General features: G+C 39.9%; 5 protein-coding genes across 6 annotated transcripts in view; 2 read left to right on the top strand and 3 right to left on the bottom strand.

The window, feature by feature from the left end:
* LOC117484910 (ankyrin repeat and BTB/POZ domain-containing protein BTBD11-A) overlaps positions 1-12165 on the bottom strand; it is a 143252-nt gene extending 131087 nt beyond the window's left edge. For both annotated transcript variants that reach the window (XM_034133385.1, XM_034133386.1), the window contains exon 1: positions 11110-12165. In XM_034133385.1, coding sequence (XP_033989276.1) covers positions 11110-11974 — 865 coding nt within the window. In that variant the 5' untranslated portion in view covers positions 11975-12165. The remainder of the gene's footprint in view (positions 1-11109) is intronic.
* A 3962-nt stretch (positions 12166-16127) lies between these two features.
* LOC117484909 (cryptochrome-1-like) lies at positions 16128-27756 on the top strand. Its single transcript, XM_034133384.1, has 12 exons — positions 16128-17000; positions 22225-22333; positions 22420-22562; positions 23135-23319; positions 23436-23524; positions 23720-23860; positions 24537-24848; positions 25273-25424; positions 25569-25771; positions 26552-26659; positions 26879-26981; positions 27369-27756. Exons 1-11 carry the CDS (start codon positions 16843-16845, stop codon positions 26977-26979), a joined length of 1701 nt encoding a protein of 566 aa, XP_033989275.1. The 5' UTR covers positions 16128-16842; the 3' UTR covers positions 26980-26981; positions 27369-27756.
* A 620-nt stretch (positions 27757-28376) lies between these two features.
* LOC117484833 (transcription termination factor 2, mitochondrial-like) lies at positions 28377-31109 on the bottom strand. Its single transcript, XM_034133267.1, has 2 exons — positions 31032-31109; positions 28377-30189 (listed from the first exon to the last, which is right to left on the bottom strand). The coding sequence occupies exon 2, from the start codon at positions 30180-30182 to the stop codon at positions 29043-29045; it is 1140 nt and encodes a 379-aa protein (XP_033989158.1). The 5' UTR covers positions 30183-30189; positions 31032-31109; the 3' UTR covers positions 28377-29042.
* A 3500-nt stretch (positions 31110-34609) lies between these two features.
* Positions 34610-35853, top strand: tnnt2c (troponin T2c, cardiac). The gene has a single exon (XM_034133573.1). It carries the CDS (start codon positions 34687-34689, stop codon positions 35509-35511), a length of 825 nt encoding a protein of 274 aa, XP_033989464.1. The 5' UTR covers positions 34610-34686; the 3' UTR covers positions 35512-35853.
* Positions 35854-52607: 16754 nt separating this feature from the next.
* Positions 52608-62590, bottom strand: syt10 (synaptotagmin X). Its single transcript, XM_034133593.1, has 7 exons — positions 62389-62590; positions 61327-61723; positions 57925-58486; positions 56317-56437; positions 55887-56058; positions 54662-54791; positions 52608-52874 (listed from the first exon to the last, which is right to left on the bottom strand). Exons 1-7 carry the CDS (start codon positions 62588-62590, stop codon positions 52803-52805), a joined length of 1656 nt encoding a protein of 551 aa, XP_033989484.1. The 3' UTR covers positions 52608-52802.
* Between the last annotated feature and the right edge of the window lie 9499 nt (positions 62591-72089).

Raw genomic sequence — 72089 nt, 5'->3', positions numbered from 1 at the left:
CTAGTAAGGAGATATGTTTTCTCTTACCCTATATATTTAGAAGAACATTTGCTGAAATATCTGGATAGTTAACAGAAAAAGGGACCCAATAAACAGTGAATTGTTGCAAAAACTAAAATGTTGGGTACACCATACATTACTTAGTCAATGGGCTTTTCACAGTTTGCTGCTTTGTCATCATAAGCATTATGTCGGCCTTCCTTCTGGGTATAATACTAGAAAAGCAGGAAACTGACGGGTGAATTCCATCCTTTACAACTGCTATGTGCAAAGGTCCGACTAACAGAGGATATTGTGATAATGATATTGCAGCAAAAACACATCAATAGAGTTTTGCAGATAAGTGAAAATTGCCTTTTTTACATCTGATTGCAATTATCAAGTAATTGGTAAGTATATAATGTATGTCACTAAGCTGGCAGAACACAAAAGAGATGCAGGAATGAGTTTTAAAACCGGGAAATTAGTCAACGTTTTTTAAGTGTGTTTTTGGTAAGATGCCAGAAAAATCGTCTATGATTAACAAAAGATGAAATTATTTTAACGTTTTGTTCTACAAGATCAGTGTCAGTTAATACCCAACTGGTGAATGTCTGAAGCTTCTATGTTTCTTAAAAAGGGCGGTTCTTAACAAATGTCAAAATGAAACTCATAAAACGTAATTATGACGTTCATTAGCCTCCTTAAGTTTAGTGGTAGTGACATGAAGTCATGTGACCGTTATGGAGTCTGTTTAAAGCCTAACGTGAGCTTTTTACTTATTGGGATTGCATTTATGCTCCAAGTAGCCACATTTCCAACCTAGATTTCATTTCCTCACAAGAGAAATGTAGACACAGGAACTGTCAAATTTCCGTTCACCTTCAAGGGAAATGTGAGAAGGAAGGGATAAGTAGGAGAAAAACAGTCGGAGGAAAGAAGTCAGTGGAGAGATAAGCATCTGTCCCTTTCACTCATTTTGAGTTTCAGTCAGCAAAGACTATCAACAACGCATAGTGACAGCAGAGAACTCAGTTAACGCATGGGAATAAAGGGAAGAGTAAGAAACATATAGATTATTTGAGATTTTAATGTATTTTTCCACACAAACCTTTTAAACTCCAGGTATTTTTGATAATAAGTGTGTTGATAATAAGCACTAGGGAGTTCAGATTGATGCCTGCTGACTTTAAAAACAACTCACATGATCTGGAACAATGTAAGTCATCTGCCCCACTGCATAATTCAAAATCACAAGGGCTGAATGTTCATGAGTTACAAAAACGAACATGAATGTATTGTTGAATTGATCTGAAAGCCGCTTAAATTGCATTAGTTGTTCTCTAACAATTGATTTAATGAACCATTACACTCAAGTGGGCAATCAGTCAGAAGTCAGATTAGATTTTTCTTCTAACCAAATCTTTTGATTAATGCCCACTTTAAGCTTTTGTTCGGCTGATTTATTCTTGACCCACAATAGAAATTCCCTCTTGGACAGCATGACAACAAAGTAACCACATGAGCAGCACAAAGAGTTAGAAGTGCCACCGCCTGACTGAACACTTCAGAAAGCAATCTAGAAAAGTCCCACAAAGCCAAAAAACAATCACTTACACAATAAATGAGTGTCACAGGATGTGATATTTTTTTAGACCAACATCCACATTCCCTGTCCAAGAATGACATCCCTAAATAAAAACATTTCACAACCGTTCAATAGCTTGACTCGTATAATAACGTCTGAGTTTCAAAACCGGTCAATAGATTTCGTCACAGTTGTGTTTCTAATATATTAGTTGCTGATTGTAAAGGATTCCAGTGAATGCTCAAGTCCAGCAGTTATGTATTTGTACAAGAAATATCATAACCAGGATTGTTTTCAAAAGAGTCATGAAAGCCTAAACATTGTTTGTGCTAAAGGTGTGATCAGAATGCAGCGTGATAGGTTTCAGAGAACAACCACAGGCCTGAGTGTACGGTGTGATAACGGAAATCTGAGACACCTAGCAAGGAGGGAAACAACAGTAAAGCTGACAGTAACAGTACTGTGCTTTTCATTGCAAATGCAAACTGCCTGATGTAAACCTCACAGGTCTGCAAACTGCGTGAGACAGCAGCTATATAAAGTCTCACTTTTGATTTTGAATCACATCACTAGTGCAGTATGGTGTTAAGCCTTTGCGGTAAATGCATTTGGCATAACTCAAGTAGGTGCAAAATTGTTCAATATGCATGTAGTCTCGACTGCAATAAATATGATTATTTCTTGAAATGACATCCATTTATACGAGTCCTGATTCCAAGCAGATAGTATGCATTTGTCATTTGTTTAACTGAACCATTAAAGAAAAATAAAGAAAAATCTTTCTAAAGTTTGTTATTACTTCAATTCATTTAGTTGTAAATCACTTGCAAAAATAAAAGGCCTCTGTGATCTGAAATCAAAACTGAAACCTAACTTTCTGCATGGACAAAAAATATACTGTTTTTGTAGGTGAACTTAACCTTTGAGGCCTCTTGTAAGTCTCTCAACATCCTGCAACACTAACCTGCAAAAGTCCTTTCTTAGAAGAAGTAGCATCACAACTGATGTTGCTTCATGAAAGAATAAAAGTTGAATTACATTTGTGTGCTGCAGACAGATAACATAAAATACCACAGTATGTTCTGACAGCCGCTGTCACAAGTTTTGTCGACATCAAAGAAGCCAAGCGATCCTCCAGACTTTCAGGATGTGTTATCTAATCTCACCGTGGCATCACTTGGATGTATGTGTTAACTTGGGACTGTACAATTAGTTCATCTTGACATTGCAGACTTGTTTCCATTGATTTTCTCCATCCAACACAGCCAATTCCAATACCGATCTGCCACCTGTTGTAGCAACATCACACCCAAACCACAGGATCAAAGGTCAACAGATGGAGCTGATTGCACGCATCAGTGCCAGCATGCCTCTCAACATGGACAAAATGTATTGTCTTTCATTGTGATTGTAGTAATGTGTTTTTATTACATGTACAGCACTTTGGCTCGACCAAAAATCGCTTTTAAATGTGCTTTATAAATAAAACTTGATTTGATTTGATTTGATTTGATGACCATGATTAGGGAGTTGAATAATAAAAAGAGAGAAAAGGATGAAAGAAAACAGACACTGACTGCACAGCAGAGGACACAAACACTCAGACAAAACAGCAGCATGTGTGCACCTAATGCACTGCTGTCTCTTCCCCCATTAAATGAGTTCATACCACTGCGGTCAGTTAATAGGAGGACTATGACCAACAGAGGGTGGGATACAAAATGATGGGATACAACACAGTCTTGCAGCCTTATTTATTAGAGCAAAAACCATTTAGCTCAGTAACAAGTTATTTGGTAGAACAGCAGCTTTATGGACTTTATATTCGAGATGAAAACATGGCTAAATTCTACCCAATCCCGTACCCAGCACGCATAAACACAAACATTTAATGACAGACGTCTTAATGTTGTCACATCTTGTGGTTGTTAATGTTTTTGTTTTGTCTTTTTTACTACTGTCTTAATTTTCTTTGCAGGGATGTTGCTATTTGAAATGACATCCTTCAAAAATGTCCTTGTGTAGTAGAATATTACAGCTAGCAATATGTTTCAATCATTTTATAGTCTCAGTGGAGCAAATACAACATGAAGTCAGTTTGAGGGAATTACCTAGCTCTGTCGACTCTTTTGTGATGTTAAACCAACACATGAGAAGCAAAAAACGGTACCTAATGTATGCAAATTAATAAGCACATTGCAGCAAAACCGACACACAATGCCAGCAGTTAGGAAAAGCTTTTTTTTGTTGCTGTTTACTCACCATTAACTGCCAGCTGAAGGCAGCAGGTGTCCTTGATGAACCGTGGATGCTAACGTTAGCCGCTAATGTGTTAGCTCGCCAGGTACAGACGGTTGTCTCTGAACTACAGTACGCTGGTTTTCCTCATTTGTTTCACTTTTTCGGCGCTACATATTAATTTAGTTGCCTCAACACCTTGTCTTCGAACTGACTCTGCGTTTCTTCACATAACAACTGTTTCCTTATGTCCATTTTCATGCTAGCGTGCAAGCCAGTTGACTGAATTTAGGTAAGTAACATCATTGTATTTACTTTCTCCAACTTTATTAATAATGACTCGTGGACAAACGAACTATTTTTAGATAGTTGAAAATACTTTTTTGTGTTTTTGTTAATAACATCTGTGCATGTTTATAATAGTCTAAAATGTCCATTAGTATTTCACGAATAATTTGAATGAATTATACTTTTTTCATGAATTCATTTGCACATGTTTATGAGGTTTATTTGTCACATTTCCCTTCTAATATGTTCATAATTTCACAGACAGTAATTGATAACAATTGGAATTTCAGTCACATAGTTTGTCAAAGGCAGATGAACAGCACATTTAAATTAGTTTGAATAAAATAATGTGGAGCCACTAGACTCGAGCCCCTTCAATAAATTAACAGGCTGAAAGATCTGATGATAGCAGTTTATCATGGATATACCAGCTTCACACTATTTTGTGTCTTAATATTATATGCTTTGTGGTTTTAAATAGTGTAATGTTCTTGTTATTGTTTCATTTCAATGGGTTTTAAGTTGTCACATTTGTTTAAAAAAATGACATGTTCTTGTGCTGCTTGTATTTATTTGGAAGACAGTTTAAGGCTTTAGACATTTGTATGTGTAAAATGCTCTAGTTGTACAAATTTAGTTTAAGTGATACTAAAACTCCTGTAGGCTATAGGTCGTGATATAATTCATAATGACACTTGACCTTTTTGGATTAGATACACAGCCAGATGTGCTGTATCAGCCAACATTGCAAAAGCTGACTTGCATTCACAAGCATGCTGTCTTGTGTTGCATGCTGTTTTTCTGATTAAAGGTGGGGTAGGTAATTTTGGAGAAACCAGCTCGAGTGCGCTAGAATTTGAAAATACACAGCTGGAAAAAATCTGCCACTTCCTTACAGAGCCCCTCCTCCAACACACACGAACGTGCACATGACCAATGAGGGCACGAGATAAGTTTGTGCACAGATGGAAGGCTGACAGGCAGGTAGGCCATCCAGTTATTTTAGCCGGGCCGGCTAAAATGATTGGTCGTGCTTTTTACAGTACTAGGGCTTCCACAGATGAAGATTTGTATGGATTTTTTGTCAAAGCACACCACAGATATTCATTGCTATCGGGATGTTAAGAGCATTCCATGGAATATAACAAAAAGTGTATCTCGAGCCGGTTTCTCAAACTTACCTACCCCACCTTTAACCATGCAGGCATCTATTGTTGAGGGTGTCAAAATGAGTGACGTATCAAGATTCTTTGTGGCACTATTCAATGATGATATTCACGGTCTGTTTTCCTGAAAGACATTTCATCTGGACCTCACATCTGATCAAACATACGAACGTGGACCTGCACAAGAAGGGGTATTAAAAATGACTGAAAGGAATTACCATCTTTGTTCTCTGCAGCTCCCTGGTGTTTCCCGCTGCTAATTCCTAATCTTAATGACTAGCAGATAAGCACAGGCGTTGATTAAAGAGAGCTGGATAATTATATCTCTGAGGGACCTGCGCCAACCACCTCCACCAGCTGACACTCCAGCCTGGTTTCTCCTCACGCTCTCTACTCCCTCACAACATTGAGCGTTCACTGCTCTCACACTATTCTCATTATCTCATCCTGACCCAGTGCTTTCACCTACTTTCTGAAAATGGAAGTGGATCCACGCTCCAATGACATGGAAGTAATAAAACCACAACATCCCAGCCCCACTGGCCCGGAGCAGAGTTATAGGTGTTGGTGGAGTCCCGACCAGTGGAATCACAGCGAAGCATATCAAATGGAACTCAATATTTTCAAGCAAATGTAGTATTGGTGGCAGCCCATGAAATAAATCTAAGCCCCGAAAACAACCTCGCATAACTTCGTAAACACTGATCATGGCTGGAAGTGCAGCGGGGTGGGTGCTGCAGTCTTTGGTCTTATGAAATTACCATGACATAACAATCCATCACAACTAGCTCGCCTGCCCGGGCACTCGCATCTCCAACAGAATGACGGCAATCTGTCAGCTCATCTGCCAGTCCACCCCAAAGGAGGGGAAGGACAGGAGGAAAATAATAACAGAATGGACAACAAATGGCTTTGCCAGGATCGTGCGGATATGAGTTGAGCTTATTAAAAACCACAGTGGAAAATAAATATGCAAACATGCAGGCCGCCCTCTAGCAGGCCACACAATAAAAGATGGTGTGAAAGACTGTGGGTGTTTCTCAATCGCGAGTACGCTTGCTTGGTAGCACATGTCTGCCGAGCATCTTGCTTCAGAAGCGAGTCAAGAATACTTCCTGGCATTCGGAAAACGAAGTGTGGAACACGCTAGCAAGTGTGCAGGTGTGCGTCATATGAGAGGCCCCCGCCTTACATCTTCCGCCACAGATTTGGGGAAATTGGTCCGTGCGCAAAGCATTGTGGGGATTTTAAGACCGCGGAGTCTACTCATGTGCAGCCTCGATATTTCTCCAAACGGAGTACGCCGGGCTCGGTAGATTTCAAAGTATGCTGGACATTGGAACAGTACTTCGGCGGCACTCGATGACGTAGTATGCTTAAAATAGTGGCTCTGAAGCAGCTTTACTCGCGATTGAGCAGTGGCGAGCCGTGAGCTTTATACCTAGGCCCTCTGACCCCCACCCCTTCCCTCGAAAAAAAGAAAAAAAAATAGTTATTACGTCACAGCGTATACTTCAGCGGAATATCAAAACAACGGCCCAGGGTGCAAAACGCATCAATGACAGCGACCCTCTACCACACAAAACAACACCTGTGAACCCAATTTGTGTTCTTTGACATTGAAAATGATATTGCATTGTGTTTCTTACTTTCGTTGCAGTTGTATGTCTTAAGTGTAATTTGGCATGCTTTTATTTTGAAGGCGAGTTCACGCTGTTGACAGGAAGTTGTTGTTGCTATGGAAACAAGAACAGTTTCACAGCGGGCGGAACTCGTCATAAAGTCCGCGATAATAAAACCCACCCATTTAGAGGGAAGATATGATTGGTCAATTGTACTGTCATTTGACATTACTCTCTCGTTCAGTTACTATAGCGGGCCTCTCTGCGATTCACAGAGGGCCCGCATTCAAACAGAGACTGAACAGGCAGATTCGAAGGATTTTTTTCTTTGGAAATGTTATTTTATTAAATCAAGTTTTTTTTTCGGTAAAACTAATGAAAAATATAACAAAATAATATTAAAAAATATATATTTTAAAAAAATATTTTTATTTTTAATGTTTTTAAATATTATTTTTTGGAATATCTTAGGCCCTCACAGAGGGCCTAGAGGGCCCTGACGGCTCGCCACTGCGATTGAGAAACACCCAGAGAGTGGAGGGAGAGCAGAAACCCCACTGCTAATTTAATAGACTGACTAGCAGGCTACGCAATTCCATTATGTTGTGTCATCTGTCCTGCGGAGCTTGGGTAAGCTCTATGGGGAAGGTCACAGCAAATGATAATCAGAAACAATCAAGTCATTCGGGATCCCAAATGTAAACGCTGCCCCCGTAGGTTTGGAAGATGATGACCAGGCTGTTGTCTCTGACGTCACTTATCATCGGTGGGTTAACATGACTGGGAAGAAAGAGTCAGAATCCCTGCAGAGAAATATAAGTCAGGAGGCAACAATTTGACACAAAATATTTTGACCGATATCTCACAACTAGACAAACTGCTTTGTACCATGCATGCGTATTGTTGCTTTTGTCAGTGTAGCATTACATCATATCAGCTTTTAAATACAGAATGAAGTCAGGATGTGGCAGTCCAGTAAACAAACATTATCAAACTGCTGCTTTTCTTGAGAGTTGACCTACGTCATTGCTAGGAAATAGGACAGTGGCATGTCCAGAGGAGTTAATTTGTGATGAATCGAGATGTCACTAGTTTGCGGTTAAACACAAACTAGTTGCAACACTGGCATTTTGTGCCTTAAATCTCAAAAGCATTTGGATACATAAATCAGACCAAAAGATATGTTATATATAAATATAGTATGAGGGCGCTGATCTTGTGTATACAATATATAAATTCTTGCGAGAACAAGATAGCGCCGTAGACGTAAACAACAACGTGACGTCGGAGCTCAGTAAAAACAAAGCCGTCTCTGCGGTCTGACGGTCTTTTTGACTCGATTTTCATAGTTTTTGAGTAATTATACACTTTTTGACAGACAGAAATATTGTTTTCTGGTGTCACTTTAAGATTTTACAGGGAAAATCGGCATTTTGGTATGAGGGCGCACGCTGAAATTAAGAGGGCACAGCGCCCCTGTTACCCGGTTTAGACAAAAAAAAAGATTTGTATTAACTCATCAAAGACTCGGCCATCACACAAATCAAAGCACAACTTGAATCTGCACACAAATGTTATAAAAGTAACAGAATGCGGTTAAGACAGCAGCAGCAAAGGAAACGAAGGAAGTGAAGAAAATCCTACATAGCTCTTCTAATCAGTCAGCAAAGAGGCTGTAACGAACCTACGGTATGTGGGAGAGCAGAGAGACGTGTGGAAGTTCATTATGTGCTGCACTGCTATTGTTAACCAAGGGAAATTAAGGCAAGTAGTGTGACTATGCTCTATGTTACTAAACATACAGTAATCTCATGGTCTCAGTCAGCTTTGTTTGAAAAGGCTGGAAACAGAGAATATCAGAACCAACAGACATTTGAGTGAATACTTGGACCCAATTTTTCATTTTCAAAGGTGACATTTCAATTAGTTATTCTTCTCTAAGTTTGGTCATGAACCCAATAGTGACAAATCCAGCTTATTAAAATGTTGGATATAAAATGGAAAGTCACCATAAAAAAACAGTGCTTTCCCTTCCTAGCTGTCACAGAATGACATCATGCAGTTTTGTTTGAGTGCAAATTGTAGCCTCCTCTGCACCATCACACCGGGTGGGAGTGGGGGGGGGGTGCACGCTGGGCTCTGCATCCTGTCTGCAGAGGAGTCCCCATTTCTCTGCTGCAATTTCAAGACAAAGCAACAGTCGTGAGCAGCATCTGCACCGAGGCCAAATATCAGAGTCACAGGATTTCTTAAAGAGGATGGATGAGGGGATTTTGAGAAGAAATGTCTGACATCCAATTTAGAAGTAAAACTGTGATCAGCATTCTGTCTATCACCAAGATTCATTTTTTGAGATCAATGGATTTATTAAGAAAATAACTAGCAGGTTAATTGATAATGAAAGGTATATTTATTTAGTGCTGAAACTAATGATTTCATTATTGATTAATCTAGGGCTGTGCAAAAATTCAATATTATAATCTATCCTTTTTCCATGGAATTGTAGCATGATGAAATCAAACATTGAGGTATCCTAATGCATAAAAATGTTTTTAAAAAATGAAAATAAAAGACGTAGTAGCTCAGAAAATCTGATCAAACTCAAGTGTAATCTACAAATTCACAAGAAACCTTGCTTTACATGTGGCTTTATTACGTTGACTTCATTAGTTTGACCTTTTTTTTGTAACAGACACAATATCAAAGGTTTTCAGTTGGTTAAGATGTCATACAGCAAATATTAAAATAAGAGAAGCTTGAACCGTCCTAATTTTTGCCATTTCTGCTTGAGGCATCGACTCACTGCTTAAGCTCTGATCCTATTGACATGTTGGTGCATTAGGCTGGGGATTATTGGTCTATGAGTTCTGCATGACAGAAATGGAAGACTCTGGATTATATAAAATAACTTGTTGTGTGAGCAAAAGCTGCATCCATTGACATTGAATCTCAAATCACGTCATATCCCTGGGGAACCTAGTGCTGTTTCAGATACATTTTTCTTCTTTGTTTACCACCTCTATTAAGTTGCTGAAATTTAAAAAAATGGTGCTTCAACAATTAGCAAAAGAGCTGCAATATGATTCTTTGGTCAATATTGCTCTCACTGGAAGAATACAATTTCAAGTCCCTTCTGCTTTATAGTTCCAGCCAACACGTTGAGGGCTTTGGATAAGAGGGCCAGCCCACACTGACAGCTTACACCTTCTGGAGTGAGACAGTAATAGCATAACCAACGAGGCCAGCAAACAATATAAACACAAAGCCTGTTTCTGCTAAATCACGACGCACATATCAGCTATTACACACGCAAAGCAAAACAATCATTAACATTGCCGTCTTAAATGAAAGTCTGAGAGCACAACAGCTTCAAAGTAAATAGAAGTTTGAGCCTGTTTGATCTTTTTTAACCATAAATACCTATTCTTGCCCCAGGGCTTTGATAACCAAGATAGGCAGCTCCTGTTTCAGAGGTGGGCCTTGAGGTCTAAGCTGGTGGTAATAAATATTCAAGAGACTGTCAAGTTCTTTTGTTTGGATGCGAATTACACGTGCTAAGCAGTAGTTATTCCCTAGCATAATTACACTTTGCAGTCATATTTACTTTCCAACTGAGCAGATTATCATGTTCATGCACTGTGAAGAATATTCTCACAATCACATACTCTTAGAAATCAATCAAAAATGCTATTTGAAACCATACTCTCCTCAAAAGATATGAATACCACTTAGCATAGAGGTTTATGAGTGTGTTGTTGTGATAGAAAATGCAGTTTTCTCCTGTCAAGACTCATCACTTCCAGCTGAGTCACCATTTGTTGGTTTAAAGATGCAGCAACTTGTTTCTAGATGTTTCTTGTCAACACACATAGACATTCATCAGAATAAAGTGGAACTGGGAAAAGTGAATAAGGTTTGGCTTACATGATGGACAAGTGTAGTGATAGGCTTGGAGCACAAAAGTGACAAAAGATTGTCCAATCACATTCCAGCAGATCATCACTCAATTATTTGTCACCATTTGAGCAGTCACTTTTTTAGATATTTCTAGTAGTAATGGAATTCCCTCTGAATAAGGTGTGAGTTGTTTCAGGGGTAAAGTTAAGTTAATTTAGATTATGGTGGATATTGCCAAATTGGCTGGTACTGGGCAGAGGTGACAAAAGAGGACCAAATCACATTCAATCACATGTTTAAACAAATAACCCCTGGTTGGCACTGAGCTTACCACTTGAGTTCTTCCCACAGATGAGGTGCTGATATGGCTGCAGCAGCCCCCAGATCTCAGAGTCGTTGTTGATGGCTTGCTCCAGAGACTCCAGCGTAAACTTGGGCACGCCGTTGTCCCTCTCCACGAGCGCGCTGCGCAGGACGCGGCTGAACACCTCTCTGAACAGACTCTCCATGCAGGCGGTGAGGTATATGGCAGCGTGTTCGTGGATTCTGAGCGCCACCCGGCTATCCACCATCCACCTGAAGAACTTGCCCACCGAGAACACCATCCCGCAGCGCGCCGACTTCCCGCGGCTGAACTTGTCCCCGGTGCTCATGTTGTAGAGGGACAGGGCGCTGAGGGCCGCCGTGATGCAGTTCACTGAGATGGTCCATGAGAGCACCACCTTGATGGCGCTCTGGATCTCGTGCTTGGTGCACTTGGCGTAGCGCAGGCTGAGCCGCTGCGCCTCCCGGGCCACCCTCACCAGAGCGCTGCTGATGAGAGCGGAGAGCCGCGCCAGCACCTCGGGTGGAGGGTCGCCCACCATCAGCTCCTCGTCTTTCCTCAGTGCGCCCTCCACCTCGCCAAGGCTCCATGGCACGTCCTCCAGCTCGGGCAGCTTGGCGCACTGACCCGAGCACTCCAGTATGTCCGTGTCCTCCGCCAGGACGGTGTTGACTGTCTCCAAACTGTTCTGTCTGCTGTGCATGGACTCTGTCAGATGCCAGCCGTTACCCCCATGCACGATGGACTGATGCGTGTCGGAGCAGCACAGCGACACGCTGGACGACCTGACGGAGTCCGCGGCTCCACCATAACCAGAATCAAGCGTTAAATCCTCCAGCGTCCTCACGACTGTCTTACCATTGCCTGCCATAACTGCACCGCATACTGTTGGGTATGCTTGGTCTCCCAGTTAAATGCCACAAAGTCGTTTTCTTGCTGTTTCCCAGCCGCTGCGTGGTTGTATTCCCCAGATTTAAAGAGTGAAACGTTAGAATAGAGCCTCTACTTTCCTCCTACTCTAAGTGGCTGCGTGTCTTCGAAATCCTCCAGTCCACAACTTCACACGCGTAACCTGAGAGCGCACACTGTCTGCAACAAGCTCAGGACTCTGGGAGGGAGGAGGAGCCTGCAGCCCAGCGGGCAGAAACAAGCCAATCCGCACCTCCATCAGCTTTGACTGGCATCTACCTGCTGCTACCTTTAAGCAGAGGCTACCAGGTGCTGCTGAGGCTGAACTGCAGAATCAGAAATGCAGTTGCTTTGCCAACCAATCTGATATTTGTATCAGATTGGTTGGCAGATTGGTTGTATCTGCAGTGAAGTGATGGAGGCAGTGTCAGGATGAGAGGAGGTTTAATTCCCACTGAGAAGACGCATGGGGGAAATGTGGATGCTCTCTTGATATTCCGAGGAAAATGTGCAGCGATGACAAGTAACAGCAGGAGAGAGGAAAACACATGTCCAACCTTTTTAATTGAATATTACCACAGGAAAAAATTTCACATTGTGAAAGAGTATAAATGGCTTGGAAGGGACACAAACATAAATGGTGCATGTTTTGAAAAAATAATTTCTTTTTTAGAGGTCAAAGGTAATTGACATTACTCTCCTTCAGCTAGATCCTGATTCTTATCATAGCAGCAATGTTGGGTATTAGCGTGTATTGGGTGTGTATTAGTTTGCAAAACCTGCTTAATATGCAGTTTATTTCCTCAATTAAAGTAAAAATAGATTTAATGAAAAACAAATATATTTCATAATATTGCCATGTGCCTATAATTTTAAATGATACGTTGAAGTCTTTATCTTTTTCCATTATGCTCAGCTAAAAATACAAATAATGTCCTTTTGAAATCAAATGTTTTTACATTCTGGATTTCGTTCAAAGGAGTTATTCGTCCAACTATCTGAGATGCAGGTTGCTCTTGTGTCTTGAGAAAATAACATTGGTAGCAGAATATGATCAATACATTGTGAGGCTGAGCAAGAGCAGTGTGCAGGATGCTCATTCTCAAAACTCTTGACATTCCACCCTGCTGTGGGAAGTGTAGTTGTTCCTGAATCGCACAAAGATAAAACACACACCTCTGTCCTGCAGTGAAAAGCTTTGTTGGCATGCCGTCCACAACTAGTGATGAAGTAAGAAGTGAAAGGGACTGCAGCATATTCTTGAGGAACACCATAACCTTTAATGCTAGATCATAAATATTTTACTGTCCAGAGCACATGTCCAACATCTACTGATACAGTCCTGCGTCAAGGTTTAGCATCACTTTATCATGATGTTGGATTTATTCTCCAACATTACATATTTTATTTGCCGGGCCACAACAACAAAGAGTGGGTGATTTGGATTCTGAAGACATGCTGAGGGGAACAGTTGGTGGAACGATGATTCATGCGTTCTGCCGGGGCTTCTCCTTGTACGTCTGAGCTGGACCAACCATCTGTCCACACTGCCTGCCATGCCATTGGCCCTTTCAGATTTTCTTTGCATGACATGGCAGCACCCATGCCAGCACTGAACAAAAAAAAACTAATTACATTGGAGTTTTCTGAAATGATGCAACGCCCACTCTGGTGATTGACAGAGAGAAGTGTAAAAACAAATCGTGCTAGTGTGGGTTGGCTTACAAATTATAATAACGCATTTCCACACTGCATAATGTATGTTTTAGAGCAGATACTCTATTAATACTGGACATGGAAATACTTTGGGCCTCTGAATTTTAGTGGATAAAACTTTTTCCAGATAAGAACAGAAGATTTGTATTGTGTGAATATGACTGTATTTACCTGTCAAGATAAGGGAGATTGGGATAGGTAATGAGAATAGAAAACCATGAAAAACCAATACTTTTTAAATTAACTCCAGATAAATTAATTAATTATTTATTAAATGATAAAATGCATGTTGCATAATACTCCATCTATACATATACAGAGTTTATAACTGAATGTCGTCATTAACACGTCTTGTTTTCCAGTGTGTGACAGAAACTGAGTTCATCTCCAGTGTGCCAAAGCTCTTGATGCAATGCAGCATATCTTGCTGACTAACCCAGGTGAGAGTGGTGAAGGTGGGCAGCTGCTCCTCTACATGCACCGTGGTCCTCCAAAGCTTGTCCTCAAGACGTATTAAGCCTTGGTTGCCTGGTAACAGCAAAAAAAGATCATGATTTTCCCAGCAAGATGATAGATTGCTAGTATTTTGCCAGCAGAATGAGTGTATCCTCTTCACTCAATTCTTTAGTCATGCTGCTCGGTTACATTTCAATTTTATAATTTCATACTGTTTTGGTAGATGTTCCTGCGAGTGAAGTACTGTGTAGTCTCTCTATATTTTATTAAGCCTTTTGCTTGTTTTATGTTCATTCTTTTGTATATTTTTGTGAAGTGACTGTGAGAAACTTTGACTCATATTGTATTATTGTACATCATTATACAACATGTTTAACACCATATTATTCTGTGGAAATGTTGGCTCATGAAATGTAAAAGACAAAAGGAAAATAACTCTTATCATGTATGGATGTAGTACAGTTATCATCTAACTTAGAGGGAGGGGTTAGTGGCATGATACTATACTGCCACTCAGTGACATAAACAAGGTACTACAGTCCAAAGACTGCATTTCATGTCTTTCAAAATTACAATATATTGAGTAAGAGATTATGTTTTATTTAGAGCATAGACTAAAAGCATAGACTATAAAAAAAAAACAAGACAGTGTGGTGTATATCACTACTTCTACTTCTTATGATCATAATATAATCAGGCGGTCAGGCTGCTGAACTCTCTCCCCTCCCTCCATCTCTTCCGCCCTCTGACATCTCTCCCCTGAACTCTCCACCCTGCCTCCGACCTTTCTCCCCTGGCCCAAATGGTCCTGGACTCTAACCCCCTAACTCACTTTTCTGCCCATCTCCCATGCTACTGCACTGAAACTGTACTTTGAACACTTAAATTATATTATTAACATTTTAAACTGTATACCCCGGTTATCTAGGCCCTTTGTTTTGTTTAATGTATACCATGTTTATCTAGGCCCTTTTTGTTTTTTGTTTTATGTATATATGTCACACTGTAGGACTGCGGGAAACGATATTTCGATATTTCTGGATGTACAACATGTAGAATTATTGACAATAAAGCTGACTTTGACTTTGACTTTTGATAACAATGTAAATAAACCTCATACACTTAAAGCTCTCCATGTAAGGTAAAATAGGTACAATTACTTGTATATCAGCTTACCAATTACATCAAGGTACGTTTATTTGTATAGCATATTGTAACAGCAATGCAAATCAAACAGTTTAACACAAGACACACAATGCTCAAATAAAACTAAGAGAAGCAATGTGAGAAACAAAAGACAACATTAAGATACACAGAATCTTGAAAAGACTGTTCCTGAATGTATAACATAACATGCATTTGAATAAAAAAAAAGCACTTCTAAGCAAGCTGTGGTGAGGAAAATCGTTTCTAAAGTTCAAATAGGCTGTGATTTGTACTTGACAGCCAAAATCTGAACATACAGAATGCTATAACTATTTTAGAGACACACGCACACAGACGCGTGACCCGCTCATCATGCCTGACTTCATGTGCTCATCCGGGTTCTTTTACTGTCAACAAGCCAGCTGGCTGTGTAGGGGGTCGGGTTTTCTGTTGATATATTTAAAGTGTTACGTTTATACACCAACAATATGTCTTCTAAGTGTATGTGCACACATATTATACAACTATTAATCATTAAACTACTATATTGCGTAGCCTACCTGTGTCGAAACCGGTCAAAACGTGCAGTATTTTTTTTTTTTTAAAGCAGAGCCACGTGAATTAGCCTGCTAATATGAGGGGGACGTCAGGACTACCATAACAGGTTATAATTCAACACACAATTATGTTCATTTTAAATGTACAACTGTCTCAGCTTCTGGAAAGCACGCTGCAGTACAGACAACGCACTGAGCATTTTAGACCAATCAGACAGCTGGAAGCTTAGTGTGGGCGGGGTCACACTTGTAGGTGCGGCGAGAAGATCGATCATCTATTCGTGGACTTTGAGGAGAATTTACTCAAAAACATCCGATTGACAGTGCAGGAGAAGAATCATGCGGGACCGAGAATGATTTTTCACAGCTATGTTTATGTTCCGGTTGTTTTAGGACGACTCTCTTGAGAATATCGAAGGAACAGTGTTTACATAACACGGCGAGGAGCAGCCTGTTTCCACGGTGACTTCTGACCGATAGCAGAAACAATTTGAATTGACAGGCTAGTTAATCCCTCTGCTTCTTGCTATTCATTCAGAGTGCAGGTATACAGAAGCGTTGTAGTGCATCATTATACACGCTTTTTTCAGAAAAACAAGTTATACAACGCAAAACGAGATTACTGCCTGTCAGCGGACTGGGTCCTAAAGCCCACCGGGTTGCACATCTTGCCCAAATGGTTCAGCAGCCTACTGTTTTTAAATTCTTCGACATTATGGAAAAAGTTCTGTTAGAACAAGGTTAATTGCAAACTTGGACTGCGTCACTAAAAAGCAACGAGTCGTATGCTTCAATAGCATACGAGCTGAAAAAGCATACTTTTCTTTTGACATTTGGGTTCCCTGTGATCTGGTTTTACCTCCTTCGATATATTTTTTGTAATCAAACAGTGAGTTGGAGTAAGAAAATAGACTTAAATAACACAAAGGAAAACTAGGACTCGTCCACTTGAGTAATGGTCATTAATACGATCCACTGGTTCAGGAAGGGCTTGCGGCTCCACGACAACCCGTCGCTGAAGGACTCCCTGCTGGGGGCGGATACTGTCCGCTGCGTCTACATCCTCGACCCCTGGTTCGCAGGATCCTCCAACGTTGGCATCAACAGGTGGAGGTGAGCATCCACAGACGCGTGCATACATGCATTTCATTGTAACAGAGGAGGCACCATTCACATAGCCCCTCACTGTGATCCTTGCACGTCTGGTTAATGGCACACCCATTACCCCACCTGCACCAAATGCATGCAATGTACCTTATTTGCATAATGTAGTTGTACGATGATTAATCCGATGATTAGTCGATACATCGATCGAATTTAGATTTTTTTTAATTATAATCGATTAAATCATTTTTACAAAACAAAAGTATTAAAACACTTCCTATATTCTCTTATTCCAGCCTCTTACATGAGTGATTATTTTGATCATATGTTATTGTGATATTTTTGAACATTTTGCATATTTTTGACAATGTTTTGACGTTTCATAGACTAAAATTAATAATGATCTATTTTTTTTAATGATTTGCAGATCATTAAATAATCCATGAACATCTGGATGCTGTGATTTATTTTCATATCATTTAATTCTAAATCCCTGCCCCTTGTTACTCTTCTTGCACCAAATGCAGGTACTGTGCCATATTTGCATTGTGTTTTTGCACTCCGATTTTAAGTTGATAAATTGATCAGTCAATTGATTTTTGGACACTCAATGATTATTTTCGGTTACTTTTCAAGCATCTGCTACTTCCAACCCCTAAGAAACGATGTTTCTGGCTTTTCTGTGCCTTTTTAATAAAGTTGCAAGGATGAGTCGACTAATTGATTAGGCGGTTGGAAACTATTTTGATGTTGTCAGCATCTTAAAAATATATTTATTTCATGTATTTCTACTTTATATGTGATAACCCCTATTGACCCCTTGATGACTCTTTATTGTGGTTTATTGTAACTGTTATGCAATATCTGTTGTGCTTGTTGGTGCACACATTGGCACCTTTTATCTATTAAAAAATACAACAATGTTTTTTGTGACTCCAAGAGAAAAGCACACAACATACCAAATATAGAAAGCATGTAAAACATAACAGCATGTTGAATGTGTTTACAGCAGGTGTTTCCTTGAGATGTTGACTGCCACTCTGTATGTTTGGTTTATTATGGCACAGAAGGAAATTGTAATCCTCTTAAATGTTGCAGAAGATAAACATTGTCTGTCTCTACATTCAATCAGATAATATCATAAAACTGTTTGTTTTACATCATCTGGATTATGACTGATATAGTACTGACATAATTTTTATATTTTTTAACACCATAATGAACAGTCATTGATAAAATTGTCATTAAGATGAGCGATAATTGGTTTGCACTCCTCCATTAAATCATGATTACTCTACCCAGTAATTATCATAAACCAAACATCACTTGACTTCCAGATACATGATTAATAGTGGTAAAAAGTAATGGGTCGTTTCTCCTTAAATGGTGAGTAAGATCTCAAATTGGGTAAACACTATGTTGGCATGTTGATCCTCATTTCCCTGCTAAACTATAATTCATGTGTGATCCAAAATGGATTGCCGTCTATAAACGTTATAGCTTCTCACTACTTACAGCAGCAGCACTGCTGGTACTGGACTGATGCAGTGTCAAAGACATTAGTTCATTCTCCCATGGGGATTACTAGACACTTGGCAGAAATTGACCTTTCCACTCTTCTAAGTGACTAATGTGCTAAGTCCTGTGATAAAAATAGGGAAATGTCTTTGATTTATTTTGGCCTAGACACAGTGGTAATGTAATAGTAAAGAAACAAACGCTATTGTTTCAGTAATTTTTAACAGAAATTATGAAACAATTCCCAATACTTTCTGATGTTAGCCTGTCAAATTAGAGGATTTACTTCTTTCTGTGATATATGTTAGAATATCTGCATATTAGGACTATAAGTGGAAGACATTTGAAGATTTCACGTTACATTTGGTGTTCCATAGACTTAAACGATTATTGAATAGTTGGAAAAATGTCAACGCTAATACCCACACACCATTGGTAAAGAGGCAAATCATGAATAATACTTACATTTTGTAACTGACATTTCCTGAATTCATTAAGTGTTTGCATGTATGAGGTCAAGATAGGGACATGCTTTTTAAGTCTGGTGTATGAAGCTTTACAGGCTAAAGTGGTTGAGATAGGAGTGAGGTGTTATGTGAGTGTATTGTGCAAACTTACAACGCACTGGCTTTATTCTCCACCTTTATAGCCCTAAAATCAATCCTGCTGAACCTCGTTGGCATCTCTTTTACCCAGCCTGCTCTGTGTGACCCAGACATTAATTCATCACCACCCCGAACATGTGTGCTGTAGCCTGCAGCCAGCTCACTGCCTCTGTTTAGGAACTCCTGTATTAAGGCTTGCATATACACACCTGCTGCTGCAGAATGGAACAGCTCTGAGCTTCACAGTGCAGTCGGTGTCTCGCCGGATGTTTGGGCATCCTCTCCTGGCCACTGTGCGCTCTAGTTTGCATATTGGTCCCATGCCGTCACTGCAAGAGTAGGGCAGCAGCACCAACAGCCTGTTAAGGAGCGTCCATGTTACCCTTCCACAGTTATGTATCAGCAGTCTGGGGTGACGATACAGAGCTCCCACGCAGATCACTCAGTATTCCCTGGTTCATTACCTTACATTTCTTTAACATCAGAAGTCGACATAAAATATTGTGAGATTCCAGATCTCTTCTTTATTAAGGCCATAGGTATGAAAATGTGTCATCTTTATCGCTTAATACAACTTAACAGTGTCACCAACCACCTCTAAACTAACAGTTAAATCAACAACACTTCTAAACAATTTCAACATATCCTGAACATTATAACTTGCATGAAGGCAGGATTCACTGAAGGACTTTTGTATTGTAATGACACATTGTACTGTCCAAATCCAAATTGACTAATGTGCCCCTTCTAAAAAAAACAACAACAACAAACTTAACAGGTTTTTATGACACTTAGACTAAACACTAAAATAGTGGTATTGATAGTTATCAAGCTCTGGAACATTTCTGTCACGCTGATGCAACGTGATGATAATGCTGAAGGCTATCAGAAGCTCACTATAGCCTGTAGCATCTGTAATTAGCGCTTGTTCTCACCCTCCTGCTATCATTAGAGTAGCTTATGAAGAATCAGTGAGCAGATGTAGGAAGCATCCTCAGTGCAGGAGGTGGCCAATCACAGATTACATAACCTCCAATAACTTTCCCTCTCCACCGACATCTCCATGCATTGCACAAGTAGGTCAGTGTGTTAGTAGTGAACCTTCTATAGTCTTTTTGACCTACTTTTCCTCCTCTGCTGCTGCTTATGACCCCTATTAACTCTCGTAACAGCGTGAGCTAGGGCTGAACAAATAATTGAAATCCTACTGTGGACGAATGCAATGTCCAAATAGCAGGAGGCAATATTACTTAAAAAGCTAAATATGTCTCAAAACCACTCTTAATGAAGTGTTATGGTGTTGCAGAGATGTTACAGCCTACAAATCGTATTCTACCAAATTATCAAAGAATTATTTTTTGTTACAGATCCTCAAAAAATAATCGCAACACTATTATTTAAATATTTGTTCAATTCAAATCACTACCTGCTATATTGTGAATCATATGACACTTAGCCCAAACAAGGGCTCCAACTAACAATGATTTTCATTATTAATTTGTATTAGTTTATTTTTGATATTCATACATTTCTCTTTTGGTCTAAAATAAAAGCAAATTAACATTTTTGTGAATTGCTAAGAGCTTTGTTTTTATCTTATCATCCTAGATAAACATAGCTTAACCCTTGCTGCGTTTTTTCTAGTCCGATGGTCTGTCTTTGTAGCGTTATGCTGACCCTGGAGTTCAGAAAAGCTTATTTGTGATTTATTAGTGATATGCCGGGACTCAATACCAGACTGGCAGGATACATCTGGGCTGAGATATTAGACAGCTTTTCAGTGGCCATCAGATAAGACTGGGTTTGTATCTGCCTCCAGTGAGCCGGATTTAATATCAGTACAAGACCTGATTAGACCTGGATGATACAGGAAGCCTCCTACAGAGTGTGGTACCTATAGCAACAGAACAGGAAGCACCACCATACTGCCTCTCGGTCTGCAAGCAGGTGTGTGTATGGCAAGGTTTCTTATTTTGTAAGGAACATAAAAACAAAGGACAGTTCTAATTTTAACGAACCAGTTGGTTTTTAATCATGTATCATAGTCAGTTCTGTGAATGGGACACTGACAAAAACAGTAAAGGTCAACATGCTGTTTGAAAGTAACACTGCAGTATAAGACATTCTGCTGCCGAAGCATATCACACATTAAATTAGGCTTTTCTGAAGGGATGAATGTTCAATTGCACTGTGTAGTTCTACTATATTCAGGTCCAAAATACTGCAGTGATAATGTGAGAGGTGAAGGTTGCAGACAGTTATTTGTCATTGGGATTAATTGCCGTATAAATGGAGAGAGAGATCATTTAAAGTTATATAAAGCCATATACCAGGACACTGTTAACATAGAGTCCCCTGCAGCAGTTGCTTTTATGCATTTTCTTTTTTTTTTATAGTTTCAAGGATGTTTTTTTCCCCCTTGTCATCTAACAACAAGGACATATTTACCCGAAATGCGCTTCTTCAGCAGCAATAAGATGGCTGCTTGTCCTCCTGTGTCCCCCGGCTTCTAGACATTATCTGGGTCAAACCTTTCTGCGCACGTTGTAGAACACTTTTCACAGCAAGTTGTCAAAAAAGGATGCAGATTGGGTGTAGAGAATCCAAATGCTTACGTCCCTCCTTAAATTATATTGATCTCGTCTTATATCCTCATTAACATGAATTAAATGGCATTAAAACCGCACGTATGCATTGTATGTGCAAGTGTAAGGACAGTTGAACTTGGTGAAATTAAATCGGCATTTCACTTTCCCAAGAAAAACGTCAATTGTTTTGTACTGTAACAGTACTAGCACTTGTCTCCTCTCTGTCAACCGCAATAAAAAAAATACAATTATTTTAATCAGGTAACTTTAAATCCTGGAAGATTCCCTGTGTGTCTGCACCATGTTGTGGACACAAGAATATTTTTTAGATTCTTGGATTAGGTTGTCTGAACATAATGTTCTGACAAACTAATCAGGTTTAGCTGTTTAACCTCCAAACTTTGATTGAAAGTAACACACTGTCTCCTTTTCCAGCTTCCACTTGTCATGTTTTTGAACATTCAGCTGTATGTTGTTACTCTGTGTGTTTACATCTCTTTCTCTGTCCCTGTTGTCCTTCAGGTTCTTATTGCAGAGTTTGGAGGACTTGGACTCCAGCCTCCGTAAGCTCAACTCTCGACTGTTTGTGATCCGAGGCCAACCCACTGATGTCTTTCCCAGACTCTTCAAGGTGAACTCTGATTCACCATTAAAGCCTTAAACAAACCCTGTTTAGTTTATTCTGTAGCTAACTTTAGTTAATTCCCTGTTCTCCAGGAATGGAATATTTCTCGTCTGTCCTTTGAGTACGACTCGGAGCCCTTCGGGAAAGAACGAGATGCAGCCATTAAGAAACTGGCCTGTGAGGCTGGAGTGGAGGTGACTGTCCGCATCTCCCACACACTCTACGACCTGGACAAGTGAGTTCATTCCACCCCTGACCCCTTTACCACTTCTGCTTTAAAGCCAACTCTTTTTGGGTTTTCTTTTCATTTAGGATTTTCGTTATGAAAAACCCAGTTCTTCAGTAGGAAGAAATATATTTAGTGCAGCTGTTGGAAAGTAGAATTAAAATAAATCAAATGAATGTTTCACAATAACTTATTTGGGAAAAAGCATTTAGGCAAAATGTCAGCTATACTTTTAACTTAATTTGTTCCAGTTCTTTACACATAAACAACAGTAAAATGTATAAAACAAAATGCATGAGAAAATGTATAATGGGGAAAAATGAGAAAACTAATTTAATTGGATGTCGAATAAGTTGTTGTGCTTTTGTGAATTGCATTTAATTCAGGCTAGTTTTTGGTAAGGATAAGGGCATTGTTACTGGAGTATTTATAATTTTAAAAAGGGGTTGTAGGTTGTTAGAATTTGTAAAAAAATAAAAATAAATCCAGGTTCCGCGTGACATCTTAATGCATGTAAATTGAACTTTATCTCTGTGTCTATTTGGTGTTTGACTCTTTGTGTTCTCTTTTCTCTCCTGCAGGATCATAGAGTTAAATGGGGGTCAGTCACCTCTGACCTACAAGCGGTTCCAGACCCTCATCAGCAGGATGGATGCGGTGGAGGAGCCTGCAGACTCCATCACGGCGGACATCATGGGGAAGTGCAGGACGCCGCTGTCCGAGAACCACGATGACAAGTTTGGTGTCCCCTCATTGGAGGAGCTGGGTGAGAATCAGTAATCTTTGGTTTGTGGTGTGTGTTCAGATAGAGCATGACCACACATTTAAATTATTCAACATTATAGTCATATTTTTTATATTTTTTAAATGTGATGCCTCCAGGTTTTGATACTGAAGGTCTGTCCTCCGCTGTGTGGCCGGGGGGAGAAACAGAGGCCCTCACACGACTCGAGAGGCATCTGGAGAGGAAGGTCAGTCAAACCAGATAAAGAAGGACTAGCTTCTGTCTTGTTATTTAAAAGAAAAACCAGCTACTTCTAGCTATTGACTAAACATGTTTTCCTTATTTTGTAAGGCTCTTTTCGATAAACCTTGCCACCTGTTGTGATATAACACCATGCTGTCAAGTTTTTTCATACCTGATCATTTCTCCTTGTTTCCTTCAGGCGTGGGTGGCCAACTTCGAGCGTCCCAGAATGAACGCCAACTCGCTGCTCGCCAGCCCGACCGGCCTCAGCCCGTACCTGCGCTTCGGCTGCCTCTCCTGTCGCCTCTTCTACTTCAAACTCACCGACCTGTACAAGAAGGTCAGTCATTAAAACACATCTGAACATATTAATGAACAAATCTAGTATCTAAAATATCTGATGAACACTGTAATGGTTAAAGTGGGTTAAAATGTTACAAATTACTTAGAGGGTTTGTCTTGCACTTTTTATTATTCATGCCACATTTATATTATTTTGGATTAAAAATAAAAACATTTATAGAAGTCTACTGTCTCTTGGCACACTGCTATTTGATGATCTACATCTCCTATTTAATGGAGTGAGAAAACGAATTTAATTGGATGTTGAATAAGTTGTTTGTGAATTGCGTTTAATTCAGGCTAGTTTTTGGTAAGGATTCAGGCACTGTTACTGGAGTATTTATATATATATATATATAAAAAAGAATAAAAAGGGTTTTAGGTTACTTTATCTAGTGGTTCCCTATTTATTATCTGTATTGAGGTGAGGTCTTTCTATGTTGCGCTAGCTCCCTCTTGTGGTGTGATGATGAATTCATACTCAAAAGCAAACCGTTACAAAAAGGAAGTATGATTAAGAACAATATATTATTATAAATATATGTATGTATGCCTGGCCGTTTTTGTAGACTTCTGTATCTTCTCTAATACTCAGCATTTTCACTCAGGCTTTATTCCTGATTTTAACAAACTAATCAAAAATGATCTTGATGTCACTTCTCCACCCCCCTCAGGTGAAGAAGAACAGCTCCCCCCCTCTCTCGCTCTACGGTCAGCTGCTGTGGCGTGAGTTCTTCTACACGGCAGCCACCAACAACCCCTGCTTCGACACGATGGAGAGCAACCCCATCTGTGTTCAGATCCCGTGGGACCGGAACCCAGAGGCGCTGGCCAAGTGGGCGGAGGGCCGCACGGGCTTCCCCTGGATCGACGCCATCATGACGCAGCTGAGGCAGGAGGGCTGGATCCACCACCTTGCCCGGCACGCCATCGCCTGCTTCCTGACCCGGGGGGACCTGTGGATCAGCTGGGAGGAGGGCATGAAGGTAGACATTTGCAAGTTTTATTATCTACATTTTATTTCTAAATGCTATTTGTACTTGTTATTCTGTTCATTTGTACAGGTTGACCCACAGGTCCTTTAAAAATACTTATAAGGCATTGAATTCATTCATTTAAGTATATACTTTCTTGATCGTATCTCAATATTGTTTTAGTTTGTTGCAATTTACATTTTCCTTTTCCTACTGAAATGACCAAGTTTGATTATTAAAACGACCCAACATTCTGAATCATAACACATTTTACAGGAGAATACAGGGAATTAAGTTTTTTAAGGCATGTCTGGTTATAGAAACATGCCAACAATGAGGTTAATATACCCTTTTTAAAGCTATTTAGAAAAGAAATCCAAATGTATACACTACTTTATGTGATATTAACCACATTTTGGCTTGTGTGTGTGTTCAGGTGTTCGAGGAGCTGCTGCTGGATGCAGACTGGAGTGTGAACGCAGGCAGCTGGATGTGGCTCTCCTGCAGCTCTTTCTTCCAGCAGTTCTTCCACTGCTACTGCCCGGTGGGTTTCGGCCAACGCACAGACCCCAACGGAGACTACATACGGTATGCTGAGAAAGTGATACCTTTTAATTGTTGCTGGGATGCTAAATTGATATCTTAATAGCTAGTGTTTTTAACCTGTGTCATGAAATCATACCACAACGATAAATGACATCCCCATAAATTCTTCTTTATCTCTTCACTCAGGCGCTACCTGCCCATTCTCAGAGACTTTCCAGCCAAGTACATTTATGATCCCTGGAACGCTCCAGAAGGTGTGCAGAAGGCAGCCAAGTGTATCATTGGAGTGCATTACCCCAAACCCATGGTGAACCACGCAGAGGCCAGCCGGCTCAACATCGAGAGGATGAAGCAGATCTACCAGCAGCTGTCCTGCTACAGAGGCCTCGGTGAGGACACACCACCAGATGCATCCACTTATTACAAATCTTTATTCTACCACCTGAGGATCAACTTGTATTATTGTTGTCTAATTTAACCAGAGGAAAGTTAATACATGTCCGTTTTTAAGAAGTTATTTAAACAAAATACTGAGGCAGGTTTTACCCTTCAGAATATAAAGAACTGGTCATTGCTTATTTTTTAATTTAGACTTAAAAATGACCTAGACCATTTTGCCCTGTCTGCCTCTGTCAGCTTCCCATAAATCATCTTTTATATGCAGGGGTAGGTTCAGGGTTATGTACTGTAAGGAGTTGAACAACACAAAACAGTTAGATAACATTTCAGTATTATACAAATGTTTTAATGCAATTTAAGAATGCAAAATAAAATAGAGAAAAATCTGTTCATAAAAAAAATAAAAAAATAAAGCAGTCAAATTAAAAATATTTATCTAAATAGTTAAAATAACATTGGAATACTACAATGACATTTAAAAAAATGAAATAGGGTTAGGTCACATTTTTAAATCTCATTGTTCAAGGCATTCTAAAGACCGTCAACATAATCATGTCAACAATTATAACCTTTAGAGAAAAGAAAATAGCCAACAAGAACCTGCCTTGGGCTACAGGTCTACCTGCAGTTCAAATATTTTAAACTCAACATGGAAACTCACCATTGGTTATTGTAAACATTCTGAACTAGCAGTAATTGGCATTGATTGCGTATTTGTCTAAAGTAACTATAGTCTGTATCAGCTGCTGACTGTCTGTCTGTGTCTTCAGGCCTTCTGGCTTCAGTTCCCTCCATCTCCAACGGTAACGGAGAGACGTCCTCTGAAGGGATGGGGTTCTCTGCTGATGGTACCCACAACGCTGCTGCAGCTCCATCTGGTGAGCGGCATAATATGTGCAATAGCTTTTTGTTACTTACACCATAGTCTCTAAAAATATGAATTGGTTGAAGATGTATCTTTGGATGAAAATTCCTCCTTAGAAACAGCCTGTGAAGTCCAATACCTTTATCATAAGCTCTTTTTTGTATTAAGTAACAGATATAGTAAAACTGTATTTCTGGGGCAGCTTCCTAAACTGTTCTCTTTGTTACATCAGGACCTGAACACCACGTCTCCACTCTGTCCGGTGGGAAAAGACCCTGCGAGGACCCCAGGAATGGCAGAGGCTCTAAAATCCAGAGACAGAGTACACACTAAACGTAAGCTGGAAACTTATTTCAAACCCCCTACGAATAATTAGACGAGTAGGAAAATACTTTTAATGGAGACATATTATATATTAATGTAAGGTTTTAGTATGAATGCATATCACTGAGTTTTTGGAATCTTCTTTTGCACGGAGGTAGGTGAGAAAAACCAATGATTTGCATTAAGGTATAACAGGATGAGTAATTGATATACAAATATTCCTTTTAACAGCTATATTTATGTTAGAATTCAGCAGAAGTATTTATACTTTTCCCATATATATCATGTAAAGCCAATACATCTTCTACCTGGCCCAGTTTGCATTTATCAGGAGTGATGAGTCATTTGCAGAATCATTTTTCGTTGTCAGTTAATGTGTGATTTCTCTCCCCTTACAGGAGTATCTGCACACAGCCAACACAAAATGGACGTTAAGACTTACATTTTTGTCCCAGCACTTGACTGTTGCACTTTAACAGGAGCATCATTAAACACACGAACAGGACTGAATATTATCATGTGGACTTCAAAGCACTGCGACGTACTGACGACTCTGAAGCGACTGTGTTCTTATCTTTAGGTTAACGTAGTCGTGACAACAGTCCGTGTGTATATAATGAATTTGCTAATTTGACATACAACTTGTACATATTTGAATATTGTATGTGCGTTTTCTCTCTATGTAGCCATAGACCCATTGATATATTTTTGATATATGAAATCATTGTGGATGGATTTTTGTTTTCTTTGAAAATGTTGAATAAAACAACCTTTTTAAAATATCCATTCAAGAGCGAAACAATTTTTACTTTTTTTTGTATCTACCCTAATACAGTTGCCTGTTCTCTCACTTATTAGACTATCTAATTTTACTCCTTTTTAAGCCGTACAAGATGTTTATCAACAAGTGTTTCAATCATTACTTTTCTCTTTCTGCTACTGATTTGAACCTCAACACTGCAGAGGCCATATCAGTGTTTTATCAAGTTGTTGCCAGATCAACTGTTACTGAAAAAAGCCGACAGAAATACATATTCTTCAAATCTACCACCTTGTATAAGCCTCAATAAATGTACTACATAACCGTCTTTGAGCACAATGAGAAGCTATATAAATACCATGTATTATTATTTTAGAGAGAACTGCTTTACTTGCGTCTTGTTCTTTCTAAGTGTGCTTCTTTAATAAAACTGATTAACTATACAAATGGTTTAAGTCTATTCTTTAAATGTAGCGTTGGGAACTGACAAATTGTAAATCGTTTAACCTTTAGAAAAGACTGGAATAAGTGTCTTATTTCGGCTCTGGCAAAGCAAAGGTTTGCCCTGAATATTGACTTTTCTAATTGAGTCTGATAGGAAAAGCAGCTTTTTAACACCGAAACGATAACAAAATAAATACAAATACATAGTTAAATGTGCCATTTATTGCACATGGTAAGTAACCACAAACATTTTGTAAGTACAGTAGTACATCTTGATTAACAAGGATGGCACTCATTTCCATGCTTCACTATTCCAACAGTTGTCACAGAAGATACAGTACTTGGTGGTTTTCTGTAGTTGAAAGTGTCATATCTTCACTCAGCATAATGAAGGCCACAGGCAGAGAGGCATTAGTTTCACAATAAAGCTGTTCTCAACAGAAACAACTGTATTGCTAAAGGTTTGTTTTTTACTTGAACCTGCCTCCCTCTTTATTGTGTCTTGCAAGAATGATGAATTTGTAAACCCCTCCCAAAATCAGCATCAAATAACATTTTCCCACTAAAATCAGTGTCTATTTTTTAGTCATCACCATGACATCAACGTACATCTACACAGAGTAGTTTCAGTAGAAAATTGCACTTTAAAATGTAGCTATCATTCTTCTTTTTGGTGCAGTTCAATTTGTTCAATAAAACAATAATGTACTTGCATTTATACGTTTTACTTAAGTATACTGAAAGCACCAGAACAGAGCATACTTCTCTTTTTTCTAATCACAAGTAAAATCGTTATCACGATATTCAACAACTATTTGCATATTTTCCTCATACTGTGCAATGGCAGCATATCGATACATTCTGTCATTCAGTCCTCAGCAGATCTGAGAGGAGCTGCAGGGTTGAAGAGCGGCCTCTGCTGCCTGAGCTGCAGCTTTCCATAACTCATCTCAAAGTCCTTCTTGGTTCCCACGACAACGTCCAGGCTGCCGGAGCGCACGTCGTACCCGTAGGACGCCAGCTTCTGGATGCGATAAAGCACGATTTGAGTGGTGAGCTCCAGGACGTTTGGAGATTCCTTCACCTGCTCCATGCTCACTCCAACATCCATCAGTCCGTGAAACCGAGCCACCAGCGTTGGTAAAGAGTAGTACAAAATGGCGGGGCAGTGGATCACAATTACCTTGAGTTCGTCTTTGGAGCATTCGAGAGCTTCCTCGATGAAGGCGAGGGCCTGCTGCATGCACTCAGGCCGCAGCTCTGCGATGGAGGCTCGGAGGCTGGAGACCAGGCCGAGTAGCTCCTCCGTGGAGAAGCCCTGCTCCCTCAGGAAGCCCAGGCTGTCCCTCCAGGCTTCAGCCGGCCGCAGCAGGATGAACGGGTTCTGGCTGAGGAGTTTCTGCAGCCAGATGCGCAGGTTGCCTTCATCTCCGCCCAGGTCCAGGTAGGTCTCCCTCAGCGTGTGGATGACCTCCTTGTTCAGCACCACGGGGCGACTGAAGCTCTGCGGGGCGCTGGCCATCAGCTTTCCGATGATCCTGTTGCTGAGGCGCAGGCTCTGGAGGTAGAGGATGTTGTCCCGCTGGTTGCTATAGTGAGTCAATGTGAAGAAGGAGGCCGGGAACTTCTCGATGATCCTCATGAGTTCACGCTTGTTGGGGCACACGGACACCCAGAGGTCCCGCTGAGCGGCCACGTCCTCGGGCCGACAGAGGACCGCCTCAGGGTGGGTCTCCAGGATGAGAGCGATCACTGCTGTGTCCGCCCCCATGTCCCTCAACACGTCAGCCGTTTCAGACACATACGAAGAGTTCTCAGACAGAACCCAGGCTTTGAACTTGCGCACCTTCCGGATGTCCACCGACAGCTTGTAGAGGGAGTCCACGGTGAGCTGGTTCTCAGGTTTTTTGTTGGGGGATGTCACTGTGAAGGCCGAGGCAGAGTTAGGGACGAGCAGCCTTATCCTCTGGCAGTAGGAGCACAGGGAGGCAGTGGTGACACGAAGCATAGTGGATCTGCACGGAGAACAAAAACTAGTTAGAAAATAGAAGGTATAAGTGCATCAAAGTGAACACCGTAGACCTTTAGAAAAGGGATGGAGGAACAAATTGATTCCTTATAGAATCGACATTTGCATCTACTAAGATTCTGAATCATAAGAATTTCAAAATAATGATTTTAAAAAACTTCTTAACTACTGAGTACCATTTACAGATGCAGATCACTCACATTTATTTTTGAAAATGCCTAAAAATATATATATTTGTTGTTAAACAGTACACAAAATGTAAATTCAACCATGAAATGGAGTAATCGGGGATCCCTAACCCCCAACAACCAGCAAATGTTTACATTTCAGAACCTTTAAATAAGAAATAGTATTTCACAAGAAAAGCCATGAAGAAAACTAAAAGATTAAAGTCAGAAAAAACACATCAAATAATGTGTTGTTTTGTCCTTGACTTAGTTCTAAGACACAAAGAAACTAAAATGAACACTTAAGTCATGACCCCTTATGACTTCATGGACACATGCATACTGCCACTACACACTACACATTCCTATAACTGAAAATAAATAAAGATATCAGAACGTTTAAAATATAGTTAAGACATGTGATGTAAGAGTAAAGTTGAACTTAAATGCATGAATCATGAATGTTTTCTCACTCAGTATTCAGAGGCTGGAACAAACAGAGGGAACACTGTGTCCGGAGTGCTGGCACAATGCACAGAACATTTATAGGCTATGGTAAAACCAGTGCCACACTAGAGACAGACAAAGCATGCAATACGTTATGACAGCGCCGAAGAAAACACACTGTGTGGAAAAAGAATGATAAAACAGCTCATTTTACCAGCTTCCGACTCGAGCCTTTCAGCCGGAGGACTCCGATCATGTGTAGACTGCCCTGCTTTCATAACATGGGAGGGGGAGCTGGGCGGAGTCAGAGAGCAGAAACACATGATAGATATGTGAGTGCAGCCCGGAGGGGGGCGGTGTTAAACATCAGAAACATATCTACCTGATTTCTGATCAAACAACAACCAGAAAGTTCAGTAGACAATGTATTATTGCTACTGGGGAAATTTCACATCAATAAAGCCAAGTTCTCAAGTTGTTAAGATAATACTTTGAGTCTAATTTATAATTAAATCACATTTATAGGGATTAGTCTGAAGTCACACATGAGAGTCCACACAGGAGGATAGTAATGGTTCTTTTCACAGATTATTTAAGCATTTGAATTAGAAGGAACCACATCCATTTTCATTGTGTTTTATTGTTTCATTGTCTTTTGTGTGTTCTTTCTCTTTTAAAATATGTTAAACATGTTTGAACATGTCCCTTTGTCAAAGTTGTTTGTTAATGAGAGGGCACAAGATGGAGAAACTGCCCACATGTGAATATATCTGTTTTCAAAATGCACATCAACAAATAACATAGTTCTCGAAGAAATTGTCACAACCTTGGCTTCAGGTTGTTCTGTTTCCTGTTTTATTTTGAAAGGACACTCACCTCTTGCCTTCGTGTGTTTGTTTTCCCGCCAATTTGATTACCTGACCCGCCCTAATTCGTTTCCCCTGTGTCCCATTGGCCCAGCAGCCAGCCACCTGTTGTCAATCCCCAAATTAAAGGGTCTACAAATACCTGCTCTGTTACTCGTTTTTTTCGGTTTATAGTAACTTTTTTGTTTGAAATTCGGATACCTCACCTGTAGTTTTCAGCTATTTTCTTTTAGATTCTAGCCTGTCAGTATTTTGTCAATTAAGTTATTGCATTGTTCCTCCTGCTACCTGCTCGTCTTTATCTGTGTTTGGGTCAAGCAGACACAATTGGCTAACAGGGATATAGCTGCACATTCACTCCTGGCTTCTGCAACCAAATGTAGGGTTGCATGTGATTCTGATGGGCGAGTAACAATGTATTTTATTTCTCTAGTCCTGTTCCATTTGTATTTTTAGTGTATGCCTATGTATGTATTCTTTTATGGTGCATTTTAAGCATCAATAATTTAAACTGGGAATAGTGTAATGCATACATCCAACCAGAAGAGGACGCTGTGTGCCAAGTGTTTCCTTCCAAAGTGCTTCTTCCATGATTGGCACTCTTTTGGACTAATTAAAGTTTAAACAAAGTTTAAAGTTATTCCATCTGGGGAAAACCACTGGCTTCATTAGGACATGACAAATGACTGCTTTACTCTGGATCAATGCAAGTCAAGTTGTTGTACTGTGTGTAAATAGACATTTTCAACAATTAGACAAGTTGCAAGGCGAATAACTTTACACAAACAATAATTAAGACCAAATACAAAAGAAACACATTATCAAAGGACTTCAATTTGATTAAAAAAGGGACTTTGAAGTGACATTTTCTTGGTTGATCAGAATATAAATACTTTATCCCAGCTAAACAATGGGTTTCATGATGGTTGCTCCTTTTTAGAATGGAATACAATAACATATAAAAACATACAAAGTTAAGGTAAGAATGTTAATTTAAAGATAAAGTAAGGATATTTATATAAACATCAGAAGTTAGGGTAAAACGTCTAATAAAGGTAAAATAAACCCATCTCTATAGTTTTTTAAACTGTTAAAAACCTTACTTCATTATCAATTAAGCAATGATAGTATAGAAGTGTTCCCTAATTAGACCCAAAACCAGTTTCATTGAGTTCTACTACTGAAAGAGTAGAGTTTCTGAACTGTATGCGTTTTTAACGACTCATCTGTTTATTTCGGACTGTATTAAACAGCAGAGGGTATTGGTATTTATAGCATGGATCATTTGTTGCTTTTCTTTGCTGATGGACACAGTTGTCCCCTGCCACCACAAGAGTGCTTTGAGCATACAGGAACCACCTGCTGTCTCCTGTAGTGCACAGACGTGTTTAACGTGGATAACACAGCCGTGGGACATTTTAATAGGCATCACAACACTAATGTACTTTTACTTGGCTAAAATTTGAACTCCGGACTTGTAATGGAGTATTTTTAGATATGTATTCCTATTTTATCGTGTTATCTGCCACGTACATGTAGAAGACTAACGTCAGGAAGTTCATCCCAAGGAGGCGTATGAAACTCTTTCATTGGGATTCTCAGACACAGAGCACCTGTCTCTCTCAGTCAGTTATCTCATCCTCTACAAACTGCGCTTCAGTCTCTCTCCACTGATAACTCAAGACTTGGAAACATAAATTCTTGACATCGACATTTAAGTGTTGCAGCGTTGGAGCAATTACACTTTAATCCACACAGCGCTGAAAGCTGAAAGCCTCTAATAGCAAGAATGTTTTAATTACATTCCAAAGTGGAGACATGGCCGTGCAAGATGAGCAGTAGAGCTCATCTTGCACGGCATTGCTCTTACTGAGGTCTTCAGTGGGGCTTTTAGCAGTTTACTCTTTACAGAAATGACAGTTGTTATCCAAACATTCATTTTTGAAATGACTGCTATAACAATGGTTACTTTACAAAAATGTTTTTAGATGTATACAAAACGGTACAACATATACAGTAGTACTGTTTACTTAACTTCATGTTGCTTACAGCTTTACTTACTTGTCACTTAAAAAATCAAGGTTTTTGCATTAAAAGCACAAGATTTTGTCAAGAGATGACAGCTTTACAGGGTTATTTTGTTAAGGCTACAGGGTGCAGGATATTTAAGTTTATGACTCACGTTGGGTTATTGTGACAGCTGTAGCTTCCCGTCATTAAAATCCTCACCAGCTCTGACGCACTTAAGAGATTGCATTGTGCTTTGTTAATGGAACTTCTTAAACACCACAGTGGCTTTAGAACTAGCATGATAAGTCCCCTAATGTGTGCACGCTATTAAGGTTGTCCTCGACTAAAGGAATGACATTTCTTGATTTGTATTGACAAATCTGTAAGACTGAGTTTCTCCACAAAGATGGCAACAGCACCATTTTTAACCTTGTGTTTACCCACCCACAAAATAACTCAACTAAGCCTGGGCAGCCCTGGGTAAAATATCTATTAATTACTCTACATTGTTCTCTATTAAAACCAGATTCCACATCTCTGTCTCCTGTCAGCACCAGAGGCTCGGTGGGCCTCTAAAAGTATGAATGTTATTTGTTCCTGATGATACTAAGTGTTGCATTGTGGGCCTGGAAAGCACCAGTGTGTGTGCGCATCTGTTGTGTATCTGAAATAGTCTCTCATCTTGTCCTTACAAAGGAATGAGGAGGCGCTGTAGGGTCAGAGTAGAGAACAGGGGGGGGGGGGGGGGGGGGGGAAGTAAGTCTGAAGTTTGGTGAGGAGAAAATAGACTCCTCCATCTGTCTCAAAATCCGCCCTGCTTCTGACCCACACTCTGGAGACTTTGGTCCGCCTGACGTCACATGGTGAAGGCAAAGCTTTAAAACCCCCCGCTCTTCAGGCCCGAGACCCCACTCATCTCCTGTGTGCACAACACCAGCTGGTCTTGGTGTTCATCCTGCTTTCTCTTCCCTGGAAAACCTCCCACGTACCATCATGTCTGACACAGAGGACATTGTGGAGGACTATGAGCAAGAGGAGGAAGAGGAGGAGGAGGTGAATGAAGACGAGATGAATGAAGAGGAAGAAGCAGAGAAGGAAGAGAAGCCTGCAGAGGAAAATGAGCAAGAGGACGACTCCAAATGGCGTCCTAAAACTACTTATGTTCCAAATATCGCTCCTCCAAAACTCCCTGACGGTGAGAAGGTGGATTTTGACGACCTTCATCGCAAGAGATTAGAAAAAGACTTCAATGACCTCCAGACCCTCATCGAGTCCCATTTCTCCGGCCGCCAGAAGGAGGAGGAAGACCTCATCCATCTTCGTACCCGCATCGAGCGTCGCCGTTCAGACAGAGCGGAGCAACAACGCGTGCGCACCGAGCAGGACCGCGAGCGGCAAGCACGCCTGGCCGAGGAGAAGGCGAGGCGCGAGGAGGAGGCGGCCAAACTGCGCGCCGACGAGGAAGCCAAGAAGAAGATGATCTTCACCAACAAGTCCTTCGGCGGCTACCTGCAGAAGGTGGAACAGAAGAAGGGCAAGAAGCTGACGGCGCGGGAGGAGAAGAAGAAGGCCCTGATGGAGCGCAGGAAGCCGTTCAACATCGACCACCTGAACCAGGAGAAGCTGGCGGAGAAGGCCCAGGACCTGTGGCAGTGGCTCCACCAGCTCCACGCAGAGAAGTTCGAGCTGGCCGAGAAGCTGAAGAAGCAGAAATACGACATCGCGGTGCTGAGGAACCGAGTGAGCGATCACCAGAGGGGCTCCAAAGTAGCCAAGACCTCCCGCAGTGCCAAAGGCAAGTCTGGCTCCTGGAAGTAGGCTACAACTGGACTGTCTCTGGACTATTTGTCTCCTATTTCCATCCTGTATCATAGATCTCTCTGAGGGGTTGTGTGTGGATTTGAAGGGGGAATCTCAGACTGAAGTACAACAAGTTAACCAAGCCTAGAATGATGTACAAATATCTGATTGTTCTAACGTTATGATGCCTCATTAAATCTGATTGAATGTGGTGGTGTTGATTTCACTACTCGGAGTATGCAGTGGTTTTGTCCTCAAAAGTTTCCTATTTGGACCTGTGCTGTTAAAGATTTGTTTTGTATTTGACAAAGCACATGTAAATATCTTTATGTCAAAGGCCATTATTTCAGTATTGTTAAAATATCCGCCCTAAATAAAAGTTGGCCCTCAAGGCTTTTTGGTTCTTGAATGACTGTTTGTGTTTATGTAGCTTTAGTTGTGTGGGTGGGGGTGTGTAAAGATGTAACAGGTGTTGCACAGCTGACTTTTTAAGGAGCTAATTTAGTCTCTGAGGCTCAGGACTAGCATTGTTATAGAAAAACCCAACTGTTGACCGACAGGTCAAACCCCTGACCCCCAGACTCTGCAGAGCGGAAGAAACTTCACTGAGGAGCGTTTGATGTCTTAAAAGACACAAAAGCTCTTGCAGATTTGAAATGAAACGGTTGTTATGTCATTCTTTGCCCTCTAACTTGGCATCAGTTGGAAAGTAATATTAGACCAAAGTTACCAATAAACTAAACGGGGAAGTGTAAAAGGCTTTTTATTCAGTCTTCTGCACAATGTTTAATAATTCTATGGCAGGTAAAGGTATTCAAAATGTACTAATTCTGTTTTTGTTCACCTGAAATTACAAATGTACAACTATTGTGTTAATCTAATCATCATTAATCAGTTTTATAAAATTGAAATGCAGTATATTGGCAGAACTTACTGCATAACAATTTCTTTACATTTCTATCAAGTATTTCATGTTTTTAAAACTTCTCTGGACCTTTTTCCTTTTTAAAATCATAACTCTCCTCAATGCAACAAATGATCTTAATCCTGGAAAATAAACATGAAAACTTAATTAAAACATGTAGTACATACTGATACTACATCTGTACCTTGCTAATACATACATGCATATAAATACAGTTTCATTGAAATGCTTAAGAGCACACTGCAGTTATCTGAATTCATTGACACACATGATATGATTTTCATATTTGTTTGTCCATTTGTCATCTTAAAATACATTCTGCTGTAGGTCAAATACAAGTCAAAGTATGCAGTATTGAAATGTTAATCCCACTAGGTGGCACTGGAGCGCGTGCATTTTTAAAACCCCATATACAGAATATTTATCCATTAGATTAGAAAAGCCCAGTTTCTTGACATTTTGCGGGTACGAGCCTATCGGATGTTGAACTTGTTTCAAAGCCTTTAATCTAGAAAGTAACATGTAGTGGCTCTCTGACTAAAAGATTACTAGACCGGTTCAAGGTTCTTTATTGTCAATCTGACATAGCTACAGAGTAATTATGCAGTTGAAAATCTTATGTCACAGGCTTCTCCAACAATGCAACATAATAACATAACATAATAACAATAAGAGCAAGAGCAATACAAAAATAATAATAGTTATAAAAATGAAATAAAGTTATGATGTGGAATAGTGCAGTATGAGTCTATATACAAGTTATTGGAATGATATATATATATATTAGGTATTAGATACATACTACTGAGTAGCAGTTGAATGTTTGAAGTTGTTTCAACAGTTCAATTTTTTAACAGTCTCACTGCCCGCGGGAAGAAACTGTCTCCGAATCTTCTTGTCCTTGCCAGGATGCTGCGGTAACGTCTGCCAGACGGCAACAGAAAGAACAGTTTGTGGCTGGGGTGATGGGGTGATTGTCATTTCCCCTGCTAGTTCAGACAGACTTTTCCAAAGAAACAGCAGAAAAACACTTTTTTTGAGCAACAATAATTCAGTGAGCTGCAGTGCAACATGTTGGACGAAGATTCAGGGACATCCCCCCCCCCCCCCCCCTCCCGCTGCTTCTGATCGTCACTTAGACTCCGACTGTAGATGCCTCACCGCTGTTTGGCTCTCAAGGCCGTGACAATCCATTAAAGCCCTCCTGGAAACACAACAGGTTACCATAGAGACAAGGTGAGGCTATCTATGTGATCAGCTCTATACTAACGGTATACAGCCTCAACTCGCCCACTGTATTGCTGATGTGTGGAAAACGCCTGACGGTCCTGACACACCGGTGCAGGAATCATCTGTCTATGTCCACAAGATGTTCCCACACAATATAAGGACTTTCTTTAAATCATTCTATTGGTTTATCCATTTGAAACCTTTTCCTTACGTCCTCCATTACAGTCTTTCGTGTATCAACAACCCTTCTGGACCCTATTACTTTAGGATCCCAACTATACTCATCTTTGGCACCACAATGATCTACATCTTTGAAAAACCTTTAATAAATACATGCAAAAGTGCGATCAAACCCCAATTTGCTACTGCATGATTTAATGGATGGAATTAAACGTAATGCACCTGTCTGCAAAAGATAAATGACCACCTGTTGGTGAAAAATGAAAAGCATATGTTTCTGTTCTGATCTGTAGCACCACAGATGTTAGAACTATCTATATGGATTTGATTCCACTTATTCCTTTGATTTATACATTGGCAGCATTTTACTCACACCCTCATACAGTTTCTTTGTTTTTGTGAAGTATTTAAACCATTCTTGACTTCTTCACTATCCTCTCTTTTCTGGCACCACAGTGATCTTTATATGTTTAACCCTTTAATGCATGCATGCAAAAATGCCCTAAAACCCCAATTGGCTATTCTGTTGGGATGTATCCTATACGTTTTAATGATACACGTTATGGCAATGCACATGTTGGACAAGTGACATTTAACCTTTTGTTGCACAATCCTTCTTTGATTTAAAAGTGTTGCCAGCATTTTCCTCACAACGTCCATTACAACTCTGTGGTCCTGCCTGACTCATCATACTACTTCCCTGATGGCTCCCACAGGATTGTTGACATCCTCCTGGATTCATCTTCTTATTATAGACACATGCATTTCCAAACATTTGGTCTACCTACGCTGTAAAATGTATTATCTCTTCGATTTACACACGGCATCTATTGCACGTCTGTCCGTCCTGGGAGAGGGATCCCTCCTCTGTTTCTCCCATGTTCTCCTTTAAACTGTGGGTTTTCTCTGGAAGTGTTTCCTTGTATGATGTGAGGGTCTAAGGACAGAGGGTGTCGTATTGTCATACTGATATTCTGTGCAAACTGTGAAGTCCACTGAGAGAAATTTAACATTTGTGATGTTGGGCTATATAAATAAACTTGATTGATTATGATTATGATATTTTGTTTCTAACAACATTCTGGACAAAATCACTTTCCTAATTTTTGCACCTAAATGTTGAATTCCTTTTAATAAATGCATGCAAAAATAATAAAAAAAAACACAATTTGGTCTGTTGTGATGGATCCAGTTGATAATACACATTGGTGCTGCAAATGGAGCTAGAACATGTTCACTCGTATCAAAAAGTGTGTGTGTGTGTTTGCACCAAGATTAGCAGCTGCAGGCTGAGCGGGGGGCATTTCCTGCTCATTAGTAACCAGCAGAGACTAGAGGACAATGTGAGCAATGCAGGATTCACTGTTTCCACCCACACTTTCAGCTTTATGTGCCATTTGTATTTAAATTAGGATGCTGCAGACCATTTTGAATAACTTCATTTGTATAGCCCTTTTCTAAAAATGATGTTTACAAAATCCCTACATACAATATAATGCGACACTGACAATGGAAATAAAAGGTTATATATACCACGCACACACACACCACCAATAATGGCTTTTATGAGCCTATGAGATGTTCATCGTTCTATTAATAATTTACAAATGTCTTTAATGATAATGAAATTACGTTATGCCTGTTGGTGAGCACCATGAGAGATGAAAACACATTTCCAGTCCTTAACGATACAGCAAACTCCTGTGTGCTTCAGGATTCAGGACACTTCTGTTTAATCTGGTTTTGTTCTAGTGACCAATAAGAGAAACATCCGTTTTTTCTGAAGTAATGAAACCGAAAACACTATAACAATAACTTGCCACATTAGCACAGTTTTTATGTCATGAATCAAGCAGGGGTGTTAAGGACATTTCAGGACCTTCAGTAAATTACGGTTTGAATGACACAAAACATTTTTTTATAATACCTCCATGCTAACTTGCAATAATTTAAAAAGTGTGCAGTTCAGGGTTTTTATCTTCCGTGTTATCTGACCGAGTGACTCCAGTGACAAATCCATAGGTGTTATTGCTCCACTATATTTTTCAACAGTTATCACATAATGTAGAAAAAAATCAATACAATCCAATGAAGAGGTGTTGCCGTGTAGAATATATAATACAATTCAGCATTGATTCGGAGTCACTGGACATTTGACATGGTAGCTATTGATAAAAAACTGAACTGCTGAATCTTAATAATATTTGTATAAAGTCATCTTATAGAATAATCCCTAAAAACGTTTTTTCTTGTTTGTGTTCAATTTATTAATGACATGTTGTATGGATTTAGAGTCAATGGGTCACATGATGTAGAAGCTGTTGAACAAAATTGTGACTTTTCAGAAAAGCAAAAAAGGAATGTTCAAATACAGTGTAAATATGAATATAAAACAGGTGTACTAAAATCCAATAAGAGACGTGTCCTACTCGTCCAGTGTAGTAATAATACCTGCTATGGATTTATATTTAAAAGGTCACATGACATGCAAGCTACTAAAAATGATTTTCCATGAAATCAATTCGTAAAAGATCTGTAGAAAAAAGGGTGCAACAAAGGACACTTTTTTTTTTGTTCTTTTTTTTTTCCGTAATTGTCACTTGTATTTGCTAGTTAGTAAGGAGGTATTGAAAATAACATTACCATTTGAATGACACTGAAGTTATTTATTGAAAGTCCCTATTTGAAAGCCTGTTTTAAAGAGAAAGTAGATTCATCAATTTGACTGTTTAAGCTATAAAATGTCCAAAACATCAGTTTAATTTTAGTTTAGGATTTGAATACTTCCCTTCTCCACTGGCTGGACTTAATTTGGCATATTAACCACTTCAATTAACTGAAGTTGCTAATGGAGTACTTTCATTTTTAATTAATTAGGGATACAATTGGGTACTAAGTAATAATCATGAATAAACCCAGGAGCTGAGTTATGCAACATGACACCCTATTGAATAAAATCTACAAATCCCTGTAAAAATGCACAGAACACAATATATTTGTAAAGTTCATTTTCCTCTGAGTTCTCCTTAGCTAGCAGACTTCAACGTGTTGTTGAATTTAAACACACACTTGCACACAGAACACCAGTGGGAAAAGCTCTTGCTGCAGCTATCTGGATGCCTTTAGCCTGAGGATAAATGAGCCTGCCCTGGAGACGCTGCCGTTTGCCTTCTCTCCAGCCTCCTCCAAATTGAGGTGGGAGTTGGTGGAAGCCAGAGGTATAAAGGAGACTTAGCCTATCCGACAGGGCATTCATCTCCGCAGCTCCTCGCCATCCTGCAAGTTTCCAGGTCACAATCCCTCCGGACATGTAAACATGTGAAGTCGCCATGCATCCTTTCAGCACTTCTTACCTCTAACCATGCAAGGTTCAAGGTTCTTTATTGTCAAACTAACATAGCTACAGAGTAATTATGTCGTTGAAAATCTTATGTCACAGGCAGCGCCATATAGAGAGAGAGTTACGACAGCGGAAGTCCAAAATGCTTGATCGTCACGTGGTTCAGGGAGAGTAAGGCCCCGGCTCCACGAGGACGAAAACGGGTTGAATCCGCATATTTCTCATGCGTATAGCCCTCTAAGCTCGACGACGCCGTAAGGGAAACGTAGAAACAGACCCCGCAAACGACAACGGGTCCAAAGGTGGATAGATCTGGGAACGGAGCGCTCTGGGGGGTCCAACGGGGCCGTGGAGTCGCCTATACGGTCATTCGTTTTCATAGCCCCGCCTCTCCCCCGCAGGGTTGCTATCGTGCTCCAGTCGCTACTGACCATGCTACAGTTCTTTGTGCAACATCTACAGGAGCTCCTCCTTGAATTCAGATTATTTATCTTTATCTCGATATGGACATAAACGCGAGTGAAGTCTAATCTGACAGGACGGAGACACGCAGCTCCTGCCGCTGTGATGCAGCGGGAGCAAAACACACACTTCAAGTCAGATCATCACCCTTAGCTATTTTAATTACCTCTCAAACTAAACTAGTTATAAATATGTTCATTTTTACTGTCGGGTCACTCATTACAGGATCAGCTGCTGCATGAGACAGACACTGACGCTGTCAGAAGAGAGGAAAAAGAGACAGGCTCCGTGTATTTGATGATTATATATCAGTATATCGTCGTTATTCATTTGTTTTAAAGCTCAATAAATAACAATGAAGACCTTTCACCGGCACTTTTATAATTTTGTCCGGAAGATTTAAACTTTAACACACGCTGACCGGCGAAAAACTCTGCCCGGTTCTGTCGGCCCCCACCGCGGAGAATACACAGAAGTGCAGCCATGACAACCATTCTTCTTCGCTGCTTTTGTGGAGGAAGTTGCTGCTTTTGTGGAGGAAGTTACAGCGTCACATACAGGTTCGGCATATGTACTGCAGCTTTTCCAGCGTTTGGATGTAAACGGAGCCGTCTCGTGGAGCTTGACACAATCCGGTGTATATTGCGTGGGGACGGAAGGTTTTTTGCGGTTGCATTTGCGTTACTCCGATGCGTTTTGCCGTATTTGTCCTCGTGGAGCCGGGGCCTCAATAGTTCCCCGGAAGTTCGTGGCGGGACATATGAATGCATGATTACCGGAGATAGAACTACGATTTTTGGTAATAAGTAGTGAATAAAGGTCTTGATTTGCAATATGTATACAACACACCGATATGTGTATGTATTTACATCAATATGTTTTAAAAATAAAATAGAATCTGCTAATATTTATGGATAATATTAGGAAGTGTGAACAGCTAGTTTACTTGTTAACATATACATGTTAGGCTGTTGCCTTGGTTAAAGAGCCTGTTGCTGTTGTGTATTGCTTTGAATTATTTAAAACATATTATCTTCTTAAACAGGTATGGTAGTCAGGAGCATCACTTCCTAATGTTTATTGATATATTTAGAGGGAGGGGATGGCAAGGAATGCTTCAAAATTGAGATTAGATTAATTTCTACCATTTTTTTAATTCATGGTGGTTTCAGTAATCCCATGGTACTTGAGGACATAAGTAATCTAAATGACTAATGTACTCTTTATGACTTTCAGAAAGGACAGGAGACCAACAGGTGACTATCAATGGACTAGCAGCAACATGAACATCCATTGTAAATACATGGAATTCAATAAACATTGAATAGCATGTCATGCAGTTTCTGTGCCTTTTCCTCCGTGTTGTCCTGGCATATAGTCTCCACCATGGTTTGCTGTGCTGCCTGGGGATGCTCCAATCGCTCAGAGAAAGGAGTAAGAATCAGAATGTACGGCTTCCCCACTGACACAGAGAGGAGGAAAAAATGGCTAGCTCAAGTCAGCAGGAGCAATTTAACAATCAAAACAGACAGCCGCAACAAAATATGTGAGGTAATCATATTCAAACACTGCATTTGCACTTTTTCACAAAACGAAGACCACACCATTGGGAAGCTTAATGTTTGGTTTAATACAAATAACAGGGAAAGGCTTGAAAAACTCTGAGAGTTGAGACTCAGGGTGCAGGGTGAGGGTCTCAGTGCAGGTATTCAGGCTCTATTGAATCCCCCTCTGGTTCTTGTGCTGAAAGAGGGAGAAACAGACAGGAGAAAGGGTTATACACACCTATATAGCACACCTATTGGATGGGAAATTGCCTTGGGGAGATAAGGTGTGGTCTTTGTTTCCAACTGAAGTTATGGAACTTTATTATTTGTGAGTTTAACAAAGTATGACAAATGGCATCAGTAATGGATGTGATATGAATTTGTATAAAGTTGACTCGCATTCTTGGTCGTATTTTACGTACAGTATGTAATGAGTGTATACATGTCCAGTAAGTCCTCCACCTGTAACATCACTGCCCCTCCACCTGCCATACAGTAGGTTACTAATATACACTAACAAGATTACTTATATAATACAGTGATAGAATACATGTTTAGTATGCTTACTTATATACAACAGTAGTATTACATTTACCTTGTGTTTTCACTCTCACTTTGCCATCATTTCAAAATCAGCTGAGCTGCAACATAATACAGACAGGTAATAATCAACAGAATACACTAAAAACACTCATAAATTACGTTTTTGTTTACTGTTTGGAAGTCTCAAATATGCACTCTAAATTAATATCAAATAGCTCTCTTCCTTATTGTGTAACGTTAACTTTATTATACTAGCTTGTAGGTCTACTCCAAAATGGAGATCGTAATTTCTCCACCTCCACTCATTACAATCACACGTGCCCCAATGTTATATTTAACTAATATTATATTCCTCCACCCCACAAAAAAATCACGTTTAGAAGCCCTTTTTCTCTAATTCCACAACGTTGGATGAAATAACATTAGGAGAACGGATTAATAGCTGTTCATGGTTAACGTGTGTTGCTAACTTTATCCGGTATCCTAGCCTAATCTGTTATCTGTAAAAGTTCCCTAAATCTACTGATTTAGGGATAATCCACTAACATCCTTTAATACACATGTTCATTTGACTCAGATGTGCTGATAATATCCGCAATATAAATCTTTAAACGTCTTCTTACCTTTAAAAGTCCATCACGAACGGTCTATTATGATGCAACTCTACTGTGTTGCTGGCCGCAATAGTTCCCCGGAAGTCAGCGGCAAGCTAACTTCCGGGGAACTATTGACGGCTCCACGATCCGCCATTGCTGTAAAAAAACTGGTCCATTGGAGTGAACGGAGATGTCGTAACTTTTCTATTATACGGCTCTGGTCACAGGCTTCTCCAACAGTGCAACACAATAATACAGATAAGCAGACAATATTAACCAATATTGAAATATACTATATTAAAAGTAATACAAAAAGAAAAATGGTTAAAAAAAAGAAAAGAAAAGTGAGAGTAAAAAAAAGTGGAATAGTGCAATACGAGTCTATATGCAGTTCACATATACACAGTCTCTATAAAAGCACTCAGATCTTTTATTTAAGATTCAAAGGATTTGTTGTCATTTACACAGTAGCTGTGGGGGAAACTTCTGAAGCAATTCCAATTGCTTCAGAAGTTTCCCCCACAGATACTGTAAGGACTCAAAGAGAGACACGATGGAGAGCTGGAGCTTTGATGGCAAACACTGACGGTTTATTTGGAGCTTCGGACGGAGAATTCACAAGACATATCACGGGCCACGATCTGACCACACAGTTGAGATGCCACAATCAATTCTGAAGAAATCTACCCCAGACCCATGTATTTAGCTAGTTCAGAGAGAATAATCAACATTGTGCATAACAAGATAGAACCATAACACCTCTATCAGCCGACGCCAACAGGCAGGAACAGGGAGACAAAACACTGAGAGCACAGCAGCCAAGGTTACAGGTGCCTGTGCTCAGTCAGGACAGTATGAACTGGTAAACTGGGTCAAAGTTATGGGCCTTGGAAAATATTTCCCCAACAGTAGCTATATAACAATGAACATCTTAAGTCACAGGCTCCTCCAAAGTTAGTGAAGAGTTCCAGCTTCGTCCTTTTTCAGTTTCAAAAGACACTATTGCCATAACACCTCCAATCTGAAGCTGAATGACTTGTCTTTAATAAGTAAAAGGAATAATAAATTAGGTGCAAAAGTATTAGCTTCAAAATATGCTTAAAGTACCAAAACTGAAAGTATAATGCACTGGCCATTTTTCCAACGATAAATCTTTAATCTAGAAAATGATATACAGATCAATCAATAATGAAACTAGTCATTAGGCATGGTTCACAAATCTGAAACATTAAACCAAACTGAAAGTCAGCCTTGGTTTACCAAGCGGTGCAATTATAATCTCATCCAAAGTTAGTGAAGAGTGCTTTATTTCAATTGCAGTTTTTCAGTTTCAAAAGTAGACACCATTGACATACCTCCTATCTGAGGCTGTATCACTTGTGTTCAATAAAAGGACTCGTGCTCAGCGTTGGAAATACAGATGTATTGGTACAATTCACAGGGCCTGAGAGTGAGTCATTTTCAGAGTGTGTGTGTGCTGTTCTTGTTTCGCCCACAAACACATTGTACGGATGTAGGTCATAACTGTGACTCATCGCTGGAGTGTAGGAGCTTTTCATTCATAAATAAAACAATTAAGATACAACTGACATCACAGACCTGCTACCTACTATAACTAGTTCAGGGTTCAGACTAATACTGACGTGAAGATGGGACTATTTTAAAAGAGTTGATTGTGTTCAAATCATAAGTATGCCAAACTAAATTTGAACAGAGACTCAATATGACGCATATGGGTGGACAATCACTTTTTGTCAAGGAGTAATTGAATAGATTATGTATGTACTTGACTTAAAAGACAGTACAAATGTCAGAGAAAAGTTTCTGGGAGAGGTTATAAGTCAGAAAATGTCTCAAAAAGATATTATTAAACATCAAGACTTCGACAAAATGAATAGAAAAAGTACATTTTATCTTTTTAAAAGTTGAGATATATTACAATGAGGTCCATGAAGTGTTATTAATCTAACTAATTAAAGTCTTCTCAGATGTGAACAACAATGCAGATATTGATGGAATTGGGTTTATCATGCATTTTAATTGTTTGTGCACGTCTGTATAACTGGGATCCACTGAAAAATGTGTCCCAGCCCACTTGTTTTTAATTTGGATGTGTCTGCGGTTATGAATCAGGCTGTGCTGGATGAGTTGTACCTCTGACGGCGTGAGAGGCATTTGATAAACGGATGCATTTATATTCATGCTCACATCCTCCGCGGTGTCCTCTACGCCTCTCCGGTGATTCATGCCGACTCCTCCACCTCTGCTCGGCATCATGTAAATGCAGCAGCTGTAGGGTCCTGTTTGCACACACAGCCCATTGGTTCCACTGTGACATGCTCACACCTGCTGAGTGTTCTTCCCATCTCAGTGGCGGCCACAATGTCCTAATTACCGGCTTCGGTCTATTTTTGAAACAGGGCTTTATACTTGTCTGGTTCAGAGGCAAACACAGCAGCAGGGATGGATAGAAAATCTTTAGGAGGAATTGAATGGCTTCAGTCTTTATCCCTGGTAGTGTGAGAGTGATCAATACTGATCTCATAAGCAGGGCCAAACATGGTGAAGCAGAGATGTGCTTTCTTTTCGCTTTGTACAAATAATCAGTTTGTTCTTGGCGTGTGATGTTAACACAACACTTTCTTTATCCAATGATACACAGTAAAAGTTAGATTGCTGCTCAAAAGTATCTTGTTAGTGTCTTCTAGATTGTAAAGGTCATTTGAATGGAATATATTCTGTGGTCCCCCCTCATTGTGAATAAATAGTCTCTGAGGTTTCTTTTGTTTGTTGACCCTTCCACCTGTAGCCGTTAATAATGACAGTCTTCTGAAAGTGACAGTATTATTATCTCTGCTAAGTATAAGGGGTCTTGTGTGTGTGTGCGTGTGTGCTTAAGCATGTGTGTATCTGTTTGTCTGCAGCTAATCTAAATACTACTGAGAAAAAGCTGACAATAAATCCAATTACTTCTGGATTTTAGGTACATTTTGAACACATTCCAAAATTGCTAGCTGTAACTCAACCTACAGTAAAGGTCTTAACGATTATCTGAGAGTGCCATGTTTCTTTCTTTATTTTATGTGAGGATAAAAGAAAAATATTTGTATGGGAAAACGGAAAGGGGGAAATAACCTCCTTTGGTCTTCTCTCTCCTTTTACAAATATGTGTCAATATGAATATACTTTATGTACATAAGGTAATTACATAATTTGTGCTTCAGGGGCATTGTTGTTGTTAGACATTTCTGTCAAGACAAATCAATTGAAGGAAGAAAAGTAATGAGAGGATTCCTGTGTTCTTACCCACGGGGTAAAACATCTATTTATAGTCTCTAACATCAATATGTAGCCTCCTCTGTCTTCGTAAAGCAGGCTTCACTGCCTTTTATCTCCTCTGCTAGTGAGGGTAAAGGCTTGTTACAGTACACCGTTGGAGGCTTTCCTTTTCTGCATTTTTTTCAAACGCTTCAACAGGTTATATAAGGTTTCCATGAATTGAAATGCTTTGAGTTATTTTATCACATATGTACAACGCTGCTTGTCCCTTGTTAGCTAGTATCTGCCCCAACAATTACAAAATTGGAGTTTATCATTTTCTGGAGAGCAATGAGCCTGCATCTCGGATAGCAAATCTATGGTCTCGCTCCAAAAACAATGTCTCAAGGGTCGTCTTCTTCCTTTATTTCCTCTTCTTCCTCTGTTTCTTGAATCCTTTGGTGAAGGCAATCGTAAGTCCAGGACAACAGTGCTGGTAGCTGCTAGCGTCTTAGCTTCTTTACATTAGCTCCCTTTTATTGTTTTAGGGTTGTTTTAAAGATCGTATTGAGGAACTTTTTGAAGTTCTTCATAGATTATATTTTAGGACTTTTAATCCCTTATGAACGCTTGAATAGTTTGAGATCCTTGAGCAGTGGTCCTATCTCTTTCAGACGTATGACCCTGAAAAGGGAGGCAGAGCTTTTGCCATCAGGGCCTTGAAACTCTGGAAGAACCTGTTTGAGGAAATGTTGACGCCGTCATTCTCCTTTTTTTTAAACTTATGTCGTGATGCAAATCAGGATTTGTCTGTTTCGGCACTTTCATTTAAATCCCGCTATGGGCTATAAAGGCAATCAATAAACACGATAAGTCCATCCCATTGTTACAGGAATCGTGTAAATATGCGGCAACAAATATCACTCTGCTGTCTGTTTCATGCCACCACTAAAACAACATATGCACTTAAAATACAAGCGTTTAAAAAAAAGTTTTAGTCTTGGGTCCTTTTACTCCAGGCAAAACTCAACCCGTCTACTCTTCTTCTGTCTCCCCCCCCCCTGTGTACTGAGACAGGAGAGGACTGGTAATGTGGGATCAGTGATCAGGATTTAGACGAGCCTCTGAAACGCTGGCAGACAGAAATCAAGCTTTGCCGACTCTCAGCAGATGTTCCTGCATGTCAGAGGGTGTTACTTTCACTCTACGGACAATGAATAATATTCAGTGGTCGAATAAGCACTCAGAATTTATATAAGTATTTATCGTGGCCCATTTCAAATATATATAATAAATAACCTTTTGTGCAGGATATAACTGATACTATTTATATAAGTTACATACAAAGATTGTGAGACCATGCCTTCCTTGACTGTGGTTAAATTATATGTAATTATCAATCCTCATGTCCAGTATCCTGGAAACCATAATCGTATTCTCATGCTGTTATCCAACTGTGCTCTGAAAATGTACCTGAGAGCCATGAGTTTTTTCTCTTTAATGGAGACATGAAAATGACGGTTGGGCTGTAATGGCTGGTGGCGTTACATAACTGCCTGCCCATTACCCCTTTAACCGTAATAGTTCCCAGAATAAAACGAGCCCTTGCTACCTCGGTATTAATGAGTTCACCCTTAACCTTTTGTACCTAACACGGCATGGAAAATTGAGCTATAATAAAGCAGACCTGTCTGTGCATGGCGATATCGTTCGCTCTGAGGTTTTTTTTCTTGGTAAATGAAAGCAGACAGATATGTACAGACACTTCTTGCTCCATATTTCTTGATAACATTCAAATAAGGTCATTACTGAGGCTCTTTGATACATTTTTGATTCATAATTAAATGTGACAATTTATTCTAAATAAGACACAAGAGTAGAATATGAAAGAGGCTCTCATCTTTATTTTAAATCCTCTCTGTAGACGGTTTAAAAAACTATGATGGATAATTGACCCCCAAATTGTGAGTAATCCTTCAGATGCATTGTTCAGACCAGTCCAATCTCCCTCTGAGCCTTCATGGAGCAGAGGTGTTAAACACCCAGCTCAAACAAGCATTCAGGAAATGGCAAAGCTTTAATTACAAGCATCACCACGTGGAGCTATTAGCCCTTGCTAACTAAAGCTACAACTCCACTCTAAATATGGGTTTAGTGTTCAGAGAGTGGGCGGCTTTCATTGCCAGGGAGACTAATGCAACAGAACCCTTTTGTCTGTTTCAGTCCAATATCGCAGATCAAAAGGAAGTGGTTGTTCTTCATGTCACACTGCACCAGAGATCAAAATATTCTCTTCATGTTTGTCATATCAAACGGATGCAAGATGAAAAAGAAGGTACCACCTATCTGACGAGCTTCTTAAAAGCATTTCACAAACTCAGGGACCTGTGTAGCTCAAAGGAGGTGTTATACAACATCTATTAATTGCTTTTAATCTTGAGTGTTAGCAGCGGGTGAAGGAGGCCGCATGCATGATATGTGAGAAGTGTTTGGAGAAAGGGCAGTTTTCTTATTTATTTTATATTGGTTTATAAGGTAATAAATTAATATTATCTTCAAATTTTTGTGTTGATCATTATGTTTTTTTATGAAAATGTTCCTACTTTTAGCATCCTAATTTATGTCGGTGACTTGTAAAGCACTAAGAGGAGCATCTGATTGCCTCGAAATATGCTATATAAATAAATATATAATACATTTATAAAATATATACAGAAAAAGACTATGAAACGCTACACTTTATTGGGGAAATCCAACAAGAAATGTTTATTATTTTCCTGCTGTTCAGCACTACAATGTAAGATGGCTCTTGTCTGTCATTCTTCATTTTCAAATTCAGACAACACTGCTTTCTATCCAGCAAAGAACAACCTAATATGTATAATAATCAATTATAGACTGAATCATTTTCACCTTGTTGTTGGATTCAGTTTGTAACTTGTTAAAAAGGCCAGGTATTTAAATTTGACTGTTACAAGTGGAGTGGTAGATATGTGTGTAACTTGGAATTTGCCCCCCATAAAACCCAAATGAACAAAGTTTGTAAAAATGACAGATAAAATAAACCTAACAAGTAAGAGAAACGTATTAGAAATAAGCTTGTGAGGAAAACAAGCACTCAAAATATGAATTCAGTCTACCGAGACACAAAAAGACACATGCTGGGACTCTTCATTTATTTTTTATTTTGTTAAAATACATATGAAACAGATACAATAAATCATATTCCAAATGTTTACTTTGAAGTGTTACAAAAGTTATTACAAACTGTACACATCATGACAGCAGTTGCAGTTGTTCTGGCTCAATATAGTTATATATTATTAGATATAATATATAATAAAACCAATATGCAAACAATCACAGCTCAAAGCTCTAAACATGGAATAAGTTGATAAGATAGAGTTGGCTTCACTGGGTCTCCTGTTTAACTAATTGTTCACAACTATTGCACAACGTGTATAAATCTTACTCAATAAGTCTGAGCTTCTCAAATTATCACCAAACAATAGAAATACATTGTGATGTCTACCTCCATAAGTTCACAACAACTTCTTATATTTCACTTTTGAATATGTACAAACAGTGCCATTGACAAGAATATATACAGATGTAAACACAAAGTTTTGAAATACTCTTACTTATTTCTTTTATTTTCCCTCATTTTGTTTTTAAAGAGGTGTGAGGCATGCTACAAGTAACAATATTTCTTTTAAATATTTAGGGCAGCGTGGGGGGAAAAGCATCATCATATGCATGTGCAAGTAAGGTACTGTAACAGTACATTTGCTATGTTGGTTTCTTAGTAATATATTATTATTATGAGTCACATGTAAGGAGAAACTGAATCAGTGTCTGTGAAGTTCAATTCTGGCTTAATGGAAAAAACATGTATAATATTTTCAAATGTTTTATGGATTATAATCCCTGAATTGGTACCTCGTGAACAGTTGTTGTAAATATAATTGTGGATTCTTGTTCTTACTAGTTTTGAAATAGTAATTTGATAACTATCAGTGTTACTCTACTTTGCTTTTTTGGTGTTGTTTGGCTTATTGTTAGCTTAGCTACACTCTCTTTTGCTACCGTTGCGTGTTAAGCTTTCCATTTTCAGAGAGCATATCCTGCAGTGAACAATGACAAATGGAGGCAGATTTGCGGCTGTTTCTTCCTCACAATGGGCCCTCTAATGTAGTCAGAGGTTGACAAAACAGCCAATAATTTGGGTATGATTTCTTTAGCTAGCAGATTTGATCTGCTAGCTAAATAATCAAGCTAACGTTAGCTTCATGAGTTTGTTGAATGCTGGCTGCGGTCAAATAGTCTTTTCATTAATACTTTTTGGTGACTTCAAACTGCCTGAGCAATAAAGACCGCAGCCACTGTCGCTGGTTGGCTTTTAATACGTCTGTTTCAAACCAAAAACCAGATGACCACATACAGTACTTGATATCATGCTAAAAGGCTGAGGCTTAAGTAGCTATCCTAGGCAGAAAAAGTCAGCACCCATACCATGAAAGAGACATTGTTCTTGTATGTCAGTGTAGAGCTAGCAATAATAATAAGGAAAATGTAAGACATGACTATTTCATCATGTTACTTGGCTCATATACCTGTCCTTGGATTAGCAAGACAGAGGTTAGATGTAAGCGTTATCAATTGTATTTCCAACTTAACAAGAGAAAAAGTCTTCTAGGATGAAAACTACCCTCAGTCACATTCATTCTTCAGCCAAAACCTGAATCAAGACGCACTGGATTTATTGACTGTGTTCTATCTATGTTTTAATGGCATTATTGAGGAGGGTAGCCCTTTAACTTTGTGCCATTTTCAAAGCAAAATGCTAAGTCCCTATAGAGCTCTAGAGCCAGAAAAAAAGTTTAAGAAAAGGTTGCAAGTTAATCACCAATGATTTCTTGCAGGGGGGCCTACCATTCATGAGGTCTATGAACATTTTTGGCTAGTTAAGCCTTGATGAGAATTTCAAAGCAGGTGTATGAAAAACAAAATATTAAACTGCATGAGAGTGAGTGCTGTGCATAGCCAGCTCAGAGAGCATGTGAAGGACCCGAGTTCAATTTCAATACTTGTTTTTCATAAACATACAAGAAAGGCGTCAGAATGAATTGTCATACAACATGCTCACAAGAGACTCATAAGCTACACAACTTCTTAGCGACTGCCTGCTTCCTCACAGGGCTGGTGTGTTTCCACTCTACCTGCGATCGTCAGGGTGTCTGCGGAGGTTTGGGAGAAGGACACGAACCTTGACTCTCAAAGCTTGCTGCTCTTCCAGGCCACTGCAAGGTAAGATATCACAACACGTATATAGAGGCTTTCTTTCATCAATATGTGTTAAATAAACAGGTAAGTTCCCTCATCAGGATGTACTGTGATCATATGCAAAAAAACGTAAACGTACTATTACTTACTACTGCAGTGTTGACCATTTCTTCTTTTGTGTGCCTGTGTACTTTTTGTAATAGTGTATCTGCAGCTAATTAAGCAGCTTATCAATGCATGTTGTCCTTAAGTGGAGGTATGCAACAACCAGTGGTGGAAAGTAACTGTAAGTACATTTTCTCAAGTGCCGAAATTAAGTTACCTTTTGAGGTAATGCTACTTCTACTCTCATTTATCAAATTAAAATGCATTAACACATTTGACTAACTGAAGAATAAACTAATGGAAGAACTGTTAGAGGTAAAATAAGATTATCCAATATTTCACATCATTTCACTTACAACAGGTGTTTTAGGTCATTTACATTAATAATCAGAACATTATCTAAATCAGAAAAATGCTTCTTCATGCAACACTTTCACAACCTTATGAAAAACAAATCAAATATGGGTGGCATTCTTCTGCAGAACAAGTGCTTTTACTTTGACTATTAGTTAAGTACATATATACTAAATATGTTTTGACATCAAGGTAAAAGCACTTTTAATTGAATAAAGGATATGAATAGTTATTTGAACACTGGCAACAACTTTGACATCAGCTGTGGCAAGATACCGTTTTTGTGTATTTTGTTAATATTAAGAAAATTGGCCAAAGGAGGGGAAGAGTTGAATTTTCTAAAGACATGCATTGAATATCGAGGATACAATATGTAATGCTAGAGAACAGCAGCTGTGATCTTGGATTTAAGGCTTTCACAAAAGATTCCAGCACAGTGGGGATAAACGATAAAAATAGAAATATAACTCAACTGATCCACAAGTGGGATTTTCACCTTCACAATCCTAAATGTTAGACACCTGTTAAACCAGTAAAATCCTATTTTATTGTTCACAAGAAAAGATACTGTATATCGATAATCAATATAACCTAAGTTAAGGCTGCCCGTCTCCTCACGAGTGCTTTTTACAGATCAATGTTTAACAAGAGCCACAGAGGATATGGTTTTTGCTTATGATCACAGTTTTTCTACGAAAGCTTTTAAAGTAGATTTACCACTGAAAATGGGTAGTCACCTGTGTCTTCCTATTCGTCAGATGGTGAGTGGGTGTGGCATAAGAGGAAGAGACATTGATAACATTTAAAATATGAAATTGCACTTGAAGGGGGGAGGGATAGGCTGTCTTACAGTATATACACATGGTATCTTATTACTGTTTTTTTTACTGTTCAAAATACCTCAAGGATGCAGCAGTCAAGAGAAAAACATCTGCTGCTGATTATGTTGAACATCGGCCAGGGTCTCTTTACATTTGAGGTTTTTTTTTTTACTTAAAGGTAAGAGTGAAACAATTTTTGTACAGTATAGGGCATTTTTACTATTTTTGTTGTTGTTCATCACTTCAATATCTGAGTTATTCCAGTAATCTTTCCTCAGATTTGTTCTACAAAACAAATACAGGCACATTGGGGAGATTAGTGTTTTTAAATAAGAACATCAAAGAAAAATGTAATGTATTCTCCAATGGGAATGGAGGAGGAAGTTTGATTAATTTGATGTTTTGTTTCCTTGCATTGCATAATCTTCCCGTGTCATATTCAGGAGCTTCTATAAAGCTCTGTATATAAGAATGATCTGAGATTGAGGGAAAATGGAGTCGGGGATAAAAAGAAGTGTGTGTACCTCTCCCAGAGCGTGCCAGTGTGTGATGGGCTTCCGCGGGTAAGCCAACATTTCGTTCCAGTGATCTCGTCCAAGACCCTCTGCTTCTGGCCCGGAGTGACACACACCAATCACTTCATTGCGTCCGACCCTGTTAGCAGTGAAACACACACATTAACACACATTTTGATCCACATTGTAAAACTCATACCTATATCAATCTTGAAAATTGGAGGAGCCTGTGACCTAAGATTTTCATTGTCATAACTACAGTGTAGCTATGCAGAAATGACAATAAAAGCCTTGAATCTTGAAAATTAGTACAATTTTTAAAAGAAAATGCATTTTTAACCTGTCTTAGATTAAATAAATGAATCGCTAAGAGTCGGAAGTTCTTCAAGTTTGGGCAGCATAGCCAGAAGCTCATTTAAGGACCTTCATTTGAACAAACCTTCTGCTTAACAACAGGCAGTCAAACTTCAGAGGAGATTTTAAATGTCAGAACTTTGTTAACTGGTAGTTAGGATGACAAATTCAAATGGCAGACAGGTTGTGGGCGGTTACTCTCCAACTGGGTTTGGTACAATGCTCTATACAGCAACAAACACTTTTCCCACTCAATCCACATTTGTCCCCCCCGAGGAGGCTAACATGGATGTCAAGGTTGTGTGTGTGTGTGTGTGTGTGTGTGTGTGTGTGTGTGTGTGTGTGTGTGTGTGTGTGTGTGTGTGTGTGTGTGTGTGTGTGTGGTGTGTGTGTGGTGTGTGTGTGTGTGTGTGTGTGTGTGTGTGTGTGTGTGTGTGTGTGTGTGTGTGTGTGTGTGTGTGTGTGTGTGTGTGTGTGTGTGTGTGTGTGTGTGTGTGTGTGTAAATGCATGAACATCATGCATCGCTGCTATTGAGAATTCACGCTTTTTTGTGTTGTTGGTGCCTATATTTTAGCTCTTTTTATTGTTCTTGTGAATGCTTCCAGGAAATATAGATTGTTAAGAAAAGGAAGATACTATGACAAGATTTTGAAGTTCATTTCTGTTTTTTGTTTTATAGGATGTCCATGGTTTTGTTGCCTGTTGATTTTAAGGATTTTGTGCATAGTTTGGACGAATGTCTGTCTTGTTTTGCCTTCTAAAACCAGTCCAAAAATCATAATTATTCTCACATTTGCATGTAGATATACGTATATACGACTACAGACACATTAGCATGTACTACAGATGTTGACAACATGTAGTGACTGTTCCACTCACCGATCATAATCCATCACCATGATGGACAGACTGACTTGTTCCACGTTCTCCGGGGGAATGTCGAAGATGATGGCCTCGTTGTAGACAGGATTGAGCGTGCTTTTCTTGGTGGTTGTTTTTCGCTTTTTTAACCTCCGTCCATCACATATCAGGTAGACCTTCACATAAGGGTCTGGAAGACATATTTACTGTCATGTGATGATAACATCAAAAACATACAATACAAATAATGCTGAATGTTCCATGCACCGTGCCTTTCATATCAGTTTCAACATTTAAAGTACAGCCTTCCCTGACAAATTATAATACAATTATTTCTTTCTCCTCCAAATGATTATTTCTAAGTGGCTACCTGCTGTCTCTGTTCAGCAAAGTAAGATTTCTTTATGTTCTTTTCATGTGAGGCCTGTCTAATTCGCTGTGGGGTTACCTGACGAGCCTGTGATGTCCATGGCTTTGAGGTTTCTGCATTTGATGACAGTTAGGGTCATTCTGCCTGCTGTGGGGAGGTAGCACAGCGAGTACATAATCTCACCCAGGTCAACACTCTCCTGGAGGACAAAACAAAAATAAATGCATTTTAAATGATCCCCTTCTGTGAAAACAGGTCAGCAAATAGGGAGGAATCATTTTGATAGCTGGTACTTAACATTTACCGGCATGACGGGCTGCAAATTGCAGTTTCTTGTGTGCTGTTAGTCGCTAGTTTCTAATGTGAAATTAGCTATTTGGGTTTTTCGCCACGGCTGTCTCTAAAGGTGGCAATGTCAGAGGACTCACTACTTTGGACCAAACAGACGGACATTTGTGGCCACAAGATGATGAATACTCTGTTCTTTGATAAAGACCCAGTACTTTCCTCTAGCACCACCATGGGGTTGCCATTTTTAAGGTTATCTCTGGTCATCTCCTGACTTTTAAGCCAGCGCCATCATCAGGTAAACATTTGTATTTGTCCAAAACTTTGCAAATGATACTCTGTTGGCTAGTTTAAATACTTAAAACCAGCAGAGCAATCAGGAATGAATATATGTTTATCTGGAAATGATTAAGACCTAGAATAAACCCAAATGTTCATCCTCCCTAGTCAATATAAAAAACACATTCTTCATTATTCTTGTTCTCATTCAGTACACAAAGTCCAGTGCTTCACCAAAGACTATCATATTTATATTTTATCGCAACAAATTACTTAACTCGACACCAAATATCGCTGAAATCCATCAGCATCTATTTTAAATATCCTGCAAATGTTTAAACTGTAAAAAAAAAAAAAATCCATGCCCACTACCAACACCTTCATTCAGCTTTCTTTTATATAGATAAAAACACCTGTGGGTAAGCTTTCTATATCAGTGTTTCCATAACCTCAACTATAGAATATATAATGTAAATAAACAACATGAGAATGTATAGAATCATCTCTACTCAGTCTGTTATATATATAGTTATTATCTTGCTTTCAATATAGTATACAGAAGCTATTATGAACCTGGCAGTGGCTCAGTGTTTATGACAATGTAAACATTCATAAATAAAGCCGAGGCTCTTGAGTAAACAGTGATGAAGTGTTGATGTGGGAGAGATATTTATTCTGGACTAAATTACCCCCTCGCATGAGAGGATGCTATCCACAGAATGCAATACCCTTGTTGATGTAAATAGTTTTAAGCTTGAGAAAATACTGCTGCAGTTCATGCATCTTGCAATTGGATCATTTTACTCCCTGTTGCTATATTTATATCCACGGAATACCCAGCAGTTGCGAAATGTGTGTGGGTGTTTGCATAATTCATGCTGTGGGAAATGCTTTTCATCAGCCAATGTGTTCCACCTGCCATTTCTGTCGACAATGTTGATGGATTTGGGGTATTAGAAGTGAATCAGCGCAATACTTCATATTAAGACCTTCGTAATAACAGTATAAGTTCCCATTTACACAGTGATAGCAAAATAAATCGGAATTATTCCGTAAATAGAAAAAAAGTGTCCCCATATGTCAGGATTTGGCAGTGTGTTGGAGTGAACGCCAACTCACCATAGTTGCTGCATGAATATCCTTCCACACTACAGCCTCCCTGGAAAGATCAGAGAGTTCAAAGAGGTTGTCCACCACCACTTCGCCAATCATATCGTGGCTGGTGAAGCGGTCGAAGTCGTAGACGCTGAAGTGCAGCTTGCGGTTGCAGATCTCATCGTAAGACACAGGAAAACAGAAGCTCTCGTCGAAAGTAGGGTTCAGGTTCTTGCGATGGACGCGCGTCTGGAACTTCTTCTTCCTCTCCGGTAGAAGGTAGATCTTAACGTAAGGGTCGGAGGTGCCCGTGAAGTCTTTGGCAGGCAGCTCCAAGGCCTTGAGGATTGTCACCACCAGCGACTGCTCCTCGTAGTCGTAGCGCAACGAGAAGCTGAGCTTTCCGCACGTCTCCACGGGCTCTTTGGGCCCATCCTCTGAGTCCACCGATTTCTGCTTGTAGAGTTCTGGTTTTATTCTTCCAATGCTCACAGTTGAGGACTGGCGAAGAGGCACTTTATCCATGCTGAAGTCGACACTTGTGACATTCATCTGACGAGGCAGGTGGCGCCGGAATGAATTGTGCCTGTTGGAAAGGGTAAAGGGCATCTGGTAAATGTCTGAAGTGACAGTGTTGTGCATGACTGGCTTTTGTTGTGATGGGCACTAATGGTTTGTCAGTAAGAACCCCATCTGACAAACCTCATGCATAATTACGTGCTGCCCATGATATGTGTGACCATATTTTCTTGAAGAGCTCCAAAAATGGTTGGTCATGTTGGTGTTAAGAGAGAGGCATGAACATCTAGCTGAAAAGTATAAATACTACCTGAACAAATGCTGAAAAATGTAGTCCCAACACTTTACAGTAATAACTATTTAAAGGCATATTGTTTAGTATGCTTAAAGCCTGTTGGCAAGTCATAACTTTAATGACTAACCTTTCCAATCCTACTGTACGATCCACACATATTGTCCATGGATATGTAAAGAGAAATAAATACAGCGTTTGATGTGGATTTCTGTTCTACTGGAAAATCTATCTACCGTTGATTTAAGGATGCCTCTTTCCCAAAGTAAGCTAAATGAAAAATGTGTGTGACTGCCATGGAGGTTGTAAATCCGTTACGAAAATTGCCTTTGAAGCCCAACAGTCTTCCTGGGGGTTTAATATTGTCGATTTTTGCCTTCTAAAAGTGGCTGAATTTCCATAAACTCACGCCCTAATAACTGACATACTTCAAAGTAAATTCAACATCCTTTATTTTCTCCATCAAGTGAACAAACGTAAGGTTTTCTTCATCCTTGTTTTGGAAAATAAAATGAAAAACATTACAGGCATTCACATTTGGGCTCTTATACAAATGACCTGAATGCTGGACATTTCTGTGAAACGACAAAAAAAACAAGGCCGTGTTTGACTCACGAATCTTGTCACCTAGCAACTGGCGCTCCTCCTTTATGACAGGAAGACAATGGCAGCGATCTGACAGCCGGGGCACAAATAGTATGGCACCAGAAGCACAGCTGGAAATTGAATACTTAGTCCAATCTAGTATTGTCAACAACATAGAAGGGAGCATTTTGTCCAAGAGCCAGTAGAAAAACCCCAAGGGAAAAGAACAGCTTGAAATACAAACTATACACACTGAATACTAACGAGACAGTATAGTAGTGCGTTGTTTAATTTGAATTCTTTTAAAACCATAACATACACACAAGTCAACTATTGACACAAGAGATACACCCTTTTAAGTGCTTTCTGTTTCAGTTTTCAATAATGCATTCATGAACTACAGAAAGATCTCATTCTTTATTTCACATTATTTCGTTTTTTTAACTAACACTATAATGCTACCTGTTCACAATATGTTTAAAAATAAATGGTTAATAAGATGAAGAGATAATGGTGTGTGTGTTTTTTTATCTACGGGTTATGGAGATAAACAAAAATGTGCTAGGACTTATTTCTGCCCAAAAATTATGAGGAAAAAAAAAATTCTAATCATATTGCCACTGTGTACTTTCAAGGCAGAATGTTTATGATTTTAGAGGTGAAATGATGATTAAAAACTATTGAGTGTTAATTAAATCTTATTAAAAACCAAATGCCAAATTTGCTGGTTCAGGTTTCATAAATGTGAGGATATCGGCTTTCTAACATAAACCAACTTTTATAATATTGTTTGTCGCATCCCAATCATCGGCATCATTGCACATTTGGAAAGACCTTGTTTATTTCAACCTGTTGGTACTCGAGCTAAGAGCATCCGTAGGGAACTCTGTCATTGAAAGGAAATAATAACTGTTAATCAGGATTTATCTTCCAACGGGAACCTTGATGGATTAATACTGTAGGTGTTGCAATCTTTACCCTTTACATCTGCATCCCTAGTGGGTGTAAAACTCATGAAGCGCTAGCTCTCACGTCTCACAGTTATTACATATTTAATCAAATCCCAACTTTTATGACAAGCCAAAGCAATTGTCGACAATGGCGTCCTCTGAGAAACTGAGCGCAGCTGCCTAGTGCTGCTCACCAGAAACCGATATTCCTCCATGACAGCTCGCCCCACAGCACGGCTAATTATGGACGTTTGAGTTTAAACACAGTGCTGGAAAACAAAGCGGAGCAAGAGCCGCTTGTTTAATTACTGTGGTTGCTTCCTGCCTCAACCACATCAGCTTGTCTCACACACGTTTAACGAGATTATAGGGTTTGAAATAAAGCAAGAAGATAGACCACGGAGTCTGGCTGACGAGCCTGTGGGAGGTCTTTCTATCTGCTGGTCACACAGCGCTACACAGGATTCAACATGTGCCAGCGTTTCAAGGTCATTTGAAAGCCGCCGCTGCTCTACATGACACAAAGCACCTCAAGGACATTGGCTGCACTGTCCAATCTGTCAGAGCAGCCTTTGCATTCTGTATCAGTTGTGTTGAATGGGTTTGGGGAAGTTAACCAATGCAAGTTCAGAAATCCGCTGTATTTGTCAGCATTAGATACAAAAAAATGTTGTTACAAGGAGTTTCTACATCAGTGGGTTCATGCATTGAGGTCACTGGTGGGGGAAAAAAACGAATGTATGCAGGCCTACTATTTGCTCGCTACACCTTAAGCAACTGAACACCTGGTTAAGCTCTTTCATCTCGCAAACCCCACATGACAGCGTAGGTGCATGTCATGTTAAACTTTAAGAAACTTTGACAAGACTTTGTTCAAGTTTCTGTTCAGCACATGCACAAATGTTACACATGTCCAAATTGTACTTTATGGAACCCCAGAAATACACCAAGTGTGAACAGATCAACTGTTCTCGCGATTATACATGATCAAATTCTCATGAAATTATACTTTAACAAAGTGGTGGGGACATGCCCCAGCCTCCCCATCATAAATGACACCCATGGGTTCATGTAAGGTACCTGGAGGAGGAGGTTGGCTCGGTGGTCTGCCTCTGGAACTTGGCCTGCTTGCTGAGCTTCTCCCTCAAGGCGGTCTGCACCTCGGCGGGGATGTCCGGAGACGTCTGGCTGATCTTCATGGCCGCCTCCAGGAGCTTGACCGTGCTCCGTCCATTCACCTTCACCCTCTCCAGCGGGTACTTCTTCTCCACCTCTGGCGCCTTGCACTCGCTGGGCGGTGGGGAGTGGGGTGGAGGCGCCACGGGGAAACCCACATGGAGGCCATTTTCGGCGTGACCTGATAGAGTCTTGCTCCTCCAAATGGGCCAGCACAGCTTCCAAAAGACAAAGAGAGAGACTACCAACAGGGCGAGGCCACAGAAACCCACGACCACAGCAAGGAGACTAATAGAGATGTCTACATGTAACCAGGGAGGGACCCATAGAGGAAGACAGAGACACGTAAACAGGAAAAGAGAAAGCAAGCAAGGGACAAAATATGACGGACAAACATGCAAGGGAGAAAGAGAAAAAAGGAGAGAAAGCCAGCTGTAAGAAAGGGGGGGCAGCATGTGCACCTGTTTGATAAAGCAGGACAATATAAAGTCATGTAAAACCTCAGGCAAGGAGCCACAGCATCAAGAGAATCACATGTTCAGGAGAAAAATCTCCCTTCGGCTCCTGACATTTCCTGTTCAGATTCATATTAAAATGCAAAGTGTGAAGCCTATACATGCAGCTTTAATCTAACTGCCATTGAGTTAATTCCCAGATTAAAAAGTTAAAGCTTGAAAGAAAGACGGGAGAAATGCAGAGGATTGCATATGCCTCAGTCTATTTTCCACCTGTTGCTTTCTCATCAGTTTGGACTGAGCTGCAGCAAGATGCGTAACAGGTGGAGAAATACTTTAGCAACACGGTACAATACACACAACTAAACGGTTTGATAAAGTTTAGACAAGTGAAAGCTAATGTTTGAGTTATTATTTTTCCTTAAACTGCATGCATCTCGTATAGAAGGGACAAACTAAAGTGCTAAATTGAGGGAATTGGGGAAAGAAAAAACGACTTTATTGCATTTACCTGCGTTTCCTTTACCTGGTATGTTGCTCTCCACGGGAAATATATCCGAGCATTTCTCCCGGTCTACGTGTCCCGTGAGACAAAGATCCGTGATGATTTGTAGAGCCCTTTGGCACAAGGTGATGCTTTCCTCCGTCCAGACACTCATGTCTCTTCTTTTAAGCCATTGCCCGCCGGAGGAGCCGGGAAGGGGGTGATTCATTTGGGCACCTTTACGCCCCGCAGATTGCAGCCCGTCCGCGGGTGACAGCAGGGAGGCGCGCGGCGTCCTGATCCATATCCAGCGCGCAAACACGAGCGACTGGCCACACGCTCTGCCTGCGTTTGAGTAACAGGCAGCGGGGAGCTGGAGTCCAACCTGCTGCTGCGTCCAATAGCGACGCGCATCAGCTCGCTGTGGTGCTGTTGGTCTGGTGGCAGTAACGGGATTACTTTTTCTAGTTAGTTCTTGAGTGAGTCAGTGAGTGAGTCCTGTGGTGCGACCAGATGATAAAACATGAATGAAACATTATAGGTTAACACAATAAAACCTATGAAGAGATTATATTCCAATCATTTTCTTATAAATCTGATAAATATGTTTTTATTTTTCATTACCCTAAATTATCAAACGTATTAATATTCATTATGTTGTATGCGTGGTCTTGACAGGTGTCATTAAAAAGCAATTGAGCAAGTAATATTGTGTGTGTGCACATAGTGCATAATACTACATATGATACTGCTTTCCATTGCATATTTTCTATATATTTGTATGTAAACAATTTTTTCATACTTGCATAACTATATAATCAATGGTGGAATATTAGTACATTTGCTCAATTACTGTACAGTCACATTTCTATACTTTACTCAAGTTTAATGCTATTTTATAAAATGCACTACAATGAGGAGGCAAATATCATACCTTTTAATTCAATTACATGCATTTGATAACTTTACTACTTAGTATTACATGTTCAGATGAAGGTGTTGAAGGCTTTCACGTTTAAACTTTAGATTTCTTGATCACTTTTCGTATTGTAATTTAATTATAATAAATGAGTTCTGAGTGCCCATGAGTTTTCCGAATATAACTCAATTCTCTACGGACCAGGTTGCAAGCTGTTGTAATTAATTATTCTACCAGTTATGTAGTCTAAAAAAGGAAAACCATAATGCATCTCTCTAAAATCGATTTAATTAATGTTTTTAAAGCAATGATTATCCTTTGCACTCTTGAGTCTATCACTGTGATTGCTCACAGCTTGTTGTGATCCAAAGAGCTCTCGTCTGGCACAGTTGCATAAGTCATGTTTTTTGTAATTCATCAAAATATAACCACAGATGCGTATATTATGCTTAACAACTGTTCAAGGTTAAAGTTGATTTAGTTAAAAAGTAATTGAAGGATTGGCTTGGATTGTGATAACCTTATGAAAACAAGGTCTTTTATAACTTTTAACGTGCTTACATGTTGTGGTAACTTTTTGCCTCCGCAGGTGCACAGTTCTTTCACTTGGTGCTTTTCATGTATCGTACACTGTGTGCCAATGGGGGGCAAAAAACCGTAGCCAAGGGAAACTGGAAGTTTCTTTGGCAAAAAAAGAAGAAGAAGAAAAAAAAAAAAAGGCAACAGCTGCTATACAAGATTGACGAACAGAACCATGGTTACATGGTCAATGCATGTCCTGAAGGAAATATTTCAACAAAGGAATAGAACAGGAGCAGGGGGGAGAAAGTAATTTTTGCAATCCAGCCAGAGCCAGGTGATCATTAAGAACAACCACACAATTTGAGTGGTTTCTGTGCCTTTTCACATGTGACACAAATGTGTCCTTATCCTTGCAATACATTTTTAGTTTCCATGTCCTCATATTTGACAAAGCTCCTGATTTAGCATTTTTTAAAGCTTATGTGAAAGGAAATATCTGATTTTTTTCAATCTGCAGGGGATCAAATACTTATTTCCTCCACTGTATGTATGTTCAACATTTTAAATGAATGTCAAAGCATGTGTGGAGCAGGAGTGTCTTTCTGCCGATTTACGTTCACCTCCTGTGAACTCATTTCGCATAACCAGATTGACACATTTACATGTCTGCATTCAGTTTATGAAATGGTAGCTCTGTGTTTGGATTCCTGGAGATTACAAGTCAGGATAGCATGTAACAAGAACACATCTGGTAGAAAAGCTCTATATATATCTCAATCTCTATTTCTGAGCTGGGCCTATACATGCATGGTCTTATCTTACTGACTTTGCTGATCCCCTTCGTTTTCTCGAGGTTTACATTGCGAGTCAAATATCTCATCCACTGTTGGATGAAATGTGTACACACACCTTCATGGTGCCCATAGGATGAATCCTCATGACCTCAGTGATCCTCAGCTCCACCACCAGGTCAGAGTAATAACTGATCCACCATCTTGACGTATATGAGATAGATTGCCAAAAATGTTACATAGATAATGAAATTCCCCACAGGTTGAATCCTAATCAAATTCCCCTAATATTTTGTTCTTTTACAATTATTTTGGTATTTTATAGTGAAATATCTTGACATCTCTTGGATAGGGTAGAGTGACATTTCATGCATTTTTTCTTTGTCTTTGTGGACCTTGATGATCCTTTGAATCAGGATGGCAACAATTATTTCCGTTATTTCTTGATCAATAGAATAATGATGATTGGGTTTAAGAAATGTCAATGTCACAATGTTTCAGAGTCCAAAGTGAAATAACAAGTTACTTGTTTTTAGATATTCTTTATTGTCCCCATGGGATTTCTTTCTTTTTGGCAACCGCTAGAATGATTCAGCACATCATCTGCGTATTTCACAACATCCTTAATGGTGAAAAAGAAAATCCCACTCTCCCATAAGAGCAATGTATCACTTGTCATCACACATCACTATAGGCCAGAACCAGAAATCAGTTTGGCAGACCTCCCAAATTGGGAATTAACCAACAGAAGGGCAAACTAATCATCTGCTGTACAGATTTCAAGTAAATATCATAGAGTTGATAGGAACCACATGTTCCAGTCACATGTTCCAGCACACAGTGCCACCAGTTTGGCACTGTGTGCTGTGTGGACTATAATGTAATTATTTAATTGGAAGGTGCTGTTTGGGACACAGATGGACTTTTGCAACATCTGATTGGGAGCCACCTGTGGCATTTTGCAGCCACGGATAAGTCCATATCCACGAGAAATTATGCAAAAACATGGCCTTTTGTGTATTCAACACAATTGATGCATCTCTCTCCCCGAGAGTATGTAATTTCCCTTGGTGGTTCATTCAGCCTCGAATCTCCTGACATTAGAGATGTGAATCGGGGAGAGTCTGTCTCCTAGACAACACTACTTGAAATACATTGTCAGTAAACTGTCTAGGAGATTAGCTTTGTGTCTAGGTTTATGTCCTCTGTTTATTTCCAGAGGTGCATTGTGGATAGAAATAAAATGCTGCTGGGAGATTGGCGTCCTGGTGGAAAATCAGCTCCACTTTAAAATGCATTTTATTGGCAGTTACAGGTTACGTATTGGGACGCTGGAAGTGGGAGGGCGGGATGATGAAAGGTTAGCGCGTGATTATGCTAATGCTAACTTGCAAACACAAAAGTAATCACTGCAGCCCACACTGCCACACCGACCCGTTGGTATTTCTGCCAAACACAAAGAAGGAACAGAACATTTAGAGCACCAAACATGCCTCTTAACAATGTGATTTAGCAATTATCATCAGGACTGATTTACATTATAATCATGTCTGCATTGTTTCGTCAAAACAAGTACGGTTAAGATAAATTATAGGAAAATGTTATGGTTACAACTCTCCATACATCAGACTAGTATTTTTCTGATCAGCCACGACTATGTCTGTTGGAGTCAAGGAAACTTAAACTTTACTGAAGTTCAGGGAAATATATATTGGTAAATGAAACAAACCATGGTAGAAAAGGGACATTCCTGCAAATATCGATAAATCATTCTATCTAATAAAAAAAAGAGACAAGTTCCAGTGAATATGTTTGTTGTTGTTTCAACAGTCTAGAACCCAACAACAAAACTCATCAGATCCTCTCATGACAGTAGCTTGACCCCCTCATCCCCTCAAAGTAAACAAGAAAAGAAAGCATACAATTCTTATTATCTTAAGCAAAACAGATTCACAATTAAATCAGCAAAGCACCTTTTGACTTTGGGACAGTCGAAAGGGAAGTGATGTTTGATCTGTTTTAAAATATGTATTTTTATACAGGGAGTTTTACAGTAAACACTTTCATAATTTGCATTGTCCGAAGATTTCTTTGCAACACTGATTTAGAAATAGACTTAGAGGAAAAAGGATCCCGTATCTTTCTGGAGGGCAAATTACAAAATGTCTTTACTTTGGAGTTGTTGTGGGTTTTTTCACGCAATGCCAACACCTTCTTAGACCCATTTATTTTACACCAGTGTCAAGAGAATGTGTCTATTAGTTCTGGCAGTTATTCATAATATGTTGGCATTAATCAAATATGAGGTGATTTTGATGTCTTCAGCAGAGGTTATTTTAGGTTAATTATTCAATATGGAATTCAAATTGATTGAAACGTTTTGCTGTTCTTCATGTCTCTGGGATTATTACTTCTCTAAATCCTCTCTGAATCTGTCCCAGCGACACGTTGGAGCCTTTGTCCTTCCATTGGCAGATGACTGATTAGATAAATGTTCTTGGCCAATTGGTTCAATAATTAGTCCCCAGGATACTAGATTATCTTGTACAGATGTTCACAGGGAAAAAAACATCAACTCCACTCCCACTGAATGTTCACTTAAAATGATTATTTAGTATGGATATCTGACCATTTTACTTGACTTTTGCTCTCTTGCTTTAACACTTTTAACTTTCATGTGTATTGATGTGCTCGATCTTAAGCTTTGGCAATATTGGTTAGTTTTTTTTAAATCCATACATGTAGATCTCATGGAATTGAAATTGCAATTATTCCAACTCTCTGTGTAAGACGCAACAAACACATTTCCATCAGTTTCTCGTGGAAACATATGTGCATTTCTTGAGTAATACTGTGAAAGAAAAGGTTATATCTCTATTTCTAAACATTGTTTTTCTGTTTTCAAAGTGAGAGGACAGAGAAGGTGAAATGTCATGATAAATGTCAGGGAAGTTGGACACCAAGATGGCAGTGTGAAAGTGTCCTTATCTCCGACTGAGAGCACATAATGTTTAGTTTCTTGTACTTACACAAGAGGGTAAAAAGCCAGCATAGTTGAGTCTCTCCTTATCTTCTTGTTAACCTTTATCGGCAGCATCCGGCGATGAAATACTTCAATATCCAATTCTTTCTTTTAACTGTGTGAACTGTCCTTTAAAGTGGACCTATCATGCTATATTTAAATGGGCCATACCTATATAAGGTATATTTATACGTTTCTGTTTTCAAAATACCAAACAGATCATGCATTTTAGCCATGCCTCATTTCGCTCTACAGCAGGGGTTTTCAAAGTGTGGGAAGGTGAGCCTCCCCTCAGAGAACATAAGAACAGCCGCGCCCCCACTCCCAATTATTATTGCTATTATTATTATTATTATCATTGTTGTTGTTGCTATAATGCAGGGGTATTCAATTGCATTTCAAAGAGGTCCAGTAAGATAAAATGAAGACTGTTTCTCTCCTCTTGTCTCGTCTCTGTGTTTGAATGGTTTGAATCTATCGTGCTGGCTCACTGACTGCACCGATTTGATTGGCTGAGTAGCGTCACCTCCTTAAAACATTAAACAATAACTTTTTTAAACCTTTTTATCTTTATGTTTTAAACATATTGTATACAACTCCCCCACTACTTGGACTATTCCTTGCACCCCTCTAGAATAAGCCCGAATGGTCTCAACCATATTGCATCAGTAACGTGCACTTTGTTGTTATCGTTATAGAGTGGCGAAGTCCCTCCCACTTACTTCCGGGGTATGGGACCTTATTTCGGAAAAATTATGCATTGATGTCAATGGGGAGAGAAAACTTATCTTTCGATCCCGTTTGAATTGTGCCATGAATTACACATATGATGTTTGTCAATCTTAAAAAATCATTTCCATGTCAAAAAAGTCACAGTTTGTCTTAAAACTGTTGAAATATAAGACTTTGAAAAATACGAAACTAGAAAGACTACAAATCCCAGAGTCGCGTAAGTGATGTCACAATTGAGACACTACGATACACGTATAATACCGTATATATACGATCAGCGCCATATAGATAGAATCTATATCTATATGGCGCTGGCTAAGATAAGATAACTTTCACAAGATGCCTGTGTGCTTAGTACCAGGTTGTTATTATACCAGCAATGGGTCTTGCTCGTTCTTTCGCTTCCCGTCTGATGAAAGAGGAGTGTGTGGATCAAGTTAGCTACCTAGCTAGTAGCTAGCACGTTAGTTAGCATTACAGCCTTGTCATTTTTATTAGCCTTAACATGAAGTAACATTAAGTAACCCAAAATGTTAAACAGTAAGAGTAGTAGTCATATTTCGTGAACCCTTTGAATAGTACTGTCACCGGTGTGATCATTCTATAATACACCATTTAAGCCCGGGGGAGAAATGCTAACGCTAACGTTAGCATCGGCGATCTTCTCTACTTCATGCTATCTGCACAAATGGTTGACATTAAACATTAAAACGACCAGGCAGTTCAGAGAGAATCAAAGGAAGGCAGGCAGGCAGCTTTGCATGACATTCTTCAGGACGTGTTTCATTGTGGTGATAGTGAGGGTCGTTGTGTTGACAAGACAGTAGTGACGGCCATCTTGGTGACGTGTGTTGTAATGTTGACCAGAGATGTAGTTCATTGAGCGTTTCACACAAACAAATGTGTTACTTCACAGTTTTACGACACATTTCTTTTTTTTTTACTTGCAAAATTATCTTTTAAATTGACAAACATCATATGTGTAATTCGTGGTACAATTCAAACGGGATCGAAAGATAATCTTTCTCTCTCCATTGACTTCAATGCATAACTTTTCCGAAATAAGGTCCCATGGGGCTCAACCGGAAGGGGAGGGACTTCGCCACTCTATAACAAGATCGCAAGGACACTGGTAGCGATCGGACAATTGAGTGTTGTTCAGTTTGTGTGTTGTGGAACATGCGTGTCCGTGCACGAAAATATACCACACACCCAATTACAATAGCATGTTCAATTCACTACCCTGGAAGTTAATAAAGTTGTTAAAGTTGGAACAGCCTGTGGACAGCCGTTCTTCCTTGCATGTCAGTCGCCGACACCTTCTTACGGCCCCTACACACGGCGGCGTGCGTTGACGCTTCAACGCTTCTGCCCATTCACTTTGAATGGGGTGACGTCACGATTCGCCGAACTGCATTCTGGGAGCAAAGCGTAGCTTTTCTCGCGGTGCTCGCTGCAAAGTAGAGCAATGTTCTACTTTTGAAGCTGAGGCGGAGGCGTCAGCCAATCAAATCCCGCGTATGCAAATCTGACAGTTCAAGCGCTAGCCAATCAAACCGCGTGTATGCTGGGAGAGCCAGACCGCAGTTCATTTCCTCATATGCCAAAAATTTGAGGAGAAAATAATCGTAGCGGTAGGGAATCACCCGGTGCTTTCAGTCCCTGTTCACCTACCGGGATACAAACCGGAGGAGCCAGGCATGGAGGGAGGTGGCAGAGACAGTGGGTGAAACTGGTAGGTTTTTGCCTGTTTGGGGAGTTTATATCCAGTGTACTTCGTTTGAATGGACAGCAGGCATAGACAGTATATTTAGCCACCATGCAATGTTGCATAAAATAGCACTATAGACATTAACTAAAAATCGCTTTTTAGACATTAATGTCTATGGTGAGATTCATACACGGGAGCCTTTTTAAAGCCTTTTTACCCCGCTGCAAACAGAACCCCCCCCCTCCTTCCCATCACAAACTTTACACAGACCCCCTCTTCCAATTATCAACTCCTGTCTTGTTTCCGCAAACTCTTGTGTCCTGCAGCAGCTAAACGTTTTGCAAGCCCCCGTTCGTTTAGTACCTAAAATAATAGACATCGCTTTTTCCAGGTGACAAACCCGACTTTCTGGTCACTTCTTCAATTTTCCAGCCCTTGGGGAGAGACACGGGAGATTCATGTGATTGGTTGTTGGTCGCGTTGCTCGCGTAAACTCCCCAAGCTCAAGACACGCCCACCGCCAAGCGGCAACGCACGCCGCCGTGTGTAGGCTGCGTTACAGAGGACAGGCAAATCTAGCTGCAGCACGACCCGTATATTTTCGCACGCCGTGTTCTCAACACATATTTTTAAAACATTTTTAACATTTTCAACATCGTTGATACATCCTTATATGTTCCCGGCAACACACTGAACGTCAATTTTGCCTCCTTATTACACTCACCCCTACTTTAGTGGGAACAATGAGTCTGCGTCTTTGATGCACACAGGAATAAATGCAGATCATACTCGGCACTCACACAGGTGGGTGGAGGTGAAGGGAATGAGCACTTTTACAGCCTTTTTGGCGAGGTGGGGGAACTCGGTCTCCACAGACAGCCAAAAGTGGGCAAGTGTCACTTTTCTCATCTTTTCTCGTTATTTTTTGTCTCACGCTGCGCCTCCCCTGAAGCTCTCTGGCGCCCCCCAGGGGAGGCGCGCCTCACACTTTGAAAACCGCTGCTCTACAGTATGTGCTGTTTGCTGTCTACGGGTCTGATTCTGCTGACTACGCCCCCCTGCAGGAGAGGGGAGACGTGCTCTGATCAGCTGCTGGGCTGTCAGAAGAGGGGGAGAAAAAGAGATCTCCGTCCTCCGTGTTTTATTATATAGAGTCGTTATTCATTTGTTTTAAAGCTCAATAAATAACAAAGAAGACCTTTGACCGGCACTTTTCTAATTTTGTCCGGAAGATTTAAATTTTAACGGACATCTTGACCGGCGAAAGAAACTGAAACTGAAACTCTGCCGCACGGTCCCCTCGTTCCTTGGAAGAGGCGGAGAGGTGGGTGTTTGTCATCTGCTGGTGGACTAACCGGAGAGAATCACAGTGCTTGCCTCGATGGGGAGGGATTGCATTGAATTAAAGCAGCGGGAGCAAACGCTTGCCTCGGGGAGGGAGAAAAAAAGCCACAGCGGAGAATAAACAGAAGGGTAACCATGGTAACTATGGGCGGGAAGTCTTCTTCGCTGCTTTTGTGGCAGACTACAGCGCCACTTACAGGCCTGGCATATGTACTACAGCGTCTCCAGCGCTTTCGAGCGGCAATGGCCGGCCGTGGCCCAACCCCACATTCCCCTGATAGGTGGAGAGTTGGCCCAATAGCCGTAGCGCCACTTCTGTGACGACATAGAAGTGTTCAAATCTGGATCAGTCTGTATCAGATCTGTTGCAGCCCCTTTTTTTAGAGATTTGGGTATGGGGGAAAATAGAGAGGGTTGTGTTTTCTGACACTTGGTGAGTTCCCTGGAACACCGGGGACACATATTCATGTATAAAAGACGTACAAAAGTGCATTTTGCATGATAGGTCCCCTTTAAAGTAGCCTTTTAGACCACCAGCATGTTTTTTTTTGGCAGAAACTAACATGTAATTAAAAAGAAAGCTGTGTGTCATCTCCAGTGATGTGATGTTTCAGTGATGGCCGCTCCTGATTTTCCTTGTGGCGACAGACAAGCTTTACGAACCCGGCCTGTTACGTTAGCTGACAT

Source organism: Trematomus bernacchii, unplaced genomic scaffold (assembly GCF_902827165.1).
Source record: "Trematomus bernacchii unplaced genomic scaffold, fTreBer1.1, whole genome shotgun sequence".
Taxonomy (NCBI): domain Eukaryota; kingdom Metazoa; phylum Chordata; class Actinopteri; order Perciformes; family Nototheniidae; genus Trematomus; species Trematomus bernacchii.
Note: the sequence above shows the minus strand (reverse complement) of the source record. Positions and strands in the feature narration are given on the sequence as shown.

What these genes read in the sequence shown, in the direction of transcription:
- LOC117484909 (XM_034133384.1), top strand. Translation starts at nt 16,843, where the DNA reads ATGGTCATTAATACGATCCACTGGTTCAGGAAGGGCTTGCGGCTCCAC. An exon ending in ACACTCTACGACCTGGACAA is followed by an intron (nt 22,563 to 23,134) that starts GTGAGTTCATTC and finishes TCTCTCCTGCAG; the next exon opens with GATCATAGAGTTAAATGGGG. An exon ending in AGAGGCATCTGGAGAGGAAG is followed by an intron (nt 23,525 to 23,719) that starts GTCAGTCAAACC and finishes TGTTTCCTTCAG; the next exon opens with GCGTGGGTGGCCAACTTCGA.
- LOC117484833 (XM_034133267.1), bottom strand. Translation starts at nt 30,182, where the DNA reads ATGCTTCGTGTCACCACTGCCTCCCTGTGCTCCTACTGCCAGAGGATA.
- tnnt2c (XM_034133573.1), top strand. Translation starts at nt 34,687, where the DNA reads ATGTCTGACACAGAGGACATTGTGGAGGACTATGAGCAAGAGGAGGAA.
- syt10 (XM_034133593.1), bottom strand. Translation starts at nt 62,590, where the DNA reads ATGAATCACCCCCTTCCCGGCTCCTCCGGCGGGCAATGGCTTAAAAGA. An exon ending in GAGCCAACCTCCTCCTCCAG is followed by an intron (nt 58,487 to 61,326) that starts GTACCTTACATG and finishes CCTTTCCAACAG; the next exon opens with GCACAATTCATTCCGGCGCC. An exon ending in GGACATCACAGGCTCGTCAG is followed by an intron (nt 56,059 to 56,316) that starts GTAACCCCACAG and finishes TATGTCTTCCAG; the next exon opens with ACCCTTATGTGAAGGTCTAC.